This window comes from Pteropus alecto, unplaced genomic scaffold (genome assembly GCF_000325575.1).
Source record: "Pteropus alecto unplaced genomic scaffold, ASM32557v1 scaffold185, whole genome shotgun sequence".
Lineage (NCBI taxonomy): Eukaryota > Metazoa > Chordata > Mammalia > Chiroptera > Pteropodidae > Pteropus > Pteropus alecto.
The window spans coordinates 12,484,269-12,555,936 of NW_006438088.1; the positions used below are offsets into that span (position 1 = coordinate 12,484,269).

Consider the following 71,668-nt stretch of genomic DNA (forward strand, 5'->3'; position numbering starts at 1 on the left):
ACACTCAGCAGTTTACTGCAACATAGAACTTTCTTTGAAGACAAGCTCATTCCTTTTCTTCATTTTTACTGCTACCCAACAGGATAGTTTCAAAGTGTAACTAAATGTTAGCTAAACTTACATCTGTCCTGCATTCTATTACCTAGCACTCCAGATGGTAGCAATGCAACCCAGAATGCTTTGAGTAAGACTCACTTCACATGACAACACTCCGCAACAGCAAAGGTAATAACAAGCATGTTTTTATGCCTAGATCACGGTTAACTGTCTAAATGACTTAATATACATTGTTCTCTTTCCACGTAGGGGTCCGAATTCCACTTCTGCACTTTAGCATTGTTCACATTATGTTACTATTTCATGTTTATTTTAGAGTAAAATTTCTAGACATTTTACATGACAGAAATTTGGAATATAAAGTTTTAAACTGGATGATTTTATTTCAAAATGTAGGTTGTGGGTGAGGATAGAAAAGGGTTTGATTTCTTCATAGAAGTTATACGTGTACTCCCTCCTGAAGTAATGGCATAACTGCATCACTTTATAAACCGCATGTGGGTAAATACCTCCCAGACACAACATGCACCTACCTACTTAGCAAAACATCTGCTGACCTCCAAAACTCACCAAGTCTATCTAGCATCAAATCCAAAAGACAGGGTTTTTAATTTGCAGCCTTTTTTATGTTAATATTTTATTTTCCCCTTATGGATCTCATATTTATTTTTTTTATGTGCATTTTGCTCCTTTTAACTTGGTGGCAGCACTGTGAAATATCACAGGCCTTTTACTCAGTATTTTTCTCTAACAAGCCAACCAGGTAACAAGCCAAACAGGATTTTTATATTCGTTTGTAAATTTTAGCTGAGGGCTGTTGAGAGAAGGAAAAATAAAAAGACAAATACTACATTTGTGCAAGGTTTAATTCACATCACTTGTACAATACTGTGCTGTTGGCATGTGTCTCGATAAATAGGCTTCAAAAAGAAATTATTGCAGTGTAAAGTTTCCTTGAATTCACATGCTTTTTACTATTCCCAGGTCTCAAATGGCTTTTAAAATTATTTTTTCAGACTCTTAGAGCTATGTACCCCATATTGTGATAGGATATGTTTCTCTGCCCTGCTCCCTAGAGTGGCGTGGAGTGAAGGGAAGTTAAGACAGCTTGGCACCATTCTAGTCTAAAAGAGGCCCAACTTGAGAATTTCACTTTTGTTGCCAAAAAAAAAAAAAAAAAAAAAAGGAACATGAGAAATATAAGTGTCAAAAGAGGCTGGGAAGTTTAAGCCTGAGGAGAAAGCCCACAAATTAAATAACTAAATAAATAGGTAGGTCAAACCTATTCATCCAACAAAATATTTGAGTGCCTACCACACCAAGCTAGGCACCAGAGACACAACACAAAATCTGTGCTTCCATGAAGCTCTTCTGCAGAGACTATAATCTCCAAAGCACGTTTCCTTGATACTCTCCAAATTACGCCCATTTGCCAAGAGGCCTGCTTTGATACCTTTTGCTTTTCAGGTAAATCCAGGAAAATTCTCAATACAGTGAAAGAGAATGGGCCTAACAAAAACATCCACTATTACAGATCAAAACCTTATCCTCTAGAAACATGTCATAGTTTGTTTCCTAGTTGTATATAAAATAACCGCATCACCTCAGCTGACAACCACCCCAAGGACATGCTGAAACAATCTCACCAGCTAGGCAGGGTGGATTCTGTAACATCAAAGCAAAAAGCAAATGCAACCAGAAATAGTAAACTAATTTTAAAGAGTGACAGATTTTAAACAATCTTTAAAGAGTGGGAGAAGAATCTTTTCCTAAGGGGAATCTGCTGTAGAAACTGCTTATCGCAGCTTGTTTTCCACAGATAAGTCTCTCACCAGGTACCAGCTTCTTACTGCCCTCTGCTGGCTAAGTCTGAATTCAGTCTTTTTAAGCTGTTCTGTTTTTTACAATTTTACTGAACAAGTAAATCTACTTGCTCACAAAATGTAACACTTTTTAAAACTTTTATATTAATGGTACTTAAAATTAACTCCAAGAAGTCCTGTATCATAATTTCATTTAATTAAAAATGTCCTTATGACAAAAGCAATACGCTGATTAAAAAAAAGCAAAAGAACCAATACCCACCTTTCCAAAAACTACGGTTAAAACTTGATGTGTATCTTTTTTCTCTTCTCTGCCAGCATGGACCCTTATATTTAAAAAAAAAAAAAAAAGTGGTCCTATTGTACACTATGAATATTGCTTTAAAAATATATTAACAAATGTCCTATATTGTCCATTTTTATGGCACCATAATATTCCATTTGTGTAAATGTACATTTTACATATTCTCCTTCAACCAACGAAGGTATTTATAGCTGTGATATTTTAAGCTATAACCATCCTTACATCTGTAACTGGTCAATAAATGTGTTCTCTTAACTAAGAGCACTCTGAATGCATGCTTTACAATTTTTATCTCCCTTTATCAAAAAATACAAGATTAACAAAACCTCCTGGGTTGGCAGGGCCACAGGATGATCACCAAGGCCACCACCTTTCCATGCTTCACAACTCAGATCAGTTCACAAAGAGGGAACTTGAGACCATGTTTCTATAAAATCACTAGTCTCTGCATTCCCTTCTCAAATTTGCTGTGGAAATCAAATTAGGAAGGTGGTCAACGAATATGGAGAAAAAGAAAAAAGTAGAGAAATACTCTTCAGGTTGTTTCCTGCAAACTAGTTTAGAAAATTGCCCTTTTATTGTAGGTTAAGAATCCTTAGGATCACTCTCCTCCCTTGTTTCTAAGCCTTTTGAGCAAGTCAGATTGTAATGCAACTTTAACAGGTCAGACTGTGATTAGGCTCTGGGTTTTAGATCAAAAGCTGATTGAAACATCTCATTTCCAACAAAGCAGTTTGAATTTAGGTGTTCTTATGTTATTTGAAGTGTAATCCGTTTTTTATAAAGGACTTGTCATTTACTTTTGCCTAGAGCTCAGGTTCCAGTCTTTCTGAACACTGATGTCAGTCAATACAGGCATACACCTCTTTATTGTGCTTTGCTTTACTGTGCTCTGCAGATATTGTGCTTTTTACAAATGCAACCCGGCCTCGAGCAAGACTATCGGCACCATTTTTCCAACAGGCTCAGATGATGGTTACCATTTTCCAGTAATATTTTTCAAGGTATGTAAGTTCTTTTTAAACATGCTACTGCACACGTATGTGAGACTAGAGTACAAACATGTTTTATACGTACTGGGAAACCAAAACATTGTTGAAACTTGCTTTATTACAGTGCTCTCGAACTAAATCTGCAATATCTCCAAGGTATGCCTGTTATTTTGTAGCACACGTCCTAAAATACCTCATCACCCTATGTAAGGTTCATCAACTTTTACCTCAGTCATCTCTAGCATTTGGCCACCAGCAAAGTCACACTTCATCCAGCAGATTCTCTACAGGATGAGAGCACGTGGTGCCTCTCTTGGGTATTTCCTTAGCCCAGCCCTGGTGCCTCCACTGCTCTTGCAGGAACTTACTACTGGGAGTTGTTCTGGCTTGTGGACTGGGCTTTCTGAGGATCCTGGCTGAGAGGACAATGCCTTATCACATTTAGTCATCAGCCTGCGCCATCCTCAGCCTGGTGAAAGTTGTGATCTTACTTCCCTTCCTTGGCTAAATCTCCTCCTCCCTCCTGAGTCTTTGGAATGCAAGAGGTATATAAGCTTGCTTATGCTCAGCATATTCCTCGAGCCCAACTCTATGTACGCTCAATTAAAAAGGAAAAGAAGAAATCAAGCTCCACTTTCAGGGTTAGACTAATCTTTAGTAAGACTACATATTTCTATACTTCTCTAATTTATAGCACCTCTGCCCATATAAAGTCCCCATTGCTACAACAATCCAGTTAAAGATGGACAAATTAAGACACTGGCATAAATCAGCCTTTTTACAATTTTTCTATGTGCTTGTTCATTTTTTAAAACATTTAAAGTGAGTTACCATAAGCACATGATAGCAATCTTAGTAAAACCAAGACCAGGCAAAAATAAGAGTTAAGAACTGAAAGAAAATGGAACGTTTGGCTTGGAGGTTTCTTATACCTGAAGTATAGAGGAATGCACGTCTCACTATGGTAGTAAGAAAACCATCACCAAATGCTTGGGGTGGATTTACCTCACTTTGGGTACATGCGGGATGTCAACGAGACTAAGCACATCTGGAAACTGGATTCATAAAACTATCGGTTCCCCTCCCCCCCAAAAAAGACATCTGCCCTGGCACTTCAGCTCAGACAGGTTCCTTTGTGAATCCCATCTAAGATACAGACAAGACTCAAATGTTAAAATTATGCTTGATTTGGATTTTGAAGGACAAGTATATTGCCAGGCAGGAGGAGCTGAAGAGAAGTCATTAAGACAGATGACTACTTTATAATTCTGAGAGCAAAGTTAGCAGTGACCCACATTATGGAAGTTGGGAGGCTATTACGATGATCTGGATGTGTACGACAGCTGAAAGACAAGATAGAGGCAGGAGTTGAGGACACCTGTGGCCCATGGCTTGGGAAACTGTTAGAAATATTGGATGTTAAAGCACTTGATGCAGAGCCTAGTCTACACTAGTTGTTCAATAGCTTTCCCTTCCTCTAACCTGACACATTATAGGGAAAATTAGGTTCACTTTGAGGCATACAAAATTTGAGGTACCAACTGATGTTCTTGCGGAGCTGTTTAATGCACACCATTAGTCTTGGGCTGATAAAAGCCAAAGCAAGGAACGCATGTGGAAAAGACAGGATTCTAGTGCGAGCTTTGGTAGGACAATGCCCCAGAAAAGTCGGAGAAACAGGAGCTCAGCCTAAACTCTGGAACTATTACAATGCTGAGCAGTGAGAATGAAGACTGGAGGAAGAATGTGGCAGAGGCCAAAGTGTGGACAAAATTTTGAAATGCCTAGAGAAGTCAAGACAAAAACTAAATACTGGATTTAACTGTTAAAGTCTTGGTGACCATTATTTTAGCAGAAGCCAAGAGCCAGAAGAGAGATTAAAAGTGAATGAGGACAGAGACTATCTTGCAGACTACGACTGTGGGGAATGGATAGTTTAGTAGTACTTAAGAGTGGCAGCAGGGTCATGAGTGGAAAATTCCTTTAAGAGATGCCAATGCTAAAGTCAGTGGCAAGAGGCAACAGTCTCTTGCCCTAATCTCAAAAAAAAAAAAAAAAGCCATTGAGTGGGGGGAAAAAAAGGAAATGCACCAAGTGCTATAATCAAAAATAGTTATTTTCCCTAGCTGGAATTATAGAATTTCTCAGAATATAAAAACAAAAGTTTACAATGTGGTATTTTTGCTACTGCCTCACCACCTCAAGCAGCGCCAGATAGGACTCAAAATGTTTGAACAGATGCCAATATAAGGAAACTAGAATTGTTTTCCTAAAAAAACCAAATAGCTCAAGTTGGCATTTAACCATAGCAGACAATCTCACACTACACACCGTCTACCCACATACTTTACATTGAGTTCTAGAGCTTACACTTGAGGCCATTCACTCCAGTGCATACTGTGCTAAGGGTAACCAGCCTTTAGTGTTATCCGAGGCTGCTATATATTAAAGGCAGATTTTGGTCAAGAGCTTAAGATCTGTAAATTCGCAAGATGCAAAGACACAGAATACAAAATGAGAACTCAAAACCAAATCTGGTCGAATTTAGCTTCATAATATACGCCCTAACAAGGTTGGCCAATAGGGTAGAGAAATTCAAAGTACTGCAGTTGGTGATTTACCAGAAATTACAAGACTTCTATTAGTCTTACCTGGTTCAACATTTCACTCATACAATACCCAACTTGATCTTAAAATACATAGATCACCATTTCTCCCTGCTGAATTCTTAGAGTACACTGAAGCATTCACCTTGCTTTGGTACCTAACATCTAGGTCAGTGAAAGCAACAAACACTCTGACCTTTCCTAATGGGCATGTTTATAAGCGCTCCTGGACAGCGTTTATCTTCTAGTGTCCATAGCCTAAATGCAAACCTACCCATCTTTTTTTCTATTGATCCACCCAACCTTAAGATCCTTTTTAATACCCATACTTAAGTAGCCTTAGGTTCTAGGCTGGCCAACAGCCATTATAAATGTCCACCCCAAGAAACCCTAGCTATCAATAGGTTACTGTTAAGCCTATCTCTGCTTTAATCACTGTTTTAATTGCCAGTACTGAAGTTAACTGCTGCTTGGGATTAGGCTTACATTTACAAACCAAAAGAAACAAACAGCATGCTTCCAGTTATCTTGCAATGATTACCTTGTGTCCTTCACTAACAGGAACCTTAAGGTGCCACAAAAAATTTAAAAAAAATAAAAATAAAAATAACCCAGAGATGAAAAACCAAAGCCAAGTTTATTTGTTCATTTCTTATATTTGAAGTACTCCTCGATGACATCCTTGGCCTGAGACTCTTTGCCATAGTCCTAAAAAAAAGTCATATGGGGTTTTTACTAACGTTTAGAAATTCCACAAAGTCATTAGCACTAAATATAGTGAAGCTTTAAAAACCTAGCTCATCTTCTGAAAATGGTTCATCATTAAAATTTCTTGTAGCCATTTTCAGGGACCTTAATGATGTCAATGTCTTTAAGGCTCGTAACATGGCTTTACTATTGCCAGCTTTTTCTATGTTTCTGCGAAACACATTCAGGTAAGCAGATTCATTGGCCGGCTTGAATTATGGCTTTTCTTTTTGTGAAAGGCAGAAAAACGTTTTTAAATCTGTTGAGAATCAATTTTTTAGGTGGTTCTTGACTTAATGTAGATTCAGTACAGGGTTACCCAGCATAACCTTCATTCCAAAAATAAATACTGACTTACCTTAACCACCACACAACTGCAACCAACCACTTTCCGGGGTTTTCCCTCTCTGTCAATTTTACAGAGGCCTACCCATTCCCCTAGTTTCTTGTTGTCATCAACCTATTGGGGGAAATTTTAAAAATCACCATATTAGTAGGCATTAATGCTACTGGCAATAAATCAAATCCAAAAGGTAGCTGTAGTCAGATAGGGTGACATGGCAGTTTCCTCATGGCAGTTCAGTAGAGGGAGCCAGTTGTCATCATGTACAGCACCAAGATCACCTATTCATTCTATCCTCAGTTTTGTTTTCTATCAACATCAAAATTATCATTTAATACTACAGAAATAAAATGTTTGCTCTATAACTACCTTTAGCATAGTCAACAGTATCAGGTTAATGTGATGTTTTTCATACCTGAAGAAAGCAGTAAGCTCAACATTACAAATTTGCTCTGGTATGACAAAAATCACGAGCCTGCATTAATCCTGACACATTGGCCCAATTTTTATTAAGCTAAATTATCTCTTAGCAGTTCAGATAAATCAAATTAGACACGTAACTTACCTTAATTAGGTTGATTTGGTGTTCAGCACAAAGGGCCTCCACCAACTTGACATACATAGGCTCATCACAGTTGGATGCAAGCACACACAGATGGGCCTGGCGCCTGAAATACAAAATCCAACAGAAAAAAACTCAGGTGTAAGTCCAGTACTCTTGCACTTTACAAGGGAAGTTGCCTTAAGTACTGGCTACACTGACAGAACACAAGCAGCAAAACCATTAGTAAACAAAACTGCTCCAGTATGATTAACAAGGTATACATTCATTAGATTCATCTATGGAAACACTAACAATTCAGCAATACCAATGCTTACGTAGGGGAACTAGTTCGTGATCAACACACAAACATGCCCTCTTGCAAGCAAGTCTTACACAGACTAAAATTATGTGAAAGAAACTAGATCAGAGTTGTCACTTCTTGGTAGCCCAGACTTAATACTGTGCAGCATTGCCAAATAGTGCAAGGGATTCACACCAAGACCTGAGGAAGTACTTCCATCAAGTCTTGTTTCCAATGGATTCAACTCATCAACCTACACCAGTTTATTGAACTGACAAATTTACCTGGCTTAGAAACCCTTAAAATACCTTTAAAATGACATCAAAGAGTTATAACTCAGTTTTGCCAATGTAACCATCCCAGAGACTAAATTGAATGTATTTACAAGTATTCCATATTATCATTTCTACAACAGCTATTTCTCTTACTAAATTCATCTACAAGTCTAGATGCTTCTACAACTTGAAATCCCATTAATTTAACTTGATTTAGTTTTGCAGACTGCCCTATGAAGATTCCTATCTCATCTAGATAATGTGAAATTAACCCCACAACTTACAGGTTTGTCAGACTTTTTTAAGTTTCACTCATAAAAAGAGTGAAGGGGTATCCGACACTTTGAGTCATCATTCAAACACTGTAGTTTTAAGAATCAATTGGTCATCCCCATTCCAAACAGAGACCCACAAACTCTTAAGTGGGCTATACAGATTGGAATTCTGATACCTTTTCCTAGGTTTCCTGTAGAACGGATGCCATTCAGAACCTTTGCGCTAACACCATGAACTTCAAGCTTTCTTCCCTTGGCTGCAGTTTTGTTCCGGTTCCAACAACCCACAGTATTGAAATTGACAAACGTACTTGTCTAAGGCTTTGGCAGCTTCACGGATTCCACGTGCTAGGCCATCGTGGATGAGGGCGGTCTTCAGCACCTCTTGCAAAGCAGTATTAACGTCCATTACACCTCCAGCAGCAATGCTGAAATGCAACAAATCAAAATGATCAAATTCCCGCACACCGTCTAACGCCGTGGACTCGGCAGTCATCAGTGAGATGTCCGATACGCTTATGGAGCCATGTCTGGCCCCAAGCCCACGCAGCCGTCCCGCGGCCAACGATTTAGCACCGCGATCCCCGCCCTGGGCTCACCCTTCCTCGGCCATGGCGGTGGGTTACGGGAGAAGCCGAATCTTGAAAACACTGTAATACAAACAACAAGACACCAGTTAACTAAAAGACTCACTTTAAACCTAAGTATCCATCACCAATCCCAGACGAAATACACTGACTCGTGCACCATAACCACCACCCTCGGGTCACTCAACTCACCCCAAGCCGCGCCTCCGCGAAAAAAGAAAGAGACAGTACGCGACCGCATGACGGTATTTAAGGGCTTCCCAGGCCCCCTTTGCGCATGTGCTCTCTCCTCCTTGAAAGAGGTGTCTCTGGTAGTGCCGGGCCTCGAGAATTTGTTTCCGGATCGAGGTGGTTTTGAGACAAGGATACTGTTACACTTCTGACTGCTCTGCCCATCACTGGCCCACATAACAGGCACCATCACGGACAGCCTCGCTTCGTCTTTTCCCTCCGGGGGCGTGGCGTGCGGAGGCCCGCGGAGCTCATTCTACGGAGCGCGAGAACGGCCAAGCGCGCCCTTCATCCCTCAGAACGCGTTTTAAGCATTAACGTTCCGTTTTATAATTCCCATCGACCTCAAAAACTGGGCCTTCCTGAGTGGCACATTCTCTCCCTTAGCATCTAAGTCACTCCGAATGTCCGTGAATGTGTGACATTGTGGGTGATCCTCGTGTGTGTGTGTGTGTGTACGCGCGCGCGCGCGGTCCTAAAAGCCAACACGTTTTTCACTATTAAGTGCATCTAAATTCCACCTTCCCAGCGATCTGTTAGTAAAAGGAAACCTCCAGCCAGGTAGTTGGTTCTAAGTGAAGTTTTTCTTTTTTCTTTTTTAAAGTGAAATTGTCCCCTGGATTCGTTGTCCCGCGCAAAAGGGGATTCATTCAATAGGTGCATTTAAATCATCTACTATGTGCCAGACACAGGGATAGGAAGGGTATACAAATATAGAGAGGAAAACGTGGTCTTTGAGATATTCGGCATTAATTTCGCCATCGCGAGGACTGGTGGAATTAGGAGTGGAATCTGAGAACCCTAAAATTTGATTTTCCCCGGAAGCAATATTTTGAATTTTGCAATGACTGACCATCCTCCCCGCAACCCGCGCGCCAATTTTCAACACATGAAATGTAACCCAATATAATCAGTCTTTTTCCTTTTCTTTTACCGTCCTCTCCTGACGAGTCGCCAAACGAGTCAGCAACTGTTAAGAGTTTGACAGGTGCCAACGCTGGATACAGTGAATAGCGAAGTTAATGTCAGGCTGAGTGCCTAAAAGAAAACAAAAATGGGTAACACGATAAGAGTGCGAGGCAGAGTTCATCAGAATAGGGCTATACTAGAATTTTAATAAACTGATATAGTACATATTTAGCTTTTCAAATGCTTGCACATTTTCATTTTAAAGTGTCGAACCTGCTTTCCATTTATAAATCATCCTAAATTGTTCGCCGTTCATTTAATTAACTATTGAGCTTTCACTTAAAAAAAAAAAAAGCTATATGGCGTTTATGAAAAAAAAACCTGCTGCTTATACTGGTGGTGGGATTAAGATTTGAGTCAAAGATTAAAATACCTAAAGGCCACAGGAGAGGTACAAAGTGGCATGGGAGTTGGAGATGGGGATGATGTAGAAAGGTAAGAGAAGGACTTCAGACTTGTGGCAGCATCTGAAATAAAAATAAACAAACAAAAGGATCCCAAAAGGAGGATGAGAGAAAAGATAGGGTATCCCAAGTGGAAGAAAGACTAAGGGCGAAAGCACTGATGCCTTCTTAGTTTTTTTGGAAGTTATCTTAACACATTTGTATTTTTGAATGAGAACGTGGTAAATAGTGTGTCAGCAAATTTTCCATTATCTAAAATTAATAAAAGTTAATGTGATAAACATATTAGTAGATTTCTAGCCCCCACCCTCAAAAAAATGTTGGGGTGGAGATAGGGAATTTGGTAAAGACTCAAGAAACATAAATGGGGAAAATAATCATTGCCAAACAACATACTTATTTAGGGGGAAAGTGATTCTTATGCTGTGGCTGGTTTCTGGTTTCTAGCAGCTCGTAATCTATTCTGTAGACTAAAGTACCATGGGCCTATTCCTTAATATTTCACCTTATAAATACCTTTTCTATCTGTTGTAAACCTCCCTCCTTAGAATTGTAGCTACACTTTTTTTAAATCCTGGTTTTAAAACCGGTTCTAATCCCAGAAATGAAGTTAAAGGGCACGCTGGTGGTTCGAGGCTTCTTTAATATAGATTCTCCTAGTTCACTCGCTTAAGTTTACCTCTTCTCTATTGAGAAGCTAATGGCTAGATTATAATACTTTCATAATGTACACAAATGTACATCTGAAATATATATGAAAAATAAATTCTAAAGTTTGTTTTAGGAACAATAAATAATGAGTAATTTTGTTTAGCACTTTCTAACAACCAGTTAATGTGCTAAATTATCATCACATATTTTCTTCCTTGATTATCATTGAGATCCTATGTGGTGGTGGTGGTATTCACCCCCTTTAACAGGTAAGAAACCAAGGTTTAGAGAGTTGCCCGAAATGACACAGCCAATAAATGTGGAAGGTGGTATTTGAACCCAGTGGATGTCAAAGCTCATGCTTTTAACCCTTCAGCCATTTGAATGATTGCCCAAATGTGGGAGGGAGATTACTGAGATTTCAAGAAAAACTCTTTACATCTCACAGTTGGCAATAATTCAACAATGAGGTTCTACCTCCTTGTGCAAAAAAGTTGTAAAGATGGAGAAAGAGGATATTGCTAGTTAGGCGGAAAAAGAGCAGTTGAAATTGGATTTCTGAATCATCAATGCAGATGTTGTATTAGCTTGCTGGGGCTGCCATAGCAAAGTTATCACAAACTAGGTGGTTTAAACAACAGAGATTTATTGTCTCACATTTCTGAAGATAAGAAGTCTGTAATTAAGGTGTCTGTAGGGGTGCTTTCTTCTAAGGCTGTGAGCAGGAATCTGTTCCATGCCTTTCTCCTAGCTTCCAAAGCTTTGCCGGCAATGTTGATATTCCTTGGCTTGTAGCGGCATAACTCCAATCTTCATGATGTTCTCCCTGTGTGCATGTCTGTCTCTGTGTCTACATTTTTCCTTTTCAAAAAGATACCAGTCATATTGGATTAGGGCCCATCCTACTTCAATATGACCTCATTTTAACTAATTACATTAATAGCCCTATTTTCTAAATAGGGTCTTGATATGAGATGTGGGGGATTATGATTTCAACATAGCTCATTTGGGGAAAACAATTTAATCCATAACAGATGTTAAAGAAGGGGGAGATGCAGAACAGATTAAATGATAGAAAAGATCTTTTAGTCGAACTACAAAAAGCTCACTTGGATGACCAGAGCTGGGAAGAGAAACTAGGCCAGATTTTATATCTTGGAGTGGTGGGGCCCAGCTGTGCTAAGTTAAAATTCCAGCTCACTTTGGCAAATTACTTACTTTTCTGAGTAAAATGGTGATAAAACTATCTTTGTGAAGATGAAATTAGATAGTTGTTTAAAGTGTTTACCACTATGCTTGAGAAGTAGTTATTTACTTTATAAAAGAAATTGATATGAAAACATGGAAAGTTTCTTAAATATTATTTTTTTCCTGCCCCAAATGACCCAGTAACTTAGTACAGTGACTTACATAATAGAATCAATAGAACTAATGTCTAATGTCTAATGAATAAATTCATTGAATGAATAAGTTTAAAAAAAGCATCTGGGTAGATTGCGTATCTTAAAAAAGCCATATGGAGAACTGCTGTGATAAATTACTATCTCTTGTGAGTTAGGTGGAGGTTGTGGGCATCCACCAAAAAATGCTTTTAATTTCAAAGCTTTTAAAATGTCTCTACCTTTAAAGTGTAGAAAATAAAGTGAATAGTTAGAGATGGAAGTGAAGAAATAGGAGAAAACTCAGAAAATATTATCCTGCTGCAGCTTAGGTACATATAGGTCTAATCTTGGTGTATGTAGCTTTAAACATACCAAAGAAAAATTAGTTGTAGCTGAAGAAACTCTTGGGCCAAAAAAGATATAATTATATCCTATTATATCAAAGGAAGAATCAAAGGAGAAAGAAATTGATAAGAAGGAAGAAATAAAAAAGAAAATAAGAAAGTAGATGAATAAGAGTAGAATAGATTTTAAAAGGCTGTAGGCAGTAGCTTATAAAGTTAATATATAAGGCTTTTAATTGGAAAACCCACTTTGTTAAGGGGAAAAAAGTCTGTGGAGGAGAACAGGGCTAGATTATTATATAGCTAAGTAGGAAGCTTATGTCAATATATGTTTTGAGAGTTTTGTGTAATTTTCATCAGAGCTTTCGTAAGTCTTATTTAGAATGTTTCCTCAGCCCCTTTTTTAAAAAAAATTTCTACCGGATGTTACCCAAAGCTGTTTGGGCACTGTAGCTGCTTGTTATAGAGTTAATCCAGAACTTGGGGGAATGAACATATTTGGGAAGACAATTAGAGATAATACTTAAAGTTTATGAATAAACTAATTATAAAGCAGCAACACAGGTAACTTATAAATGAAATAAAGAGTATTGGCCAATAGAGCAAACCCTATATTATCATTAAATTTATTTACTCGGGGTACAAGGAGAATCTGAGTGTGTAGGACTCCAGACTTCAATGTATCTGTGTAATATTTCTTCTGAAGAATAGGTCCTGATGATCTAAAATGTGTTTGATAACTGCAAATCTTATTAGAGATTCATTTGGAATGAAGCCAGGACCATTCCTGTCCTGAGAACTAGAGCTTCATTTAAAAAAAAAAAAAAAATCCTAATCATATAACTGTTTCGATGAACCCCAACGATGAAGTTAAAACACAGACTGGTGATTCAAGAATTCTTGTCTACAGCCATGCTGCCCTGAACAAGCCCGATCCTGTCTGACCTCGGAAGCTAAGCGAGATTGAGCCTGGTTTAGTACTTGGATGGGAGACCACCTAGGAAGACCAAGTGCTGTAGGCATTTAAAATAATAATAAGGGATTGTAAGCTGACAAGGTCCTTGCAGTCTTTGAGGTCAACCAAGTGTTGCCACACCTAAAAAAAAAAAAAAAGAATTATTTACATGTATTCTCCAGAAAATGCATTTTCTGACTCTGTAGCCTTTGTCAAAACACTTTTAGTATCTGGGCCTCAAGAATCTCATCTACAAAATGTACTAGGGTGTTGAATGAGATGGTTTTAAACATTCTTTAGGGTTGGACATTCTATATCATCTTTTTGAAACAATAGTTTTGATTTTTAGTAAATGTTGAACATCTACATAGTCTGCCATATATGTTTTTTGATATCATATGATATCAGCCACATGACAATAAACTATTCCTGATGCTAGCTTCCCTCCTGTATCTCCAGGTCATAGATGATCTCATTTGTAAATGGTAGTTGTTGCTTTTTTTATGTTAGGACAAGTAAGCATGTTCATTGTAGAAAAATTGAATGATATTGTATCAATTATAGTTCTTTGCATGCAACATAATGACCTATGGCCAACGTAAAACAAAAAAGTGAATTTACTGGATTGGATGGTTTAGAGAACAAAAAGGTTGCTGAGCAATCAGGTTTGGGGAATGGTAGGAACAAGATGGTTCCAGGGACCTTGGTTACCAGAACTCATGAAAAGTCTTGTAAGACAGTGCTTCTCAACTATCTGACTATTTAACTGTCTGACTATGAGAATTTTTTACCTAATCCATCACACATTATTAGTTTAATAAAATACAATAAATGTAAATTACTAGGAAGAATAATCCTCTTATACATAACAAACGAAAGTCTGTACATTCACCTGAAGATGCTGGAAAGTGACCAAATGCAGGCAGAACTAGAAGGTGGGATTGGCAATCATTGCTTGGAAAAAGGATTGGTTTTGGCTGAATTCCCATTTTTATGGCTTTTAGCATAAGGTCAGTCTCCAGTCAGTGCCACATGGGACAACAATAGTCAGAGGTCCTCAGTTTTACTAACTAGAAAACCAGATGGCAGCATTTAGAGCAACCACCACTGCTAAAAAGGAGGGGAGAGGAAAATCTCAGAAAGGAGAGAGCCGGAAAGGAGGAAAAACATTCTGGGTATAAACTCTGCCTAAATCTCTGTCTGGCCCCTGAACTACACATGCATGGGGTAGACCGCAAGCAGCACATCTAAGACTAAACAAAATGCACAGAGATATCAGCTGTCTCCCATCACTGGGGAAACAGATTACAAAGTTTGAGGTTAACTCTCTGATAAAGTTAAAACAAACGAACAATATATTTTAAAAAGAATAAAACAGAATCTAGTCTGCGGTTTATCACTAATGATGTCCTGAATATAATCCAAAATTATTACATGTGCTGAGAAACATGAAACCATGACTCCTATGCAAAAGAAAAAACAATCTATGAAAGTGATCTCAAATAGTCAGAATGTTAGAATTAGCTGACCAGGATTTTAAAGCAGCTATTAGAAAGGTGCGAAAGAAAAGAAAGAGAGAGAGAGAGAGAGAGGAAAGAAGGAAGGAGAAGGAGAAGGAGAAGGAGGAGGAGGAGGAGGAGGAGGAGACCAAGAGGAAGAGGAAGAAGAAGAGGCAGAGGAAGAAGAAATAAAGGAGGAGGAGAAGGAAGAAGAAAAAAGAAGAAGAAGAAGAAGAAGAAGAAGAAGAAAAAAGAAAAAGAAAAAAATCTCATAAGGAATGAATAGGAAAAATAGAAACGATAAAAGAGGATCAAATTGAAATTTGAGAAATGAAAATATAAGAAAAAAAATTATCTAGAAGGGTGAACAGCAGATTGGAGATAACAAAAGAAAGATGCAGTACACTTTATAAGCTAAATCAATTGAAATTATCCAGCTTGAAGAACAGAGAGAGAAAAACAATTGAAGAAAATGAATAGAGCTAAAACGATTTGTGGGACAAAATAAAAAGATCTAACGTATATGTAATTGGGATGCTAGAAGGAGATAAGAAAATGAGATTTAAAAAAAATTGAAGAAATAATATCCAAAAGCTTCCATAGTTTGATGAAACACATAAATTTACAGCTTCAAGAAGCTCAGCGAACCCTAAGAAATATAAACACAAACACACACATACCGTGGCATATCATAATTGAACTGTTGTTGAAACTCAAATATAAAGAGAAAATTCCAAAAGCAGCCAGAAAACAAAAAAAGATACATAACATAGAGGAGATTACTAATGTTAATTATAGTCATTTCTCTTGTGAAATGGAAGAGGCCAAAAGACAGGAGAACCGTATCTTGAAAGGACTGAAAGATAACAACTCTCTACCCATATTTCTATATCCAATAAAAAGATCTCTCAAAAATGAAGACAAAATAAAGACATTCAGAGATAAACAAAATTTAACAGAATTCATCATCAGAAGAAATTGAACAAATTTTACAAACTTGAAGAAATGTTACAGGGATTTATTCATGTTGAAGAGAAATGATATGAAATGGAGACTTAAGATGTTCTGGAAGGAACGAAGAACACTGGAAATGATCAACTTAAAAGACTTTTTTCTTGTTTAAAAATACCTATGATAATTTAAAGCAAAAATTACAGCATTTTATTATAGGCTTTATGTCAATCGTAGATATTGCATATAAAAACTAAAGCATAAATGATTGGGAGAGGGTACTGGGTAACTGGACCCATAGAGTAGCAAGGTTCTTATATTTTACATGAAGTAATACAATACTAACTCTAACTAGACCAGAAAAGTTAGGAATTTGTATAAAAATCCCCAAGCAGCCACTAAAAAATAATTCAAAGATATATTCACAACAAATAAAATAAAAGGCAATTCCAAAAGGCAAAAAGAAGACAAGAAAGAAAAAAGATGGCAGCCTTTTTAATTAAGCAAAAAGAAGATAAGAAAGAAGAAACAAATGAAAAAACAGATATAAAACAAATAATAAAATGATAGACTTAAATTCAGCCACGTCAGTATTTACCTTACATGTAAATAGATTACCTGCTAAAAAGCAGAGATTGTCAGATGGATTTTAAAAAATCAAGTCTATTATTTTTATAAGAGATTTATTTTAAATATATAGACAAATAAGAGTAAAAGGATGGAAAAAGATATATCATACATCCAATAAACATAAAACTTGTAGTGACTATGTTAAAATCAAATAAGGTATACTTCAAGAGATTACTAATGATAGAGGCATTTCACAATGATAAATGAGTAAATGCATTAGTTAGGTATTCAGACATCACTCTCTCAGCAATTGATAGAACAATTATACAAAATAGGTAATCAGAAGATATGAACAAAACTATCACTTTGGCCTAATTGACTTTTAGAGAATACTATGTCCAACAACTGTAGAATATTATTATTTTCAAGTGCATGTGGTACTGTTCACAGAGACAGAATGCAGTATGGTCCATAAAACAAGTTTCAGTAGATTTTAAAAGATTGATATCTTCCAGAATAGAGGTCTTCCACAATAAGATTAAATTAGAAATTAATAATATAAATATATCTGAAAAATCCCCGAATAATTGGAAATTAGGAACATGATTCTTCTTAACCTATGGGTAAAAGAAGAGAGCATAAGAGAAATTAGAAAATACTTCAAACTGAATGATAATTTGTTGGATATAGTTAGAGTAGTGTTCAGAGGGAAATTTAAAGCCTTAAATGCGAATATTAGAAAAGAGGAAAGGGCTAAAATCAATCATGCAATCTTACAAAGCACGAAAAATAAGAGCAAAGTAAAAGAAAATAGAAGGAAGGTAGTTTCACTGGTGAATTCTACCAGACAGTTGAGGCCAAAAAACACCACCAATGTTATACAAACACACACAGAAAATATAGGAGGAGGCAAAACGTTTGACTTGCTTTATGAGTCCAAGATTACCCGGCTACCAAAGCCTGACAAAAGAAAATAAAATTACATATCAACATTACTCATAATCATAGATAGAAAAATCCTTAACATAATATCAGCAACTTTAACTCACATAAAAAAAGTAATATGTTCTGACCAAGTTGGGTGTACTCCAAGAATGCAAGGTTGTGTTAACATTAGAAAATTGAACAGTGTAATTCATCATATTAAACAGAATAAAGAAGAAAAATCATTCACAATAAATGCAGAAGAAACGTGATAAATTCAACATCAAATCTTGTTAAAATCTCTCAGTACATTAGGAATAGAAGGGAATTTCCCCAATCTGAGAAAATGCACATCTGAAAATGCACTTCCACAATAAGATCTACAGCTAACCTCATACTTAATGGTTTTCTCCCTAAGATGGGTAAAAAGTAGCCTCTCTGTTCTCATCACTTCTATTCACCATTTTACTGGTCCTCCTAGTCAGTGCCATAAAGTAAGTGAACGTAGTGAAAACACATGTTTCATAAAGGAAGAAGTAAAATTCATTCATAGGTGACATGACTTCATGTAGAAAATCTAGAAGAATCTATAAAAAAACTATTAGAACTAATGAGGGAATTTACAAGGTTGCAGGATCCAAGATTAATATAAAGTTAATTTATTTTTATATGTAATCAGCAAATGATTGAAGATTTAAATGTAAAAATTTTATTTTAATCATTTCTAAAACCAAGATATTTAGGAACAAATTTAACATAAGGCATGTGATATCTCTACAAAGCATTTCTGAAGAACTTAAAATTCTATATAAATGGAGAGACATATAATGTTCATTGATTAAAAATACTCAGTATTGATTAGATTTCAGTTTTTCCTAAATTGATTTATAGGGTCAACAAAATCCCAATAAGAACCTACCTGTTTTTTTTGTTTGCTTTTTTTTTTTTTTGAGAAATTAAGAGCTGATTCCAGCATTTCTACAGAAATTCAAAGGACCCAGAATATTCAGACCACTCTTGAAAAGAAAGTGTACATTTGGAGGATTTCCATTACTGGACTTATGTGGTGAAAGAATCTGGTGCCACCTAAAATCCCTTCTGGTGAGGGTAGCAGCACTCCCAGGGAGTAAGGACAACGTTCTAACTACAATATCTTGTGCCTAGCTCCAGTGGTGTTGGCAGCACATGCTGCAGATGTGTGTCCAGCTGTGTTGCAAAGAGATGTGTACTGGACCACCTCTGTGATGTGATTTTAGGCACATAGCCTCTAAGTGGTGTAAATAGCCCTCCTGATGATTCTGTGTGCTACTTGATATTCTATTTTCTGCTTAAATTAGCAAAAGTTGTTTCTTTCATTAGCAATGGGGAACCCTGACTGATACAAATACTAGGAAGAAAAATAAAGAAGGATGAAGGAACAAAGGGTAGGCTGTGTGTTGGATAAAGGGATAAGAATGAACTTCTCTGAGGAAGTAGCATTTGAACAGAGATCATATTATTCCATTTCAGTTTGTAAAAAGAGAATAGTGTTCCATAAGTATCTATATGTCTAGGTAAGCATATAAAAATATGAAAGATTATTGTGGCAGGCTAATAATGACTCTCAAAGATATATCTACATCTCAATGTCTAGAACTTATAAATGTTACTTATTTGAAAAAAAGGGTCCATGTAGATGTGACTAAATTAAGAAGCTTGAGACGAGGAGATCATTTTGGATTTTGGCTCCTTGAAACTGATACTGAACTTCTGGCCTACAGGGCTGTATTGTTTTAAGCTATCCAGTTTGTGGTAAATTGTTACAGAGGCTGCAGAAAACTAATACAGTAATATATTTCCCTGTAACACTGATGATCTGGAGGGAGGGTGGAAGGTAGAAGTCAGAAGTGGAGAGGAATATAGGAATATGAATATATATGTCACAGTACCCTTTACATAAATTAAAAATGGACACAAAACAAGAGTATAAATGTCATGAAAACATATAAACAAGAAGGTTTGTATTAAACATGAAAGAATGATTGACAATGAGAAGGGGTATGAGGATGGAGGGAAATGGATGACAACAGAAATAAAAAATTCAGTTGAAGAGTTGGAAGATAAAGTTGAAGAAACTTCCTATAAGGTGAAGCAAAAAGAGAAAGAAATGAAAAGTAAAAGAGAAAAAGAGTAATAAAGAAGAGGACCAGTCTAGGTGACCCAATATCTGCATAAAAAGCAGTCCAGAATGAGAAAACAAAAAAAGAATGTAAACAAAAAAATAATTAAGAAAAATTCTCCTCTATGGTTTGATGTTAGATTGGAGAGAGAATGTAGAGTAAAACGAGATTGCAGAAGCTTACAGATGTTGTGAGATCATAAAGATTCTGGGAGGTCTCTTTAAGGCTACCCCTTCTGTTTAGAATGGCTGTTAGTCTCTCTTGATTTACCCAGAAATTTTTACACAATCTTCAAGACCCAAGATAACATCACTACCTCAGGAAGCCAACCTGGACTCATTTAGCCAAAGTAAATAGTTCTTCCAATATATTATAGAACTCATTGCGCTAGAATAAATTATTACTTGGAGTCTGTTTTATCTTCTAGAAGGAGGTATGCTACTTGAGGGCAGCGGCCAGATAGCGCTCATTCATCTTTAAAGTCACAATGATGGTAACTCAATAATAGTCTTTTGTTTCATCTTGGCCCCAAAACAAGAATTTCCCCGTCTGCAAACTTTAACCCTTCTCAAACAATAAGGGGAAGATAAGAAGTCTCGTGTGTGTGTGTGTGTGTGTGTGTGTGTGTGTGTGTGAGCGCACGCCAGAATATTGAGGGTGAGAGTAAGGTAAAACCCATCACGTTCACATACCAAGAACTTCACGCACCTTAATTTCAGTACTCGCAGCCAGTCTACAAAATAGGCATTGTAATCCCAGTTGCATAGATAGAGAAACTGACCTTCCCACACAGTCACAGCTAGTAAACGCCCTGGATTAAAACTCAAACACCTGCCTCCAGAAATCTTACTCCCAGCCTCTCCGCCGTGCTTCCTCAACATTCTATAATGAATTTTTTCAAATAACTGGTGCTTCACATCAGTGAATTCGTTTCCATTTTATTAATGTCTTCAGGGATTACACCACCACATCACTTACCCACTGCGAAAAATAACCCACTCTTAAAAAGAATCGGCATGAGCCTGATTTTCTAATTCACATCTTTCAGTTTAGCTACCATCTACCTTTTGTGTTCACACATGCTTCCTTTCTTACTTTTAGTGAGAATAAATTTTACTCATTTTACTAAACTGCATGGAATATAGACTCGTTCTTTCTATTTTCACTTTAATTTTTCCTCATACAGAGTGAAAAAGTACATTATATCCGAGGGGGTGGATTACAATAGCGTGTGTCTTAATTAAAAGAAAAAAATGAAAGGCCCTGCTCCACCCCCGGCCCGCCCCCGGCCCTCCTCCCGGAGCACGAAGTCTTCGGAGGCTGCGGCGAGCCCCTGGCTGAGCGCTGCCGGCGCGGATCGGCGATGCCAGGGCTGGGCTGAGCAGTCTCCGCTCTTCAGCTTGTCCTCTCGTCCCAAGTGGAGTCCAGGTCAAGAACTTGGACCCGCGAGCAGCGGCACCGGAGCCCGCGCACTGCGCATGGACGCGGCAGGGGAGCCCGAGGCCCCAAGCTCACCTGGAGGTGACCGAGAGAGGCGCTGCCGACGCGCCTGGGTGGTTTGGGCCCAGTGTCTTTATTCACGATTGAATTAGCTTTAGCTTGGTTTGTTTCCGAGACATTCGTGGGGCCTGAAGGTGGCGTTCGGCTCCGCGTTTCTTTCCTCTCTGGAAGAGGTTGAAGTTCGAGAATTGGAATGGTGTAGTCTCTATAATGACTTTCTTCTCTAGCTCTGGTTTTAAGTACTGTGTGTTTTAGAATGTATTCAGATAAGTATGCCATTAGACAACGGAAAGCCTTACGTTTCGAGCTCCCGCTGTTGTTGCTCCCTCTTTAACTTTCAGTTCTCTTCCTCATCTGTTCCAAAATTTTTACATTCTTAACACTTCCTCATGTTGCACAGATTTTCCCCCCTGTACTGCTATGACAAATTCTGAAAAGTAGAGCAAACTAAACATTTTTTTCTTACTTAAATTTCTTTTTTGCTCCAAACCATTTAATTTGAAAATGGCCGATAGATTTGCTGGATGTTTGAGACTGAGTAATTGACCTGATGTCTTTAAGTTAAATGAAAATTTAGCCCTGGGGATAAGGATTAAATTAATGGATGCAAAAGACCAGAAATTTGTGTAAAAAATATATTGATTTACGGATTTGTGAGACTCGTCTTTCCAGGAGCATACTATTGTATTAATTTGCCAATTAAATGCTGTAGTTTGTTTTCTTCTACTTCACTCAGCTTCAATACTGCCCTCCTATGCTTAATAAACTGCTAACATGACATCCTGGAAACGTCATTAGTTCATATAGCAGACGAGGCTGGTAACTGGAGAAATTAAATTATACCCTTTGGAGACCACCATGTTCCCTCATTCTTCTTGAAGGAATTTATTAAAGCTGAAAGAAGTAGGCCTTATAGTGGAGACAAAACAGATCAGATTGTTTGATAAATTCCGCACTGAAATTCTAGTATGTAAATGAAAGTGATATGTTTTCAAAACTACAGTGATGTACAAGGATTGTCACATTTGATTACGTTATATGAAAATAGCTTTCAGTTCATCAGATATTAACTTCAGAGTGCATCGTCTGTGCACAGAAGTGACATTTGTGTACTTTGATCAGTAGTTCCAATTACATGCTTGTAATAGTAGTATGTTTGCATTTTAGGTGATGATCCTCCAGAGAGTGCAGGAAAGACACCCAACTGGCTTTCGAGAGAACAGCTTTTTGTAGTGATATCGGCAGCTTCCATTAATTTATGTTCTATGATGTACTATTCTATCCTTGGACCCTTTTTCCCCAAGGAGGTAAGACATTTTTATATCCTTGTGAATTCTTAATTTTTAAAAAGCCTTTTGAATTATTTCATTTTACAATATGTAAAATATAAAGATATGAATATAGTAAAGGTGATATATAGAACATCAGCAAACTGAAGACTTCTTACAAAATATTTGATACCAGAGAAAGAAAATCTAGTCAGAAAGAACATCATCTTAGGAGGTAATTCATCTAAATATAATTGATCTTCCAAGGATTACTTTGCTTATCATGTAGTTTGATTAATATTTACTTGGTTTCTGCAAGTGGAAAAAAAAAGTCCACACTGAATAACTGAGATTTTAATGGTCTTGCAAAAGGGTTGTGTTAAGACAGTAACTCTGTTTCCTGGAGTTTGGGTTTATTGATATTTTGAATTAGGAAGCCATGATTCACTAAAATCCTTTTTCTGACTTGAATTTCTTGTGGAATCTAGAAGCAATGTTGGTGCCAAGGAGGAATTCTGCTTAATATTGACTGGTTCTTTCTAATCATAGACTTTTATATAGTGTCAGGGTCTATAGATAATGGCACAGACTCAAAGGGAATAACCCCTAGAGAATTGACCTGGAATCTGGAGGTCGATAGGATATAGTATGAAAAGAATGATACTGGCTTGGCTGAATATAATATGACCATGTGTTTTATACTTCACGTTCTTTGCCAAAGCCTCAACTTAGTCAGTGCACTGGCCCTTCTCAGCCCTCTAACTGCTTTGATGAAAGTCTGTGTGCCACAAAAGACGATAAAAATTGTTCTCCGCTGAAGAACAATACGGCTCTATACTCATACAATGCTGTTTAGTTTTCAGTGTACTTTTCCACACATTTATCCCAGTTGATCTCTGCAGCTACTCCATAAGATAGGCACAGTAATGAGAATCTCATCATGTTGCAAATGAAGAAGCCAACTCCGAAGTTAAGAGACTAGTGCAATCCAGTTCTGTTGACTGAATGAGGGTAGGGGGTTAAGGACTTCTCACTCTAGAGTATGCTAGGCTTTGGATGCTAGGGAAGAAAAAAAGATCAGGAAAATGTCCCTCTCTTGTCTGTCATCCTTTAAGAAAAGGTTAACCAAAATGTTATGAGACTCTAGAGGAAGGAATGGTGGGGGTGGGGAGTGTTGGGGAGGGAAGGAGAAGAAGGACTGGTACAGAAAGGGACTTCACAGAATAAATCTAAGGTGGATCTTGAGAAACAGTCTTCCTCAAGGTGACCAGCAGAGGCAGTGGTGTTCTAGGAAACAGCTTGAGATAGTCACAAGATTAGCAAAGTAAATAACTTGTTCTTGGAGAGTAGCAGACAAGCAGTGTGGCCTGGGCCTGGACCTGGGCCTGGGGTGGAGTGAACTTTCAAAGGAGCTGGAGGACCTGGGGAGGCAGGTTGGAGCTAGAATGCAAGAGTCCTTACATGCGTGGCAGAGATTTGTTCAAGGAGAAGTCATCAGAGGTGTTTGAGCAAGACAGAGTAGCTGTCTTTTCCTAACGTGAAGCAGGATCCGTGTTCCGAAAGTATCCAGCTGCTACTGTGGTATGTAGTCCTAGGACATCTTAAGTCACCATTCTGTGTCCATAGTGAATGTGAGAACATGCACTAGATGGAAACTGTCAAGGCCGCAGTGATTGTGTAAACTTTGCCAGTCTGTGTCTTCATTGATAAAATGGGGCCAGCTAAAAATACATCCCTTATTTCATTGTTGTTAGCTAACATGTAAAACAGCACTTAATGGAGATTCTGGCACATAGCGAAGACCCAATAAATGTTAGTTGCTGTAACCCTTATGTATTTTCTGCCAGATTCTAGAATTATATACTTAGATCTCTTAAGCCAAGAACATGAATACTATAACTTGACTAATCAATGTTCTTCTACATCTTAATTGACTCTTTTGATAACACCTTCCCTTTGAGGCACCTGTTCTAGTTTGCTAGGGTTGTCATAAAGTACCACACACTGGGTGGCTTAAACAGCAGAAATGTGATATCTCGCAATTCTGGAGGCTGGATGGATCAAGGTGGCAGCAGTGTTGGTTCCCTCTGAGGGCTGTGAGGAAAGGATCAATTCCAGGCCTCCCTCCTTGGCTTGTAGGTAGCTGAGTGCTTCCTCTGTCTCTTCATGTGGTTTTCCCTCTACGCATGTCTCTGAGTCCAAATTGCCCCTTTTTATAAAGGTGCAATTATTTTGGATTAGAGCCAACATGCTGACCTAATTTTAACTTGATTACCTCTGTAAAGGCTCTATCTCCAAATAAGGTCACATTCTGAGGTGCTGGGAGTTAGGACTGCAACATATGAAGTTTGAGGAACAAAATTCAACTCATAACGCTACTTGACCTTTGTGTAATAGAAAAGTCAACTTCATGTTTTGGCGTATATATAGCACAACTTTTTGCTAGGATGCCATTAACGTTATCTCTTATAATGAGATCTCTCTTGTCTCCATACCATTATCTCATGTGGTTAATAGCAATAGAAGGGGAATGGCTAATTCTGAATCCCATAGAATTATGGACTTAAATCCTGCCCAAGTTACTACATGACTATAGTATTGTAGGTTCAATGTCTCTACTGCTGCCACCAGATACTTAAGGACTGAATTTTAGGGGGGGACTTTTTAGAGTAAGGGGGCTCTTCCTAAAGTTTACCTGAGAATAATAGAGTTCACGTCTCTGGTTTCCTGTGGTGTTATGAGAAATATAGGGTTTATTTAAAGAGACATAGTCTGACATGAAAAGAACATTTTTGAAAAAGGCAAAGATTGAGTGATGATGATAACTTTACATATACAGCAACAATGTAAAATTTTATCTTAAATTGTGGTTAGGGAGAAAAGGTGAAGAAATGTGCTTATGGCTGTTGTAGAGAATGGATTTTGAGGGGTGTAGGAGTGTGGGTGTTTGCACATGCATTTCTGTATTAAGAGTAAAGTTATTTGCAAAATAGCTGAAGCGCTGGTGAAAGGATGATTCTAAATCGGATCTTCCAACCATCAATATTCACTGCTGGCTCCCGGTACAATGCCTGGCACATAGAAGGTGCTCAATAAATGACCATTGTCTGCCTGAGAAGACAGAGAATTGTGTAGTTCAGGTTTACACTTCGTAGTGTACCAAGTTGCCAATCCTATCTTAAAGAAATTAAACTGATTTTAACTCCTTGAAATGGCTATAGCTAGAATGTGATGCAAGGACCTACATTTCCAGGGTCTAAAAATGTTTTTCAGACCTTCTGTCTGTTTTTGTACATGAATTCAGTTGTACATCACCACTAATAGTAGCATTCAGAGTTCAAAAGAAGTAGGTTTAAAATAAATACCCTATTGTCTGTGGCAACTTTAGGAACACACTGATAGAATAGGCAGTCAACATTAAGAGGTACAGTTGATGGATGATATACTCCTCTTAAGTGTTTTAGGAGAACATAGAATGCTGGGGGAGGCATCTTTTATCTGTGTTGATGTCAGGAAAGAAAAATTTGGCTTCTTTAAACTGTCAGGTGGTTGGTACTAATATTAGAAACAGAGAACTAGACTGAATGCGCCTTGGCATGACTCATGCCAACATCAAGTAGCTTCCTGTTCTGGAGTTTTTTGACCAGCAGAGTGTTTTTTGTTTTTAGTAGAGTTCAATCCTATAGCTAAATGTGATACTGAGTAAGAAAACTCTTCCTCCTGTGTGTTTTTTCTTTACTCTTACACTACTACCATACTCACAACACTGACACCAGCTGTGTAGAGTTTTTTACCCCACACCAAGCCATTCTCTGTATCACCAGCTCCCCTCTAGCAAATGGGGGTGGTGGGCTGAAGATTCCAGGCTTCTAATCATGGTTTGGTCTTTCTGGTGGCCAGCTCCCATCCAGGAGCCCACCCAGAGTCACTTAATTAGAACAAAAGACATTCCTATTGCCCAGGAAATTTCAAGGGACTTAGGAGCTCAGTGTCAGGAACCAGAGTCAAAAACCAAATATTAGAACAGAAGATGCTCCCATTGTTCTTATCAATTACAAGGGTTTTAGAAGCTCTGTGCCAGGAACCGGGGGCAGAGGCCAATACATTTCCTGTTATCTCACAGATATCATAAAGGAGGCATGTCAAGATCAGCAGCTTGCTCGGTTTCATGGGTGAAGTAGAGCTCAAATTTCCTCAGCCAAGACTTCGTGCTTTTATTTATACTCTTAGACTCTCTAATTCTAACTTTTTGCCAGCTAAAGCTATCATTTTTGTTTTTGTTTTTTTTTTTTTTTGATGGAGGCTTTATTGAAGTATAATTAATATACAAAATATTTCACACATTTAATACATCCATCTTACTGAGTTTGGTTTGGACATATGCATATATACCTGTGACATCATCACCACAATGAAGATACTAAACATAGTATCCATCACCTACAAAAATTCTCTTGTTCTTTTTGTGAGATTTTTTTTTCTTTTTCTTTATCCTTTTCTTCCTCTCTTTTTGAGATAACAACACAACATGAGCCCATCTTTTTAACAGAAAACTTTTACACCCAATGAGCAATAATTCTCCACTTTCCCCTCCCTAAAGCCCCTGATACACACCATTTTATTTTCTGCTTCTGAATTTGACTATTTTGGATACATCATATAACTGGAGTTATGTAGTATTTTTTATTCTGTGTCTGGCTTATTTCACTTAGCATAATTTCCTCAAGGTTCATCCATGTTATTGCAAATGCTAAGGTTTTCTTTTTAAAAAAACGAGTAATATTCCACTGTATACAAGACCACATTTTCTTTATCCATCCGTCTGTCAATAGGTAGATATCTGGTTGTTTCTATACCTTAGCTATTGTGAATAATGCTGCAGTGAACATGGGGCTGCATATCTCTTTGAGACAGTGCTTGCAATTCTCTTGTATATATACTCAGAAGAGGGTTTGCTGGTAGTTCTATTTTTAACGTTTTGAAAACTCTTCTGTTTTCCATAGTGGTTACAACATTCTAGATTCCTACCAAATATATTCCAGTTTCTTCACATCCTCACCAACACTTATTTTTTTTTTTTCAGTAATAGCCATTCTAACAGGTATTAGATGATACCTTATTGTGATTTCAATCTGCATTTTCCTGATGGTTAGTGACCTCGAGCACCTTTTCATATACCTAGTGCCTATTTGTATGTCTTCTTTGAAGAAATGTTTATTCAAGTCCTTTGCCCACTTTTTAATCAGGTTCTTTGTGGGTTTTTTTTGTTGTTGTCGTTGTTATTGAATTGTAGGAGATTCTTATATTTTGGATATTAACCTCTTATCTAATTGATGATTTGCAGATATTTTCTCCCACTCTATAGGTTGTCTTTTCACTCTGTTGGTTTTTTCTTTTACTTTAAAGAAGCTTTTTGGTAGTCTCATTTTTCTACTTTTGGTTTTATTTTGAGTTAATTTTGTGAATGGTATAAGATAGGGGCCCAATTCAATCCTTTCTTATATGGATATCCAGTTTTCCCAATACCATTTCCTAAAGAGACTATCTTTTCCCTATCATGTGTCCTTGGCACTCTTGTAGAAGATCAGTTGACCATATGAACATGGGTTTATATCTGGGCTCTCTTCTGTTCCACTGATCTGTCTGTCTGTCTTTATGCTGGGCCCATACTGTTTTAATTATTACAGTTTTATAATTCACTTTTGAAATCAGAAACTGTGATACCTCCAACTTTGTTCTTCTTTCTCAAGATCATAAAGCTAATAATTTTTTTAACACAGTGGAACCATCAATTTTATTAGACTTAGGTATAACCACATACAAAACAACAGTTATATTTTGAAAATATAACAATTCTTTATAAGCATGATGAGTAAATTATTTCCATGTCAAGGGCTAAGTTTTAGTATAGTTTCCCTTACTTCCCCACCATGTTCATTTTAGAATAATAATTTTTAAGATTGCTACACAGATAAAGGTTACAAGAAGACAGTGGTCTGATCTAATAGCTTCATTTTTCCATGTAGATGCTAATTTGTCTTTCAAAGTCTGTTTCTTTTTCAATTTCTTTAAAGGCTGAAAAGAAAGGAGCCAGTAATACAGTTATTGGTATGATCTTTGGATGTTACTCTTTGTTTGTATTGCTGGCATCTTTGGTATTTGGAAAATATGTAAGTATTAAAGTTCATATGTACATTTTAATTTTTAAAAATTACATAATGAGTTATTCTAATTTATTAGTCTAGAATTTCCATTGATACCGAAATAACCATCATTATATTTTATGAATTGTGCCACTGTTGACAGTTCCATTCTTAGGGTAGATTGATTATTAATTTTTTTTATGTTTGTAAGAAACGTATGTTTTTATTCTATTAAGAAATTATTATTATATTAACTGCTCATATCTTTTCCAAATCATGTATTTCCTAATACAGTGGATTTGTTTATATCAATGTAGACTTGTAGCGATTATCAATTTACCACTCTTCTTTGACATTTATTATAGCTTGTACGTATTGGAGCAAAATTTATGTTTGTAGCAGGAGTGTTTGTCTCAGGAGGAGTTACAGTTCTCTTTGGGTAAGTCATGTTCTAATATGTTTGGAAGCTTCAGTTTAAAATGTTAATGGATTCCTTATATTAGTCAGCACCACTGATTGTCTGTTTAGTGCTAGGCAAGTGACTAATGGTGAAGAGTGTTGGGTGATATAGAAAACAGGACAAATCTTAAGAGCCTTTAGGGGATCACTAATAAGCTGGCTACTGAATCTGTTCATTAGGACTCTTGTGACTATGAGTGATAGAAGTTTAACTCACTTTTTTGAGTAACAGAAACGTTTTGGCTTAAGCAAGAAAGTGAATTTCTTACCTAGAGAATCAGCTGAAGAACATCAGGATACATGTGTTAAGATAGTGTCATCAGAAGTTCCTGGTTTTGTTTTCCTCTGCTTTGTTCTTGGATAAACTCTCCCCTTGAGGGAGCAAGATGGCCCTTAGCAGCTCCTGTAGGAAGAAAATGCCACTTTCATTATAGTTTCTAGTAAAGTCACAGAACGGAGAGCCCCACTGGCCTGATCTTTGTGGAAGACCCTGTCCCTGTATCAAGGTCACTGTAGCCCAGGAGAAGAGAATGCTCTGATTGGTCATGTGCTCACTTCTGAGCTTGGCAGCAGAATGGCTCCCTCCACTGCTCTTTCAAGAAACAGGGAAAATAAGTGCCAGAGGCAAAATAACTATGAACATTCTTAAGCATAGAGTCCTTAAACCAATGGCGTAGTGGCAAATAGTATGGAAGAGCTTACACAAGTTCTTGAGGGACATAGTGGAATGCTAAGAGTTTGGTAAGACTGTGATGAAGTAAGCTCAAGAAAACCTTCATACTGAATTGTTTTTAAAATGTTTCTTTTTTTGAGTGTGTGTGGGGTCTTCTATTTCCTGCATTCACTCATTTTTTTTGAGGGTTTGAGCCCCACCATGGCGTGGGGTCGGCGGGGGGAGCTGGAACTAAGCAATCTTCTCTATAGGTTGTTAGAGTGATTCCACATATTGCAAAAGGCCTTCTAAGTATTATCATTTATCAATTATGTCAGCAGAAAAGGGCAACTAAGCTCTTATTATGATTCAAATTATCAGAAAAAGAGAGATAATTTTCTTCTACTCAATGTATAACAAAGCAACTTTTAAAAAAATTCATATTCTAAAGATATTTATTTTAATAACTGTGAGTGAGGTACTTCTTGTTTCAATGAGTACAGTTAAAAAGTAAAAAAATTAAAACCAACTTTGCATTTGAGAATTGTCTTATTCTCTTTTAGTGTATTGGACCAAGTTCCAGAAGGACTGATATTTATTGCTATGTGTTTTCTAGTGAGAGTGGCAGATGCAATAAGCTTTGCTGCAGCAATAACTGCATCTGTTTCTATCCTTACAAAGACTTTTCCAAATAATGTGGCCACAGTATTGGTATGTATTTCATAATTTTTTTCTATTTTCTTTTTAATGTCAGCTAAAATATTTGTTTTACCTTCCAAGTCAAAGCTGGGGTCCATTCTACTAACCCTGCTCTTTTCTACAGTCTGTGTTTGTAACCTTTTACCTTTATGCTCAAACAGAAACCTAAGTGAGACTAACGGTATAATTATTGACAGCTTGTTGCTGAATTTGTACTTTGGGCGTAGAATCCCCCAAATGGGCAGTTTGACAAGTAAATGCGGTCCAAGCCAAATACTCTTTATACCACAGTTTTTAAAAAAAAAAAAAAACACAAAAAAACCCTCCCTAGTAGTATTTTGCTGTCTCTCTGTAGCCTAGATGCCTGGATTGGGTCTTGGCTGCCTGAAGTGCTCCTAAGGCTTTAGAAAAGAGTTATCTTTAATGACCAAACACTGTTTTTATACTAGAGTCCTTCCTCGACTTTTCCCAGATTCGTGGAGGGGATCTTTGAGATCATCTGGAAGTCCATAACTGCTTCTGTGCTGTCAGTCTATGTAGTGCACTCTTCTTTTGCTATAAAAGCCCTTCTGTAAGGGCTTACAGTTCTGTAAAGTGACTTGGACCCATCAGAGCCTCTTTTAAAAAGGCCGGAGGGTGAGTTTTGGGCCCTGCACACAGTGTGAAGGGGTGGGGCAAACCGGGGAGCAAAGCCCCATCCAAAAGGGTAACTCTGTTCCAGAAGGAGATTCCCACGTGGAACATGAACCCAGGGTGGACAGACCTTCTGAGTTTTTACCCAGACCCTGGTAGAATGTATTGATGTACATTCTTATGTATTGCCTAGGTGCCTAGACATGTGGTATTAGTGACGTACCAGATTCCTGTCCCAGCGTTTGGCTACTGCCTCCTTGACCCCAGGCAGGCTTTCCCATAGCTCTTTCTTTGGACCCATGCATCCTTGAAGGAACTTCTGGACAGCCCACCAAATGTCACCTCAGAGCATATAATTGTCCTCTAGACCTCAGGTCTAATCAGCTTAGTATCAAGCACTCCCTCATTTATCCAACTAATACTATAGTCTGAAAGTTGTGACCATCAAATAAACTATTCGCAGTGTAGGTAGGTATCTTCCCACTTTTTATTAAGCCTATTTATAGCTTGGTAGGCACATTTTAGGTTATATAGCCATTTGGTATGCAGTGGTGGCCATTGTGACAGGTATACTTTTTACATTTCCTGGAAATATATTTCTCAAAAAGGAATCAGAAGATTATTCCGTTGACATGCTTTGTAAACAAGGTTTTGTGGCTATACATGTTTGGAGCGTACATATGCTGTCCAGTTCACCATTGTGTATTAAGGCTTTGAGAAATTCTGTAGTAGAAATACTTTAATGTTCCACAACTGAATTTGACTATGGAACCACTTTTTAACTCTTAAAGAACTAGTGTTCTGTGGAACACTCTGGAAAGTGCTACTCAAGAAATATCTATTATGATGATCAGTACTATAATCCAATAGTTCATTGGATTTTCTGAATTGTAGCCAAAAGATAACAAAGTTAACATGATAGTTAATCTGGATGATTTTATCATGCATGATTAAATGTAGAATTCCTATATTCTTTATGAAACATTCAGAGTTATTATTGAACTACTTTTGTATCTTCTGTGAAGGCTGAGGATACAAGGCTGTAAGTAAGTCATAGGTCTCTGTGTAAAGCCCCTAAACTAGATTGATTTAAAATGACGTAATTTCTGTAAGAGTTCTGTAATAGTAAACTATTTTTTCCAAAGTGCTATTTTATTTTAATTTTAACAAAAAGAATTTTATATGCTACAAAATTCAAAAGTTACAAAAGGAAATATAGGATATAGTGAATATGTTCCATATGTTACAGTTCCTCACCCTTCATAGACACACCTGTTGTCCAGGCACCTAGTCTAGCATCACTCTCTCAGAGAAAGCAACAGATATTATAGGTTTCTTCCAGAGTGATTCCATGTATTTATGTACATACATGTACACACACACACACACACACACACACACACACACACACACACACACACACACTGAGAGAGAGCATGATTCCCTCCCTCTATTTTATTCACACTAATGGTAGTATAGTCTACAAACTGTTCAGAATCTTGCTGATTATGCTAACAATGAAATCATCTTGGAGATCTTTCTGTACCTGTACATGAAAAGTTTCTTACTCTGCTTCTCTTTGTACTTCACTAGTTTATTTAACTTGATGAATATTTAGATTGTTTACATCTTTTGCTATGGCAAATAGTGCAACAGACATAAACTTATACATATACCATGTCACATCTTTATGGCTATACCTTGTCACATCATTGTGGATTTGTAATTTTATCTCCCAGAAGTGGCATTCTTGGTCAGAGAATGTGTACATTTGTAATAATCGATCAGCCAGATCGCCCTCCAGTGTTCACTCACCAGCAATGTACGAGAGTGCTTTTTTCTTCATATCCTTGGCAGCGTAGAGAGTTTGATAGGTGATAGGTAAACATAGGTCTCTTGTGCTTTAAATGTTAATTTCTTTTAAAAGTAACAGCGAGCTTCTTTTTTACATAACTAAGAGCTTTGTATTTAAATTTATTTGTCAACAGTCTATTTATAGCATTTGCCCATTTTCCTATTAGGTACTTCATTTTTTTTCTCATTAATCAGTAGTACCTCTCTTGAGGACCTATTTGAGAAATTAGTCCTTTGTCAGTATTTTCCCTCTATTCTTCATTTGTCTTTTGTTGTTTTGCCATGCATAGTTTTTCCTATTTTCACATAAGCGTATTAATCTTTTTGAGTCTTCGTGTCATAATTAGAAAACCTTTCTAACTGTAAAGATTAAAAAACAAAACAAAAAAAGCCTCCCACATTTAATTTTTCTAGTACTTTTATGATTTCAATATGTATGTTTAAATTTTGGATCCATCTTGGGCTTGTGTGTGTGTGTGTGTGTGTGTGTGTAGACAGAAATTGTGAGATAGATTTTTTTTCAGATAGTGCCCATTAAATATTTGTTAATTTTTCAAACACGATGTATTAACTCAATTTTTTTTTCCCCATTTTTAGGGAAGTCTTGAGACTTTTTCCGGACTGGGACTAGTGCTAGGACCTCCTATAGGTGGCTTCTTGTATCAATCCTTTGGCTATGAGGTGCCTTTTATTCTTCTGGGATGCATAATTTTGCTGACGGTACCACTCAATATGTGTATTTTACCCAACTATGGTAAGACTACATTTATTACTCATTGTAAAAACCTTAGGCTATATAAGATGGGGGAGCAATGTCACACTTTCCTTCCCAGTGGTCTTTGCAGCTAGCTGTCTGTGCAGCACAGCCCAGGTGCAGGGACACAGGCCACAGTAATGGGAGTCATCCTGGCCTCAAAGCTTCATGCCCTGTAGGAGTTAACTTATCCTGTAACAAAGCCATGGGCACAGCTGCCAAGGTCTCCACGAGGAACATACTGGGTACAAGTCTGCACACTCAGGGAAGCACAAATATCTCACCAGGTATTTATTTATTGTTTGGTTATAGTTCCTTCTTTACGGATGAAATTTGCCAGGCAAGGGTCATCTTTTTTATGAGCAAGCTTATCTAGTAACATAGTTGGCGTTTTACCTTTATCAAATTACTAGGAGAACAAGGCTAGAGAATTAGCTGGAGAGGAGAGAGCTAAAGAATGTTGCTAGAGAGGCACCACCACCCTGAAACACACAGTGATGCCTGTCCTCTTTCTTCACCAATAACACCTTAACAAGGATGGTTCTGTATTCCAGCATGCTGTGCTGTGCTCAGACTTGGTTCACAGATGAACACTTGACCGATAACTAAGAAACTGACGCCAGCTCAGATTCTAAAAAAAAGAAATAGTTTTTAACCCTTTACCACAATGTAGAAGAAAAAAAAAGACTTTGCTTACTAATTAATGGTAGGACATGGTATGATTAGATGCTGCACTGACCCCAGCATCTCTTATTCCTTGAGTCCCAGCCTGCTCTCCTCATTTTCTCCCCTTAATCTCACATTTTGATATCTTTTTCAGCCCCCTCTAATCGCCACCAGCCTAGTTGCTTGGTACTTATTTCTCTTCATTCCTGTTACTCCTCAATTAAAATTTCCCTGCATATTCATTGAACTTAGCAAAGTCCCAGCTAGCTGTATTATTATGAACAAAATGGTTTGACAAACTTGAAATTTATGTACAGAAGGATCCTATAGTTAGATTGAGTGGAAAAAAAAAAAAAAACAGGTGCAAAAAAACCTCTTAAGATTATTAATGTAAGGCTGTAAATATAGATTTAGGTGTTGCCATCAAGGAGTTTTAAAAATTATTGTTTTAGGAGAGCTTATAGATAGAAGCTAGAAAATTAAATTTAGTTATTTTGATAATATTTGCAGAATTTTTGTTCTACTCCATTTATTTACTTCCTTCTAGACCCATGGACAATGTGGCTTTAGCTTCAGTGGCTAAGTTAGCTTTGGTCCCTTCCTCTCTCTCATCCTTTATATCTGCTCTCTAAGTCCCCTCTTCTGTACTGCTTGAAAGAAATATTTCTAAAACACAGTAATTTTCTAAAACACAGTCCTCTTATGAAAACCTCTAAATCTATGAAACGTGAACTTTATCCAGAAAGCCATTAGGAGCTGTTGTTAGATCTCAGCAGGAGGGTCACATGAGCTGGAATATTTCCCCCTCCCACTCAACCTAACTCTTACGCATCCTTCAAAAATTAATTTATATTACCTCTTTTGGGAAGTTTTTCTGAACCTTCTCCATCATTGGACTAAACGCTGAGTAAGTGGAACTGCAGTGCTCAGTATTTTTCCTTCCCCCCACACTCGAAGGGTACCCCACTTCTTTCCTCATTTCCCCATCGCTACCAGTAGTTTCCTTTGGCAGGCATTATCAAGCAGGGAGTCATCCCTCTCTAAGAAGAATATGTCAGAATTGGAGGGAGCAGAGAGAGTACTGGAGTGGCTTGGAAAAGCCTCCTAGGTGATTCTGACATGTTTCTCTAAGCAGATATTACCCTAAGTTTTCATTACCTGAGTTTCTTCAACAGCTTAATTAGATTCATGTGTTTGTTTTCACGGACATTCAAATATGTTATCTTGGTAACCCTTTTCACACTTTGGTTTTAGAGAAGGGGACCATTTATACCATAATAGCTTGTCTTATACCATAAATGCATAATACCTTTTATATGCACAAGAAATGTAACAGATTAAAGTTGATCTTTTATAATTTATACCTTAAAGATGACTAATAAACATCTTTAACATGCAGTTTAAAATCCACGTCTCCTTGTGGCACTACCACACTCAGCCACACGATGGTGCTTGTCATCTTTCTAAGTCTGACTACAAGCTGTCCTGGTAGTTGAGCATCCTGGGCTGTGCTCAGATTTGGTTCACTATTAAATATTTGGTTGACAGTTAAGACACTAACACCGCAGTTTACTTTATGACTCATATCCTGACAAAGTCTATATGTAGCACTTAAAATGGTTGGATAGTTGAACCATTCTTTGTGCTGTTTTGTACTTTGTCCATACTGTATCATTATTCAACAAGAATTTTTTCAGTAATGAACCGCAGTGGATGATATTGAAGAAATGAGGAGAAACGAGTGCTGATCGTGGCTCTCAAAGAGCTTCCTGATCCAAACTTAGCCAACATCACCTCAGGCCTGGATCACTGCAACTTCCTCCTAAGTGGTCCTCCGTTTCCCTTCTCCACGTGGCTACAGAGAGGTTGCCTTAAACCACAGATCTGATTTATCTAATTTTCACTCCTCGTTTGAAATCTCTAGTGATTTCTCAGGCTTCTTAGCATATTTTACAAAGTTCTGCACAATCTTATCCCTACATTTTTCTGCAGTATGATCTCCCCCTGACTCTGTAGACATGCCCTGCCCCAATCTCTGTCCTCCAACTTTGCTTCTCTTCTTTCATTTTCTCAAGCACAGAATAGTTCTTCCTTACTTCTGAGTCTTAGATGTGCCATTCCTGGAATAATATGCCTGGATTATTCTTTCCTTCTTTGCTTACTCGTCTCAAACTCCTTTAGGCACCAACTTTTTTTTTTTTTTTTTTTTAAGGAAATCCTCTCAAATGCTCCAATAGGTACTATCCTAGCCCAATACCTCTTAGTTCTCTTCACTTCTTATTGTAACTCCTCTGTGAGGACAGGCTCTTTGCCTTTGTCTGCCCAGCATTTTGCATGGTACCTGGCTCAGCAAAGATTTTTTTCAGTAAATTAATTGGAAGATGGGAAAGCCACCAAACAATAGGAAACAATGTAAAACGAAATGTAGTTTAGGTGCTAAAATATATGGTATAGACTTGAAGTGCAGCCGGAAACCAGAGAAAGGTACAATTTGTGTAATAATTAGGGACATAGCCAGACCTTACAGAGTGAATAGAGTTGGAAGAATTAGAAGAGGAAAAAGAAAGGAGTCATAAAATATGACTGGAGGCTTGAAAACAACCATGCCTAGTTGGGGGAATGGTGGAAAGGAAGGTTAGAGCTCAAATGACCTTAAGTGCTAAATGTAATTTACACATGATTCAGTAGCACCTCTACATTCAGTGTTTTCTTTGCTGGCAGGAAACAATTGTCTGTTTTTTCTTTTTTTCTTTTTGATTAACTCAAATTCTTCCTCAGCACATACATATTGTTCCTTGATAAAGTTTCTGGCTTTTCCCATGCACTAAATTAAATTTTACATATTCTCTATGCTATCTGGGGGAAAGCCTCACTTGCTGCTAGGTTATAACCTATAACCCTTTCTTCTCCTCACACCCAGATTCTAGTTGATTCTTTTTGAATTTGAGACATTATTTTTGAGAAAACCAAATGCGGCCTCTAGGTTTGAGTAACTTATATGCAAATATAGATAATATACAATTTTAGGCAAACTCAGAGGTACAGTTATTTTATTCCTAGGTAAAGATGGCCTTATCAGTTTTACTTTTCAAAATAGGTTAAATTATAAAGTTAAATGATTTAAATTACTTCAATTTTTTTCTTCATTTTACCCCGAAGAGTCTGATCCAAGTGAACACTCGTTCTGGAAACTCATCACTTTACCCAAGGTCGCTCTCATAGCCTTCGTCATCAACTCACTCAGTTCGTGTTTAGGCTTCCTTGATCCTACCTTGTCTCTCTTTGTTTTGGAGAAGGTAAGTAGCCTGATTGCCAAAGGGCTCTGCATTGTAGAAGGTGGACACAGATACTTGCTCTCGGGCCCTGCTTTGTGGAAAGTTCTCTGAGTGGCGGCGAAGAGGAGGCGGAGTGAGAATTGTACAGTGAGGTAGCCTGTACCTTCGTCTGTGATATCCCTGTAATGAGGGGTTTGATTCAGTGTAAGTCAAAGAAACCTTTTACTATGTGGCCCCAACATTGAGCTCCAGTCATCATAGGCTGAGCTCGAGTCATGATAGGTCTAGCTTACATATCATCCTCCCTGTTTAACAAGGATGGTTTTCCTCTGTTCATTTGAATTCCAGTGGGGAACTTGGGGTACTCAGTGGCTCGTTTAATGTGAGGTGTCCTTCTTCTCTAACAGATCCCCTTTGAGCCCACTTACTTCAAAGGCTAATGCATATGAGCGAATGACTATAGACTATATTAATCAGGTATGGAGAGAAGAACCAAGAGCCATTCCATTTTTTTTAGTGCTGGAAAATAAATAACGAATTCTATAAGGTTGATATCATAGAAATTTATTCTTAGATGTTCTTGAAAAAGATTATTAATAATGCAATAGAGTATATTACTAAGTCTGGTAGTTAATTATATTGGAGAATTAATATACATCTATAAAGGCAGAAATCTATCAATTGCAGCCCACAATGACTTTATGTTAGGCACTAGAATTCAAAAAGCACAGTTACCAGAAACACAGCCCTTTCAAGTCATTACAGACAGTGTTGGGTATGTGAACTACCCAAAAAGATAAACTTGGAGACTGTAGTTTTAATGTGTGGCACTAGGTTTAGAGAAGAATAGAATATCATTATTCTCTTATCATTAAAATGCTTAAGCAGTAAGCATCCAGGACGTAACACATGAGAAAAATACGTTATGGTGACACATTCCATACACATCAACAGTGTGTCTCTTGAATGGTCATTTTTTTCTGTCCATAAGGAGTTGTGTCTAAACGATGGAAAAAATTTATAACCATTCTCTAGTAAACCCAAGTTGCTCATGTCTATCTTATAAGAAATCTTTAGAAATGTATTTTCCTATATTTCTATCCATTTTTTTAATCCTTTTGTCCTTCTGATTTCTTATTAGTTGTTTGAATTGGCAGTTTGCTGTCCAGTCATTGGTTGCCCAGCCTTTTAGGGTGAGAATCAGAAAATCTAGGGCTAGGTTCCAAGAACCTCTTTTAACAAGTTCTCCAGGTAATTTCATGCACACAAATGTTTGCAAAGTACCAGTTTACATGTAAAAAGCTGTAATTCATAAAAGCAAAATTATGTTAAGTGCTACAAAGTGAAAAATCGAGGACTTCTGACCTCCGGTTAGGTTGTTTCCCCTCATAGAGAAAAAGTAATCCATTTACAAAAGTAAGTCAAAAATTAGGAAAGGTGCTGAATGTTATTAGTAGACTCATGGTAAATAACAAGAGCTGAAGAAATAGTAGACAAAAGGTATTTATTTAAAAAATGACTTAACCATGTAACTTTGATCCAAGATTTCTTTCACAGTTTCATTTACCAGCTGGATATGTGGGACTCGTATTCCTGGGTTTGGCCTTATCCTACGCCATTTCTTCACCTCTCTTTGGTCTACTAAGTGATAAAATGCCAGTATGTACACATAATTTATATTTAAGAATTGCTTTTGTATGTTTAGACCAGTGGTTTTCCATCTGTACCTCTAGAACTCCAGAGGTCCATTGATTAGAATTGACGTATTTTTTTTTTATTTCAGCTTTATTAGAATTGACATTTTTTTTTTCATTTCAGCTTTAATTGACAAAATTGTCAGATATTTAAAGTGTACAGTACCATGTCCATCACCTCACCTACTTATCTTTTTTGGGGGAGGGAGTAAGAACATTTAAGTTCTAATATATTCATTTTTTTTCAAGCTGATGGAGAGGTTCCACTGTGAGGTTCCAGTGACTTCCAACCTGCCATCACCCTGAACATATTTACTTTTAATTGCTTCCTTGGGAAAAAAGGAATCTTATGTTAAAACTTAAAAACCTACTGGATCAAACGTTCTAAAGGAAAAAGATTCCTTGATGCAAAATTATGGGTTGATTTTAATAATTAGGGCAGAATCCCAGAGGTAGTTAGGACTTGATCAGATTGAGAGGAGATAATTCAGTTTTTCTGTGGGAGTGAAAGGACTGACCATGTCATGCGAATTGGTTATTCCGTAGCCATCCTGACAGAACAGCCTTTCTATTCTCCTTTAACTAGGTCTAAGCCATTTAGTCCAGGTGACTAATACATAGAATGAGTACTGTCAACCAAGATTCAGGCTTCTATGGCTTTAGCACTTATTTTTTGCATTTCCCCTCTGAAGATTTGAATATATTTTTATCAAGACCTAAATTACGTGGAGATTATGAAGTAATCCAGGTGACAAAAAGCACATGTCTTAAATAGTATTTGGAACTGGGTTTTAAGACGTAGTCTTATATAACTGAGCCACTATGGTACACTTATCATTTTTAGCCTGCATTCAAGTCGTTTATAAGGAATAATGTTATTGGGTACTTTTTTCGATAATGTGAGTTTTCTAGCTGTTTTACCTACTAAGGAGTTCCTTTCAGTGACTGCTTTTTAATAGTATTATGTTTGAAATAGTCCATCTTCTGCAAAATCTGCAGTCCACTGCCTTTCTAAGGAAACCTGCCTTTTGTACATTCCCTGTCTCGGGGTATGTTGTCCCAGCTTTTATATTTACCATCAACCTTTTTCTCTTAAATGTAAAATTTTGTTTTATTCAGTGTATTTAGTGTTTTTTTTTGTTTGTTTGTTTGTTTTTATTCTTTGATTATGGAGGGTTCTAAGAGTTTCTTTGGTCTCTTTCTTTACCAGCATCTAAGGAAATGGTTTCTGGTTTTTGGAAACTTAATCACAGCAGGGTGCTACATGCTGTTAGGACCTGTCCCAGTCTTGCACATTAAAAGGTAATTTTTTTACTTCTGTATTTTTAGCTGAAAAACATTAGGAATTATTATTTTTTTTAATTTTGGTGTAATGCTGATATGGCTTAGTATTTCGAGCCTATTATGGAAATAATTACTTTGACTTAAGACTATATTGAATTGTTTTAGACCGACAGTATTTTACCTTACTAGAAGCTAGCAGTGGTACAAGCAAACAGGAATGCATAAGATCTTGGAAGTTAAGTGTCAAATGAGAAATATGCTTATTCTCCCTTTGTGTTTCCATTGCACACTTGCTTGTATTTTATTTTTAAAACAGAATTTGTTGCCACCTGCCTTTAGTTGATAGTTCTTAGAATATATTTTTGTTTTTGTACTCCTACTCCTTAAGGCAGGGGCCAAATCTTTTATTTTTTTTCCTGTATCATTCTTAGCATATAGTAACTGTTCATTAAAGCTTGTTTAATATAATATAAAGTGAGCCTCTTAGACTTTTTCAGGTACTTCTGGGATAAAGCATGATATGGAATGAGCAAGGATTTCAGAGTCCTTCAGATTTGGGGTTATATCCTGGCTTTGCCATTTACAAGATATGTGAACTTGGGCAAATCATTTAATCTCCAAAGCCTTAGTTTTTTTTATCTACAAAAAAGTCAGTAATAGAACTGTCGAAATAACTTTCTAGGCCCAAGAAGCCGTTCCTGCCTGGGGTGCCATATCAGCAAACCGAAGCTTAGATAACTTTTGTGTCACAATAAGTGCAGTCTATCTAGTCAGCCAATCCCCAAACGCCAAACTAACTCTGGGCCTTCTCACCCCGAACGGGTGAGACTGAGCCAATCAGATTTTTTCCTTTTTCCTCTTCTTTGTTCTTTATTCTTTATCCTATGAAAGTTTCCTGCCTTCCGCCCTATTTTGCAGTTCTCCAAAAGGAGATTGTCTACTTCACAAAGTGTTAAATAAAGTTTGTTTTTATTACCTAAATTGTCTTCTTTAATCATTTTGGAAAAGTACTTATATCACAGGGATGCTGCAAGAATTCGATGGAGTAATGGATGTTGAGTAACTGATACAGTGCCCGACACAGTACAAATATTAGTTTCCTGTCATTTTACCACTTTCTTTCTATGCCATTTTTCAGTCAATTGAATTTCAAAGTCGAAGAAACAAAGTTAACATTGGTATTATCACCAGTTTTGAAAAGATAAGTTTTGTATGGTGATAAGAAGGCCAATTGACTCTAGGTGCATGTTACATGTGACCAAAGACATTGAGATATAGAATGAATTGACTCCCGGTCTTCCCCGCCCCCCCCCCCTTGCCCCTTGCAAATATAAGGAGCTAAATAAAGGATGTTGTCACTGAATGAAATGGAATCAGATGCAAATAAGGATGAGATTAGTCCTGGAATCTATGAAAGGAACTTCTCTGGGATCCTATGTGCCGTCTTTAGCATGAAGCTTTGTGTCATTTAAAATGCTATTTTTTTTTCCTCCAAAACTCTTTTGCAGTCAGCTTTGGCTGCTGGTACTGATGTTAGTCGTGAATGGCATCTCTTCTGGAATGAGTGTAATTCCAACTTTCCCGGAGATTCTCAGTTGTGCATAGTAAGTTATTTCCAATGCTTGAAGAGCTGTATTTTGAATAGCAGTGAGCATCACAGGGTTTCTTGAATTTCTCAATTTTGTAGGATGTTCGATATTTTTTCACAATACTAAATTGTCATGATTTCATGTCACACACTATTGTAATATAAGTAGGATATGCAATAATACGATGATGTCAATGATAATATATACTCATATTAATATAATAATAGGTAAAATGGGTTGTGGATAGAGGTTTAGTGGTTTATGCCTCTGTACAGATATACTTTTAAAAAGACAAAGCAAAACGGAAAAGCCTCAGCATTGTTCCTTTCTTATGGAGGAGGTCCATGCAGAAACATAGAGTGGCCAGGTAAAGTGATTCTAGTTCCAGTGTCGGGGGGATTTTGCCACACTACCAAGCTGTTCTCTCACACCAGATGGATGTCCTACAATACAACTCAATTCTGACACTGGCAACACAGAGATACCATCAAATTTCACAGTTTAAGAGCTCAATCTCATAAGACTGCCCTTATTTTAGATGCCAAACATAAGTCCAGGTTGTCACCTATACTCCTGACTGACTGGCTGTATATCAAAGGCTCCCATGACCCCCTCCTTGGGTTTGATTGATTTGCTAGAGCAGCTCAGTGAACTTAGGAAACCAGTTTACTCACTAGATTATGGTTTATTAAGAAGGATAATAAAGGGTACGAATGAACAGCCAGATGAAGAGATAAGACAGGGTGCAGCCCTGAACAAAGGAGCTTCTGTCCTTGTGGAGTTTGGGGCCGTGCATGGTAACATATGCAAGCGTTCTGGTTCACCAGGGAGGAAGCTCTCTGAACCTCGTCCTTGTGGGTTTTTCTGGAGACTTCATTATATAGGCATGGTTGATTAGATCATTGTCCACTGGTAATTGATTTAACCTCCAGTCTCTCTCCTAGGACTCGGGCAGTGTGTATGTGTGGAGGGGTGGGGTGTGGGATCTGTGACTGAAAGTTTCAATCCTCTAATCACATGAGTGGCTCTCCAACCCACATCTTTAAGCCGTTTTTCAAAGATCACCTCATTAATACAACAAAAGACTTATTATTTTCATCAGGAAATTCTAAGAGTTTTAGGAGCTCTTTGCCAGAAATGGGGACTAAGACCAAATATATATTTCTTATAAATCACAATAGCACACCAGACATTTGTTACTTGGCCATCAGTCTTTTGTTTAGTAGGCATGGTGATGAACACAAAGTGAACTTAAGGGAGTTCATTTCTCTCTGATCTTCAAGGAGAATATTGGAAATTAGGCTGTATAAATTCAGCAGCCCTCACAGGAGTAAGGAGCTGCCCCTGTATTTTCTAAAAGTTGCCTATTGTTCTCTTTACATGTCAATCTCATTTTAAAAAGTTCTTTATTCATTATATATTTCGCAGAGCATTTAGTGCGAATGGATCATGATTCTTAATATCGTATCATATATGCACCAAAATTATTTTTAGAAAACCATGAGATTAACATTAGTATGAAATTCTTCAAATTAGATTAGCTTTTTATCTCAGAAATAGAGTGTTCTTGCTGTTAGTTTTGTCCAGATTATCTTTGGTTTGTTTTAATTTATCTGTCATGCACAATTCTTTCATGCAGGTTTCCCTTTTAACACAGATACAATCTTGTCTCTCTGCAGTGAAAATGGGTTTGAAGAAGGATTAAGTACATCGGCGCTCGTGTCAGGTCTCTTTAATGCAATGTGGTCAGTTGGGTGAGTAGCCATAAATTCCATCCACACGTGAAAGATGGAAAATACTATCCCTATTATACAATGAAAAAATTGGGATACTGAGACAAATGAGTTGCATGAAGGCACATAATTCATTTAGGGAGGAACCAGTGTTTTAACTCCCCCTCTGACTCCAAGATCATTGGTCGTACCAGCAGTTTTGATATTTAATCAAAATGGCCCCATATACTTTGTCCTATAAAAATGATATTTTTAAGTTCCTTCATCAGGAGTGGATCTCAGTTTTTAAAATTTATTCATTTGTTTATTTCTCACTTTCTACTATACCAGAGGGATAACGAGGCTGGCAATGTAGATATCATCAGTAAATATATACTGAATTATCATTTTTAATACAAATGCTGAGAAGAGTAGAGAGAATAAAGATTCTTCTGAATTCCTGTCATCCTTTTTTATTTTCCTATAAGGCACCAACTTTTCAGAAGCAGTTATAATTTTACAATTGATAAAGAGCATCATCATTATCAGGTAGAATTATTTTCTTATACCCAATGCTATGTCCGGGAATTGCTTTTTTTCTTTAGCACTGTTTTCTTTAGTTTCGGTTTAATAAAGATCTATGACTAGGGGATCATGCAGCCTTTAAAACGGAACTTTTTTTTTTTTTTGCACTTCCTAATACAGTTTTTTTTTCTTTTCATTAGTGCTTTTATAGGACCAACGCTGGGTGGATTTCTGTATGATAAAATTGGTTTCGAATGGGCAGCGGCTATACAAGGTCTGTGGGCTCTGACAAGTGTGAGTAATCAGCCTTTTATTTTCATATTTTTTTACATTTGTGGAGAAACATGACTTGGAGAATTGACATTGACCAGTACCTTTAATTGTGTTTAAGGGATTAGCGATGGGCTCGTTTTATCTATTGGAGTACTCAAGGAGAAGAAGGTATGGTCAACTCTTGAGCTTTTTTCTTCCTTTAAAACTCGGCCTGTGGGAATGAAAAAGAAGGACCACTTTACCTTTCTTCTTCCAGTCAGCAGATTTCTGGGCGCTCTGAGCCTCAGGATTTGATAGACACATTTAAGGAGGTAGCTGGGTACTGAGTTTTTTAATGTGAGAAATTTTGAGGTTCTTTTTTCTTTTCTTCAATGTAGATCGAAAATTCAAAAGAATCTTGGCACAGAGGAGGAACAAACTGCTCTCTTGCCTGATGAAATCTAACCTCAAGAATCTTGGACTGATATAGGATTGGGAGACGATGCTCCTGGCCTTGAATATTAAAGCTGGAAAGTTTGAAAAATTTTCTTAATTTTGTGCACAGAACTTCACGAGCCCCACAGCAACATTCCTGGAAGTGTCCATGTGTTTTTGGGTGATCTGTGTGGGGCTGTACTTACTGTCGTTCTGCAAAGCTGGCTTGCTGAACCAGCCATATTTGAAGCATTAAGTATGAGAAGAGTAGTTGAAAATCAGCACAGGTTTGTGTTTTTAGGTGACCAAACTGAGCCTTGAAGATATTATTGACTCCAGGACTCCTGTTTCCTCTGTTTACTTTTTATTGTAAATGTACTGATTCTGTGCATGTACCTTTTTATATTAACGAGGAAAGAAATTATATGCTTAAGGGAAGCTTAAGGAAAGTTGATATGGTTATAATATAAAAATAATAAAAAGATGACTCACATGTAGAACAATGACTATGAAATCAGTTTTTAAAAGATATGCATTATCTGTATCTGAGATTTTTGTTCCTGTTCAAAGGCAAAATTCCTGTCTACCATGCAAAAACTAACATTTCCTGACCCGTGGCTCTTCTGAAAATTTTGTTTGTATGAAAAGTATAAGAATAACATTACTTGAGAGTTCAAAGGCAAAATTCCTGTCTACCATGCAAAAACTAACATTTCCTGACCTGTGGCTCTTCTGAAAATTTTGTTTGTGTGAAAAGTATAAGAATAACATTACTTGAGACTTTTATTTTTGTAACATACTTCGAATTATGATCTGGATTAATAAACAATACTTGGCATAACATTATTTATTTCCCTTAATGCCTCTTTCAGTTTTGTTTTTGTTTTTGTTCTTTAAACATATTCCTAGATGTCTCCATTCCTAGAACAGGTGACCCCACAAAAATGCTTGTTGTATGATAGGGAAGGGATTCCTCCTACTTCATGTAAAATTCATGCTGTTGTTTGAAATGAGAGAATCTCTCTTAAGCAGCACTTATACCTTCTGATCCACTTTCATGATGTAGTAGCCATATTTACCTTTTTGTAGTAGAAGAAATGGTTTTATCTATTTACACATTCGAACATATAATTGAATGCCTTCTCTGAACTGACACTGTGATAGGTGCTATCTTTGACCAAAATAAACATAATCTCTGCCTTTATCTAACTTATATTTCAGAGCAAGGGCTAAACAATAGATAAATACCAGAATCTCCAATTATCTTAGAGATGCTAGGAAGGAAAACAACATGATTATGTGAGAGTAACTGGCGGGTTGATTAGGTGTGGGGTTCTAATTTAGACAAGTCTTCTCCATGGAGGTGGGACTTTTGAACTGAGACTGAAGCCGGAGAATGAGGCAGTCATTCTGAGGGGAAACAGACTATAGCATGTGCAAAAGAGCTTGACGTGGTCAAAGATGAGACCATGGCCCACACATCGGGATTGTAGTAAACAGAGGAGGTTGGGGAAATGAGGAGGGGCCAGCTTTTAGCTAAAGATGCCAGAATTTGATTCATTTTCAGGAAGGTCATGGTGTCTGCATGTGGATGCGAGTGGGGATGGTGCTTACGGTGGGTTGGAGGGAGATCTTTGGAAGCCGTGAGAGAGGCATTAATGATATGGGTCAAGGAGGTGGTGGTGGAGATGGAGAGAAGGATGTGTTTGGAAGTGGAACAAACAGGACTTGCCGGTGTGGAGGGAGAAGGGGAGAGGAATTTAGGAAAACTAGGTTTTGGCATGAGGGTATGAGTGGGTGGCAGTGCCTTTTAGTGAGATGGGGAGACATATTAGCAAAACAGATCCTGAAAGGGCAGATTAAACCATGAAGTACTGCTTTCACACCACTAGAATGAAAAACAAAGAGTAAAGGATGACAAAACCAAGGCTGGGGATGATAGAGGGCAACTGGAAGTATGACCATTTTGGAAGACTGGCATTAATTGCCAAAATAGAATATTCACAAATCCCATGAACTCTTCATTCTCCTTCTCCCCGCAAGTCCCTTCATTGTGAGACCTCTAATGCGTGGTCTAGTGCACGGGAGCACAAGTGGCCTGTCACCCCTCCCCTGCTTCCCAGAACAACACCAGGAAGGAGTGTGACCCTGGCCTGTTGCACTCGTGTGGGGTGCAGAACAGGTCCAGTCCTTGACCGCCTTGGCCCCGCTTCAGAGCTTTTCTTCCCTGGGGGCTGGCTTTTGCAGGCTACCCCTTCTGGGCCCAGTGATGGAGGATATGCTGAGTGCCTGTGGGGCAAAGCCGCTACTAAAGCACTGCTGTCGGGCTCCCACCTACCCAACCCTGACTCAGGACACCCTCTTGTTACCGTTACCAGTATCATTTGTTGACTATTGAGAGTTCAAGGTCAACACAGATTCCAAGCTTTCTGATGAGAGAAATGTTCCCATTCCCAACATGCTGCTGTCAATATATGCTGCAGATAATGGTGTATTTAAAGATGCTTTGTAGGAAACTAACTTTGCTCCTTCTCATTTTATGACTTTGCAAGTAGTATTAAAAAATGACAAAAAAGTTAAAAATATGAAAAAGGATAGAGGAACCTTGAGCAATGAAATCAAAGGGTAGTCAACACTATCAAAGGACATTTGTGTGTGTTTATATTTTTATATATTTACATTCTTCTACATGCCTTAAAAAAATCTTCTATTACTTTCTTCTACATACCTTAAAAAAATCCTTTTATAAAAGGAGACTATTTTATGTAGCTGAATGTAGAATATAATAATAATGTTATTTTTATGTTAAGATCATATTGTAACCTACATACATGACTCATTAACTCAAAGTAAAAATTAAAAGGGCAAATAAAAAAATTACAAATAGTTTTTTTAAAATTAAACTTTATAAATTTTGAGATAATTGTTGATTCACATGCAGTTGTAAGAATTAATACACAGAGGTCGGGTATGCTCTTCACCCAGTTTCTCCCAAGGGTAACATATTATAACAGTATATTACAACATTATAGCCAGGATATATTGACAAAGTCAAGACAGTGCATTCCTCTCCGTAATGTTGTCCTTTTATGGCCGCATCCAGTTCCATCTCACCCTCACTCCCTCCTTAACCCCCGGCAATTGCTAATCTGTTCTCCATTTCTATAATTTTGTGATTTCAAGAATCTTGTATAAATGAAATCATATAGTGTGCTACCTTTTGGAATTGGCCTTTTTTTCCATTCCGCATAATGCTTTTAAGATCCATCTACATTGTTGCATGTGTCAATAGTTCCTTTTTTTATATTGCTGAGTAATATTTCATGGTGTGCGTGTGCAGCTTGCTTAACCGTTCGTTGGAAGACATCTGGATTATTTTGTTTATTTGTTGGAGGACATCCGGATTATTTTGTTTATGGTTATTACAAGCAAAGCTGTTATGAACATTAACGTACAGGTTTTTGTGTGAAAAGGTCTTCATTTCTTTGGGATTAATGCCTGGGCATAATACAACTGCTGGATTGTAGTATAGTTGTATGATTAGTTTTTCTCCCAAATAACCTATTTATTTTACATAGGAAATTTGATTTGGACAATAAATATTAAATATTGTTGTGGAAAAATATCCCCAAAGCTCCAAAACCCAGTCCAACGGAAAACCAAGCAGTAACTCAGAGAGAAGGCGAATTCAAATTTATTACGTGCAGTCCTAGACGAGCTAGTGCTCTGAAAAGCTGGGCAATGGGCTCAGTTGAAATATTGCTTATATACCAGAATATTTTACTCAAGCTAATTGTTCAGTTTGAACTCAAACCTTTACAAATGACTGGGGTTGCAATGGAGACTACAAATAGCAACATTGGAAAGGCGGAGAGTTGTCAGGGTTGCTGACAGATACAAATTGTTACAGAAAACGGGAGCTGCTAGGGTACAAACAGTTACATTTATGGAGCAAAGGCACAAACAGTTACATTTGCAAGTTGAGCAAAGTGCAAGGGAGCTTTTGCAGGAGGCTTTGCATGCAGTAAGCTTATTTGCAGAAAGCAAGCATATTTACAGAAGCAGAAAGCCGATTAGTTTTTAATGAAATTCCCCAAATGTCCTCTTCAATATCATACATTAATAAAATATTCCATTTATCCGTTTATTAAGTTATGAAGATTTAAATATGTTAAATAGACTTTCTCAAACCTAACTGGCAAAAGGTGGATAATAAATATAGATATAATTTTCAAATTCATTTTCGTTAAAAACAATTAGTAAATGAAAAGTAAAGAAGCATATATCTCTACTTATATACAATCATACCAAAAAGGAATGATCCAAAGACTAGTCCTATGATAGCTATCTCTCCTTTGGTATCAGTGTCATATGTCCTCTATTTATGAAATAAACCCACAAGAGAGTAAGACTCAGAAACAACATATTCAGAGAGAGAGAAAAATGTTATTTAGAGCATTAACAAAGGAAACTAAGTCCTGCTTATTCAGTCTTTTATTAGGAAAAGCTTGCAAGCCTTAAACATTTGTACTAGTTTCTTTGAGAAAATCCACAGCCTGTTCTAATCTCAGCCTATTTGTAGTTGAGGGTTATAGGCAATAAACTAGGAGAGCGCGGGGTTCAGTATAACTTTTGGTTTATAATTTAGTACAATTTTGTCATCAGTACTAAAATAAACACTCAAAATGTGTCTCTTGTTGAGTCACAATGGGTCAAAACATGACAAATACAAAAGTAGTACATTATTATCATTTTTAAGTTTTCAAGGAAAATTTGAATACTAAATAAGTTGTCATACTATTATATATTTCAAAAATGACAGTCATGAAATCAGTAGTTGGATGAATTCCCATAGAGTATTTTTCCTTTTAAGAGAATTAAAACCCACATAGATAAATATTTTATTTGAAAGTTAAATATTAATGCCCTTTCTTCATACACTTTCAGGATTGGGCTATATACATTTCCTCTAGCATTTTCTGTTCTATCGCTATTACTGGTTTACTTTTACCTCTTGTTTACCTACTTGATAAAGCTCAGAGTCATCTGGTTATTGGTGAGTCCATTCCCAAGAACTAGGTCCAGCCTCGAGATCTGGAACACAAATAGAAAGACGTCAGGGATGTGCTTTAGGAAGTGGCACTGTCATCTCATGGTAAGGAAGCTGTAGCATTGGATTATATGCATGCCCCTGCATTTTATGAAAGAAAAAGTAAGTATTTTGAGGTAAAGCAGCAATATTAATTGGAAAAAACTGCGTGGGAAAGGCAAATCTGAGCATAACTTCTTCATTCCTGTAGCTGGTAAGTTTGTCTTAACACAGCGCCGAAGACTTTGGTTAGTTGATTCAGAAAACAGAATTCTCAAATAGATACTACACATTAATTGTTCTTCCATATAAACAAATTCCATTTTGCAGAGCTATGGCATATGGGTCTGATTCTTGGTGTTCAAAGCAGACAAATGTAAGACTTCTGCTTTTCTTCTGTCTTTGCATATAGTCACTTTGGTTAATGGCATAGTCCATAAGAAAGTGAAGTAATGGTTCATAAAGAAATTCTTCCTGCACTGGGGCCTATAAATTTTCCACAGTGTCCTGTCGTCCTCTTCTAGAACTGGAAACAAGCGGTGCAGGAGGCACTGGATCCTGCCCTACCTCCCTGCCGTGGAGGAACTGGGAATAAGGGGATGCAGGAAGTACTGGATCCTGCCCCATCCCTCTGTTGTACCGCTCTACCCAGGAGGAGATGGGACCATGATTAGTTTTTTCAGAAACTGCCAAACTTGTTTTCCAGAGTGGCTATACCATTTCGCATTCCCAGTAGCAATGAATGAGTAATTCAGTTTCTCGGTAAGTGTGTGTGTGTGTTTAAAAAATGGAATGATGCATGAAATAAGGAGTGAGAGCTATTGATCAGAGGGAAAATCTATGGTATAATTGGAGGGAAAGCCATCAAGATTAGCTCGTAAAAAGGGACTGTAAATTAATAATTTCAGGATAAACCATTCAAGGAAGGTTGACATAGAAGAGAGGAAACATGAAAGACTTTGTGGAAAGAGACAGAACAATGAGAAAATAAAGAATGTGGATTAGGTGATGTTCTTTTAACAAATTAATAGCCAAGAACAACAGGAGGGCATAGGACCAGAGAGAATTAAAGACGTGGGTTAAAGCTGCACTGGATATTGCCCTCGGTCAATAGGGCCTCGGTCTTGTGGGCATGAGGCAATAATAATCACAGCAAAAACTTTTCAGCATATATTATCACCATTTTGCAGATGAGGGAAACTACGGCATTAAGGGGACTTACTTATAGTCACCCAGCAAGGAAGCGGTTCAAACCTAAGCATGCTGGCTTCAGGGTCCATGTTCTTAACCATTACCTGATGCCATCATGACTCTCATAACTATAGTGAGAAAAAACTCATGCCACATAAGTTAAGAGTAATTAGATGAAGGACCATACAGAATTTAGTCATCTTCACCTGGAGGAAAGTTCTAGGATGGATTAGTCACAGTAGAAGAATAATGTGCTAAAAAGAAAGAATATGACATGAATGAAAGAGTTAACTTAGGCCTCTATGGCTAGAAAATGCCAGCCTCTATTGTTTTGTTACATCCGGCCATTTGGAAATTGTTCAGTAGAAATTATGTAATTCTACTTGATCTGGGTTTCCTGGCCTCTATGACTTCTTGAAAGAAACTCCCAGATATCAGAGTCGCTCAGCAGCTGGCCATCTCCTGCTCACCCGGAAAGTAAACCAAAACAGGAAGTCGGGGTGATTGGAGGAGCCACAGGCCTTGGAAAGAAGAAAGCAGATGGGATCCAGGGGAGCGGAGGGCTTCACCTAGGCAGACCTGCACGTAGTTATCTATTTTTGGCCTCGAACATGTTTTTTTACATCCTTGCTCATTGAAAATGGACAGGTGAATTATTGGTGAATTATTGTAATCCTTTTGTGAATGAAAAAGGGGGATGTTCTCACCATAAAAATTCCTAACTGAGTGAATTATAATGAGAAGTCACATCCTAAGGCCTATATGATAGATTCATCTTTACCTCAAACAAGCCCTGCCCATTGTTTCTGAGCATCTAGGATAACATACTTAAAATGTCAGAATGATCTCTTCTCCAGACCTTCAGAAGTAAACATCTGGTACTGGGGTGAGACGACCCCAACATTTCTCATTTTATCCTTTACCCGCACACCTCTGTAAACTATGTGTGTTGAAGGTTAGCTAATCCTGCCCCCACCAATGTAAAAGAAGTATATACCTCTCCAGTTTTACTTTTTATCCAACCCTAGAGATTTCTCCACTTCGCTTTCTCCTGTCTCCTTAATCTACCACCAATGGCGTTTACGTAACCTTCCTTTCATCTAGCCCTTTGATTTTAATATGTAAAACAACTACCAAACTGCTACTCCTAGGAGCAGTTTCTCAGTCCTTTGAGATTTTGCTTCCGGGTCTGGCCCTCAGCTTCAACTGAAATAAACCCTTTTAATCTTTCTTAAGGTTTGTACTTTCTTATGTTAACACCCTCATATCACTTAACAAAACAACAAATATACCACAGCTTGACGTTTTTCTATTTTTGATCTATTTTTTCATTTTTATCCCTTCTGTAGTACCTGAGATTTCAGCTTTATTTTCGTATCATACCTTTTCAAATGCATACTTCTATAATTGTCTACATTAAAAAAAAAAAAATGACTTTGATCCAGCTGCTTTGGAGTTATTTCAACTGTCCCGAAAGTAAGGCAGTCATTCTTACTTTACCAAAGCTTCACATCCACTGTCTTAGTCCATTTGGGCTGCCATAATGGAATACCATAGGCTAGGTGTCTTATAAACAACGGAAATTTATTTCTCACAGTTCTGGAGCCTGGGAAGTCCAAGATCAAGGTGCCAGCAGATTCAGTGTCTGGTGAGGACCCGCTTCCTGGTTCATAGTCATCTTCTCATTGTGTCCTCACACGATGGAAGGGAATAGATCTCCTTGGGGTCTATTATAAGGACAAGAATCCAATTCTTGAAGGCTCCGCCCTCATGACCTAATCAGCCCCACAAAGCCTTATCTCCTAATACCATTACACCAGGGACTAGGTTTCAACATGTAAGTTGGGGAAGAAACACAAACATCCAGTCTATAGCACTAACCAAGAGAATTTTTAAAAGTTCCTGTTGGTGAATGCAACGAACTTTTCGCAGAGTTGGATCAGAAGTAAAGTTAACATTCTGCAAGGGAAATCATCAGCAAGAGACCTTGTTACTGTCTTACTTTTGAAGATGTGGGGCCCTCAGTATGGAAGCATGTTACCAGTTCAAAGGGGCTTTTCCAGCTTAGCTTCCCATAGTCCTAAACTTCTGAGGGCAAAATATAGAAGGGTAGTTTGAAACACATAAAATTGCCGTTGCTGTCAGTCAAAAATAGTTGGCTTTTGGCAACTTCCTGTGACGCAACCCTTTACATCATGTAGGGCATTCAGGAAACACCAGGACGTACACATCATTACTCTCAGATTTTCTCTTGGTTTTAGGTTTGCTAGTTGTGCAAGTTCAGAACTGGAGGAGCACCTCACCTGGGTGGGAACTGGCACCAAAATATGGTTAACGTTCAGGCTGGTTCTGCTCAAGCAAAGATTTTCTTCCCAGAGGCTGATTTACACAGTCTTGCTGAAGACATATGAAGACCTCTAACAGGGACAGGGACAGAAACATTGTTTTTTTGCCACTGTGTACTTTTTTGGATACAATATGACCTTTTTTTCTTTTTTTTAGTATACAGTATCAAGAGAATAGTTTTAAAAGAACTGGTTATTCTGTTTTTCTTGCTTCTTATTTTGATGGGTCATCCTTGCCGCCTATAGGGAAACACTGTCAATAATTATATAAAATATTTCCAACTCTTCACTTCTCAGCTCACTTATTGTCATTTCATTTCTGGGGGAGAGGCCAGACCAAGAATTCCTTCAGATCGTGGCTGAGCCCGACGCTGCTCCTCACCATCTTGAGTTCCTTGATCTTTGTTGTGTCTTCACCTCACGGTTGATGTGCATCTGCCATGTTCTGCTTGGCGTGATCCAGGGGTTGGCGCCCAGGTACTCTGTCTCCCTCAGCAGTTCTCTAGCACAGTAACCCAAATAGACCAGAGTTAACTAATTGAACAATAGTAGTTCTGTGGTCTTAACAATCAAATCATATGAAGCTGTTAAGATCATTACATTACCAAATTGTCATCCATTTTTGTTAATTATTGCCATCCCATCCTAAGCTTACAAAGAACTTTCATGTGTCTTTGACTCTCAGAATAATCTTGTGAAGGAGATAGAGCAGGTATGTTGTATTATGAGTTTTCACATGAGAATTAATTTAGTTAGTATTTTCTTTCTATTAATAAAAAGGTGCAAGTGTACTGTATTTGAATTTTCTTTTCTTTTTGAAATTTGACATCAAATCTTATCAATAGTACATGTTGTGCAATCCTCATAATACTTTCTGATTGTATTCATTGAATTACAATTGTTTTCCCACAAAAGTGGTCAGGCATAATATTCATAAGATTATAAACTAAGAGCCTAGTAGCTGGCAGTCATGTGTTATATAACTATCCCGCCCTTCATAAATGCTACATGAATGTTATTTGCACTTTCAAAAAGCTCTAGACCTTGGCCATGACCACTTCCTCATTTCAAACCTCTGTGGCAGTTTTTGCCCTGATTACCTTGCATGTCAGTGCCCTGGATACATTTATCGCTGCAGTATATGAACATGCTGTCATATTGCCAAATGAAACAGAAACACCTGTTTCTCAAGAAGATGCCTTGCTCCTTATGAACAAGAATATAGACATTCTGGAGAAAATAATTAAGCAGGCAGCTGAGAAGGTAATATTTTATTTCCACTAATTGTAATTTATGAGAGGGACATGAGATCTGGTGGAAGATTGGAGTATTGGAGTATCTATATAACCCATGAAGAAATAATGGTGATTTGACTTGTTTTGAACAGGGTGCTCAAATCATTGTGACTCCAGAAGATGCACTTTATGGGTGGAAATTTACCAGAGAAACTATTTTCCCTTATCTGGAGGATATCCCAGACCCTCAGGTGGCCTGGATTCCATGTGAAGATCCCCACAGGTATTTAAATTATCTCAGTCGTTCATGCAAAAGTGCTATAATCCTCTAAAATGTGCATGTGCAACACAGCAAAGTAATAAATCCGGAATTATCCTATGTGTGGTATTTGTTATTATTGTATTAATCTTGTCATTTATTAGATTTAAAAATTACACTTAGATACCATTGGACAATCATTTATGATTTAATATCTTTATTATATTTGGAGAAAATATGTAAACAAGGTATTTATTACTAGGCTTAGAAACTAAGGGGAAGAGGACCGTGGATATAAGTAGCAAATTAATGTCTGAAGTAGACAGTGGGTTATGTTTGGAAAATATTTCAAAGTCTCTATCAAAAGTACCATATATTAATTTCATGGAGTCTTTGTTCCAGAATCTGCTTCTCAGGCAGAAAGACCTTGCTATGTACTTTCCAGGGAATCATAAGACATTAGGCTTTGAAATTGCATTTTCCTAGGCTCATAAGATAGTTTTCCAGGGAAAAAGTAATCTAGAAACATTTTAATATGGAATATTTAATGGATATAAGTGTATATTTAACATATAAATCCTACACCTAATAAAATCTGATTAAATTATTGAGGCACAGATTGCATACTTCAAAACTTTCAGTAAAATGTCTCTCACTCTGTCACACTCATCCTTTCTCACCTCTCAAATCCTCTCACTGTCTTACCCTCACACTTTCTCTCACTCTTTTACCTCAAATTAAGTTTATTAAACATTCCTCACCCATATTTTTGCTGGAGGATTATGGTACCATACTTTTTAAGGCACTCCCAGTTATTCTGACATTTATAAAAGGGCTATCAGGAAATGGCTTCTCTGAGCTTTGGAGAGATTACACAAGGAGACTATTGTGTTAATGAAACTGGACAGTTCCATGGTCCTATCTTTCTTGTTCTGAGCTGATGCTCTCCACGGTGTTTGTAAGAAATTTTCTTTTGTGGAAAAAAGAGACCAAATAAGTTTTGAGAATTGGGACAATCCACTTGTTTTTTATTTCACAGTGGGACTGAGTTCTGGTTTTCCTGTTAAAAATAACATATGTTGCAAATTTGTAGATGAGTCAAAGATCACAGTAGCTATGGAAACTGGTGAAGGTCGAGGAACAGATTCTTCCATATGGTTAGTAAATGCCTCTTTTATAGCCTTACAGTAGAAGGAAAATTTTTGATAGAAAAAGGGCTTGCATCATCACCCAATATAGTCAAATTTAACTCATTTATCTTTTCATTCATTCAACCATTATTTGTTGAACACCTACTATGTGCCAGATACTCTTCTAAGAGTAAGGGATACAGCACTTAATAAAACAAAATCTATACCCTCCTTGTGGCTTATGAATATTTAGTGGGGGAAGATAGACATAAACAAATTCATTTATCACATAGAATGTTGTATTGTGATAAGAATCAGAGAAATGGGGTACTTGGGTGAGATGAGGTATAAGACTTATTGTGGTTATTTTTTAAATTTAGATTGATTATGGAGTTTTCACTGAGTATGGCTTCAGTGTATTAGCAAGGGAAAGAAGTAGCATAATGAGATCAGAAAGGATCCATGTTGTGTGGGTGCTATAGATCATGTAGGGTCTTGAAGTCTATTTTAAGAACTTTGGTTTTTCCTCTGAGCAAGATAGGGAGTCACTAGAGGGTTTTCATTTGAGGAGTGACCCAATCTGACTCAAGTTTTAAAAGCACCACTCTGGCTTCTGTATTAGAAAAAGACTAGGAAGGCAAGGGAAAAGCAGAAAGACCACTTAGGAAGCTATTGTAATTATCTTGGTTAGAGCTGATGGAGACTGGAACTAAGAAGTAGAAGAGGTAACAAGTGTTTAGGATGTCAAGGTGACAGGATTTGTTGTCAGATTGTTTGTAGGGGTATGAGAGAAAGACGAGCATCAAAAGTGACTCCCAAGTTTTTGGCCTGAGCAACTAGAGACATGTAATTGCTGTTTACAGATATAAGGGGCACTTAAGGAATAGTATGTCTGGGATGGAAATAGAAAGTCAGTTTTGTGCACCTTAAGTTTGAGTCGCACTTAAGATATCTAAGTGGAGATGTCAATCTGGCAGTTAGTTGCATATACAAGTCTGGCGTGGAAGGACAAGGTCAGGGCTGGAGATAGAAAATCAGGAGTCAGAACAAAGATGATCTTAATACCATGATGAGTTCACCTATGGAGTGAGTTAAAGAAAAGAAAGGGTCTAAGGCTTGTGATCTAGGAAAGTCCAGTGTTTAGATTCAGGAGAGATGAGGAGGAAGCAGCAAGGGAGAATGAGAAGGTGAACCAGTGAGTAGAAGGAGAGTGGGGTCCAATAAGCAAAATGAAATGTTTCCAGGAGGAGGACGTAGTTAGCCTTGTCCACTGCTGCAGAAAAGTAGGATGAGATGAAGTACGATGCGGACATCATTGGCATTTGTGAGAGTTGCCAGGTGGGATGATAGACATGAAAGCTGATTTGAGAGCTTCAAAGAGAGAACCAGCCAGGAACAATGAAATGAACAGTTCTTTCTAGGAGTTATACTGTAAGAGGGAGCTGAGACATGGAGCAATATTTAGAGGGGCATATGGGTTCAAGAGAGGTTTTATTATTATTATTATTTTTTTGAAGATTAGAGATACTAGAGCATAATTTGCATGCCAATGGAATGATCCAGTAGAGAGGAGACAGGTAATGGTGCAGGACTGTGAATAATGAATTGCTGAAGCAATAGATACGGTGTGGAAAAAAAATTCATCAACTTTAAGTATAATTTGCGGCTTTTAAAATATTATCTATTTCATGAATAGTTTTTATATTGACTTCAGTTACACTTAGGCTCTTGTTATTTTTTATGTATGAAGTGACTAAAATACTTTTTAAAGCTGAAATGTCTTTTTTATTAAGATACAATTGACATATAACACTGTAAGTTTAAAGTGTACAATGTATTAATATGATACACATATGTTGCAATATGATTATCACCATAGCATTAGTTAATCTGTTAATATGTCATGTAACTATCATTTCTTCTTTTGTGATGAGAACAATCAAGTTCTAGTCTCTAAGCAACTTTGAAGTTTATTTTAATATAGTATTATTGATTATAATCCCTATGATGTTCATTATATCTCCAGGACTTATTTATCTACTAGTTGCAAGTTTGTACCCTTAAACAACACCTCTCTTATTCCCACAACCCTCAAACTCTGGTAATCACCATTCTACTTTGTTTTTATGAGTTAGCTTTTTTAGATTCCACATATAAGTGATATTATACAGTATTTGTCTTTCTCTGTTTGACTTACTGAAATGTCTTAATTAAAAATTGATTTAGATTTGGTCGCACACCAGTACAAGCAAGACTCAGCTGTCTAGCCAAGAACAACTCTATCTATGTCTTAGCAAATATTGGGGACAAAAAGCCATGTCATTCCCATGGCTCCAGATGTCCTTCTAATGGCTATTATCAGTACAATACCAACGTGGTGTATGATACAGAGGGAAAACTGGTGGCACGTTACCATAAGGTAAGAGGGGTGGGCATGTAAAATGGTGCCTTCTCTGAGAGTGATGAATGCTGTGTTTAGGAGTTTGAGCTTCATTCCTATATTATACAATGTTACTAGAAATTTTTTTTAAGTGAGCAATAACAAAGATGACATTTTAGAAAAAATAACTAATCTGGAAAAAATATATAGGCTTAGATCTATTAGAAAGATGTAATAATCCAGGATTGAGATATTTTTTGTGTATATATAAAACAAATAATTTTTTCTCCAGTTTTATTGAAGTATAATAGACAATTAGTTACTAATATTTACATTGTACAAATCAATAACTCACAAAGTGATCACTCCACTAAATCTAATACCCCTCTTCCTCCTTACAAATTTTCTACAACATTGTTGACTATTTTTCTTATGCGACACTTTGTATCTCCATGAGTATTTTGTATTTATCCATTAGTATTTCTTAATCCCTGTGTCCTTTTTCAGTTTCCTCAATCGCCCTCTTGTCTAGTAGCTCTCAAAATATTCTCTGTATCTATGAGGTTGTTTTCATTTTTGTTGTTATTGCTATTTATTTTGTTTTTAGATCCCACATGTATGTAAAATCATGTGGTATTTGTCTTTCTCTATCTGACTTATTTCATTCAGCATAATACTCTCTAGGTTCCTCAAGGCAATATCTTTTTCCATCCCCTTCCTTTTAGTCTGTGTGTGTCTTTCAATCTGAAGCAAATCTCTTGTAGGCAGTATATGTAGGAGTCTTGTTTTCTTATCCATTTAACTTCCCTATCTTTTGTTTGAAGCACTTAATTCTTTTTCATTTGAAGTATTTCTTGATAGATATGTGGTTATTACCGTTCTTTATTCATGTTTTTGATACATGTTTTTCTTCTTAAAGAAGTCCCTCCAACAATTTCTGTAATACGAGTTTGGTGTTGATGAATTCCTTAGTTCATTTTTTGTCTGAGAAGCTCTTTATCTGTTCTGTGACTCTAAATGATGACTTTGCTGGATAAAGTATCTTGGTTGTAGATCCTGGGTTTTCATCACTTTGAATATTTTATGCCAAACCTTTCTGTCCTGCAAAGTTTCTTTTGAGAAATCAGCTTCCAGTCTTATGGATATTCCCTTGTAGGTAACTAAATGCTTTTCTCTTGCTGCTTTTACGATTTCCTCTTTGAATTTAATCTTTGACATTTTAATTATGATGTGTCTTGGTATGGGCATCTTTGAGTTCATTTTTGGGGGGACTCTCTGTACTTTCTGGGGTTGTATGTCTATTTCCTTCACTAGGTTAGGGAAGTTTTCCATCATTATTTCCTCAAATATATATTCAACTTCTTGTTCTCCCTCTTCAGGTACCCCTATGACATGGATGTTGTTACCTTTAATTTTGTTCCATAGGCTCTTTAAATTATTATTATATTCTTGGTTACTTTTTTTCTTGTCATTCTGATTGGGTGTCCTTGGCTTCCTTGGTGGTTCGATACTCTTCTTCCTCCACTCTGCTGATTCTCTCTAATATACTCTCAGATAATGTACTCTTCATTTCTGACTGGTTCCATTTTATAATATCCATTTCCATTATAATTTTTTTAAATCTCTTTTTTAAAGTTCTCACTGAGTTCATCTACACTTCCCTTAATTTCATTGAGCATCTTTACAACCAGTGTTTCAAACTCTGCATCTGTTAGATTGCTTGACTCCATTATTCCTGGATCTCTGTTCTGTTCTTTCATATGGTTTCTGCTTCTTTGTCTTCCCATTTTGGCTGCCTTTCCATGTCTGTTTCTATGTACTAATCAAAGCTCCTAAGTCTCCTGGTCTTAATAGCGTTGCTTTATGCAGTAGTTGTCCAGAAACACAGTCCTGAGAAGGGTTCAGCTGCAAGCCAATTTTAGCCCCAGCCTGTGCCCCTCCAGGGCCACCTGTTAAGATTCAGCAAGTAGTCCACAGATGCTGTGTTTATAGTTGCATGAAGAAGTCACACCAGAAACCAAGGTCAACTACCACCAGTGTGAGTCTTGGCGCTGCTCACAAGTGGCACAGACTCGCTAAGGACACAACTAGATGTGGCTTGGTTAGGGCCACAAGTTGAGGGAGGTGAAGTTTTGGGGAATTCTTTGGGCAGAGTGACCTCTGTTATCTAGTTCGATGATGTCTCAGCTACATCGGTGCTGTGTCCACATACTGGGAGGCGGGCGGGCTCAACAGAGGAACCATGGATACCACCAGCACTTCTGCCTGGGAGAAAGCCTCCCCTCTAGCCCTCTCTCTGACAACTCAGTGTTCCCCTGTAAGTCCCTTGTGCCCCATGAGCAGCCCACCTGACACTAGTCCTCAGAGGGAACAGATCCCTCACTGGGAATGTCTGGTTGTGGACATGGCCCCTTTAAGAGGCATCAGCAGCTGCTAGCTATCACTGCCACAGCCTCTGTCCCATTCAGCTGCTCAGGACTAGGCAGCCTCTTGTCTTCACACCTTCCTATCTCCAGCTGTTACAGGGTGATTTCTTATTTCTCTCTCTCGTTGTAGGGTTTCTGTTCCTCTAGACCCCAGGTGACTCTACTTCCTGCTTGCTCTGTATTTCCATCACAACTTTAATTTGGTTGCAAGAGGGGATGAATGAAGCTTCTATCATTTATGCTGTTTTGCCCAGTCTCTCTAAAACAAATAATTTTAATATTGGTACAGAAGATACTAAGGTGACTATAATCCAGATACCATTTAATATTGAAATGATACAAAGATGTTTCCAAATTGAATAAATCGGTTTCACAGAAGTTAATTTCCTCGTTTTTTATCAAATCATAAAAATAATTTTTCTCTAATTTTTATACCAATTAGTTTAATTACTTTCTTATGGATTTAAGGTCAAATCATAAAATTTTTACTTTAAATTTTGAATTAAAAGAGTGAAAAAATCTTAAGCCATAATTTTATACCAAATTGGGCAGGGAGAGAGCCTGGCCTTTTAAATGGATATGTGATGTGCATGGCAGTGCCAATGTCCCTCTTCTTCCCCCACATATTTTTTAGCATCTTAAATTATAGCCTCAGAGTCTTTCGAATGGAGAAATTGTCTGCTGGAAGTCTCAGTTAAAATACAAATATTGGTCATGAGGAATGATATTAACTAAATGGTTTTCCTATATTTTTCATCATATACCCCTATTATAAAAAATTTAACTTGAGTCCTCAATAAATGTGTATTGTTTTGTATTCATAAACAAGACATATAACTATCAAAAAGTTTTCTTCATAACTGTAGGTTTTCACAACTTCTTTTCATATGTAATTAAACTATTTTGTTTTCCTTAAATATGTGTCTCATAGAAATGCCAGCTCTTCTATTTTTTGTTTTCTAGACTTTGCATTATTAGTGTTAGTATCATTTTTTAATGCACTCTCTTTGCAAGAATTATCTTCCATTGTTCTTCCATTCTGTAAGTGTTGGTTTAGTTAAACTGACAGCATATCTGGTCAAGCCATTTAAGCAGGATGAGGTAAACCGCAGGATGGTGCAGTGCACTGAATGTGGACAAGTTAGTGAGGGACCTGTGATTATTCTAAATTGAGCAGTTCTCACTCTCCTCTCAGAGTACTTCAAACACCATTCATGACCCATGAGCTCTAACACAGGGACCTAATAAGAGTAGGTCAATCAATTCTTCAAGTACTAGTAAGGTTCAATTTATTTTTTATTTTTTAAATAGGATATAAATGTAAAGATTAATTTTAATAGTCTTGTTCCCCATCTTGTCATTCCTTCTTTTTCAGACCATTTTATTAAACTGTCGACTTTGATTATCATATTACACTAGGTTAGTTTTCCAAGTTGACTTGGATGGAATCAGAGAGAATTAAATAAAATTTTCATCTTCAACAGCAATTTTGAAATCTACTTAAGTCTCTAAAATAACTTTGGATGTGACACTGTAAAGATGGATCAGGCATCCTTCATCCACGTAACATATTTCTTGTGCATTTATTATGTTTCTAGGTATTAGGGATTCAAAGGAGAAAAATACGTATTCTTTGAATCCTTGATACCTGGAAATGTGAAAAAAACTTCTTCATCTTTCAAGAAGTTCATAATCTTTCGGAATTTATGAGAAGATGTTTGGATCCTAATTGAGAAGTAGGGATTAGAGGAGTAGGAGAGGGAGAGAGAGAGAGAGAGAGAGAGAGAGAGAGAGAGAGAGAGAGAGAGAGAGAGAGAAGAGAAGATATGTATTCCTCCATGTTTTCCTTGGAATTTTACTTCCAATCACCAAATTCATTCACTTCCTGTACATTTGCTGCTGTTGACCCTAGCCGAATCTATTACTAACTGGAGGGTTTTACAAGTCATTTCTTTAATAAACAAGCCTTTCCTGGTTTTATCTTATGCATTTGTTATAGTACCACCTCTACTCTGAGCGACAGTTTGATGTCCCTGAAAAGCCGGAGTTGGTGACTTTCAACACCACCTTCGGAAAGTTTGGCATATTTACATGTTTTGATATACTCTTCCATGATCCTGCTGTGACCCTGGTGAAAGATTTCTATGTGGACACCATACTGTTTCCCACGGCTTGGATGAATGTTTTGCCCCTTTTGACAGCTATTGAATTCCATTCAGCTTGGGCAATGGGAATGAGAGTTAATCTTCTTGTGGCCAATACACATCATGTCCACCTGAATATGACAGGTAATTCATTGTACTTCTAAATGCAGAGAAATTAATGCCTCAGATATTACCTGTCATAAATTTTTTGCTTCTCTGTTGGGAATAATCACTATTTGTCATCCTTTCACAAGAAAAGAAAGGCTAGTGACTGATTTTAGCAACTACGGTTGTGTTAAGACCTTTATGTATATTATTTCATTGATCCTCACAACTTAGTGAGCTGAGTATTAATTAGCATCCCACTTTTACAGATTATAAAACTGAGACACAGAGAATGTAAGTAACTTACCAAAGTCTACCAGCTAGTAAATGACAAAACGTGGAACTAAACAAGATTTGCTTGAACATTGGCAGAGGGCAGAGGAATGTGTTATTGACACATTGCTTTGTAACAAATTACCCTAAAAGTAAAAAGTAAAAGTGGCTTAAAACAACAAACATTTATTATCTCACATTTTCTGTTGGCCAGGAATTTGAAATTGGTTTAGCTGGATGGTCCTGGCTCAGGCTATCTCTTCAGGTTATCACAAGCTGTTAGCTGGGATGGCAGTCATTTGGAATCGTGACTGGGGCTGGTAGGTCTGCTTCTAGAAGAACTGCCTCACATGGCTGTTGTCAGGAGATTCCTTGGTTCCTCAGTGGCTGTTGGTAGACCTCCATTTCTTGCCACTTGGGCCTCTCCTTAGAACTGTGTGATGTTTCCTCATGACATGGCAGCTGATTTCCTCCAGGGCAAGTGATGAGAGTGAGAGGAAAGAGGAGAGAGAGAAGAAAGAGGAGAGAGAGAAGAAAGAGGAGAGAGAGAAGAAAGAGAAAAGAGAGAGAAGAGCAGAGGGAGTGAAAGCAGCACTGTCCTTTATGACTAGTCACATACAGTCACTTCTACCATGTTTTATTCGTTAAAAGTGAGTCACAAAGTCCAGTCTGCACTTAAAGGGAAGTAGATATACCCTTGGAGAGAAGAGAGTGTTGAACAATTTGAAGGCAAATTTGAAAACCGCAACAATGGTGAAAGGAGAGCATTGTGCATTACCTTTCCTTACCTTTCAGGAACTCCCAAATACAAAGATTTTTATATTTGGTTTAACTATCCATAATGCTGATAGGTAACCCTATTATAATCAAAGTATTTCACCTGAGACCATTGAACGTTTATTTTAATTTCCTCCAATAGAGAATAGAAGTACTTAGGTGTTCAGTGTAACTAGACTCAAGTAGTGACATGACTGCACGCTCGATTCTGACGGGGAAAACGGCAGTGTTGGTTTTGTTTTTAAAAAGACCTGGTTTCCATTCACAGGCAGTGGTATTTATGCACCACATTCTCCCAAAGAATACCATTATGATATGGAAACAGAGTTGGGAAAGCTCCTCCTTTCAGAAGTGGATGCGCATCCTCGAAACTCTTCTCCCTACCCAATGGCTGTGAACTGGAGTGCTTACGCCACAAGCATCAAACCATTCCCAGTACAGAAAAACAGTTTCCAGGGTTTTATTTCCCGGGATGTGTTCAACTTCACAGAACTTTTTGAAAATGCAGGAAACCTTACAATCTGTCAAAAAGATCTCTGCTGTCACTTGAGCTATAGAATGTTAAGAAAAGAAGAGAGTGAAGTGTATGTGCTGGGAGCTTTTACAGGACTTCACGGCCGAAGAAGAAGAGAGTACTGGCAGGTAATCTCAGCTCAAGTGAAAGGTGGTGTTTAGGTGTCAGTGACTTCCAGGGTTAACTTTTCATGTTTGTCCCAGAGAGCCAAGTGCTTTTTCTTGTCAATATCACACATGCATGCTCACACACACACACACACACACACACACACACACACACACACACTGGGAGTAATCACATGATATTTGCAATAGGAGTTAAGTATAATCTCATTGTTTGCTTTGAGCATGTTTTAAAAACTTATTAACCTGACCATGATGATTTTCTATTTGACTGATGAACTATTTTATATATTATAGTGAACTTCAATAAGGCTTCCTTAAGTAGCTTTACTGATGTACCTGAATATAAGCAGTTTTGTTTTAACTTTTAAAACCAATGACAAATAAGGATATCACTTTTATTTTAGTTTTTCTTGTAATCACATGTCCTGGTCATTTTATTTCCTTCCAATGACAAAAATTTTAAATGCAAACTTTTACTACAGTGTTGACTATGCATTTATATTTTCTTATTATATTCTGAGTCTTACTACCTTCTTCTAAGGAAAAGGATATGGAGAAAGATAGTCAAAATTTTAATAACCATTTTAGCATTAGTACTACTGTTGCTGAAAGACCTCTACTCTCTAGAGCCAACTAATCATTTGACATATCGAACTAAAGGTTTAAGTCTAATTTTAAACTGACGTTTTCCTCTCAATTCATTTGTTACCCAGGAAGTGGGATTGGTTCTCAAATCATGTGCCATTTCCAATAAAGCATGTAATTATAAGAAACATGATCCAAATCCCTTTATCAAATGGAGAAGATATTTGCTGCGGTTATAAACTGAGTCAGCAGTTCTAGTACAAGTAACTTAGATGTAAGGCCTTGCATTTTATCTGCACCTGTTCCACACAGGTATGCACAATGCTGAAATGCAAAACGACTAATTTGACAACTTGCGGACGGCCAGCAGAAACTGCTTTGACAAGATTTGACATGTTCTCCCTAAGTGGCACATTTGGAACAGAATACGTTTTTCCTGAAGTGCTCCTTACTAAAATTCAGCTGTCACCTGGAAAATTTGAGGTAGGAAGATTTTAAGAGTATTTTCATATTCTGTGTTCTCTGAAGCCAAGTAAAATAGGCCATGGCCACTGTATCAGTTAACTTTCACTGTGTAGCAAACTTCCTCAAACCTTTATGGGTTTCGACAATAACCATTTCTTTAGCTCTTATTTTGCAGTTGACATCGTGAACTTGGTGTAGGTAGGCTGTTCTGGTTTGGAACAGGCTTAGTTGATCTTGGCTGGGCTCATTCATGGGAGAAAGACAAAAAAAACTGCTGGAGCTTTCCAGAACAGGTTAGTGGTCCAGAGCCAGAAATGCCATTTCACTATCACTCTGAACCACATCAGTATTTGAAGAAGTTGGATGGTGGTAGTTAATGAGAAATTGGAGAGCATGAAGAAATTAGGACATAGTTACCTCCTTTCTTTGTTTTACATTTTTTCCCCAAATGGTTTCAAGTAGTTGGGAACAGAGAATGATACAAAAGAGTAAATGGTTAAGTGCTTAACTATTTGATATTTGTAGGTCTCAACTCTTAACTTTCTCAGAACTTGTCATGCTGTCTGCCATGTCTGGGCACTGGCTCCTAATTCTTACATGGAAAGAAGGAGGAAAGGGAGGGGTTGCACCTGTCCTTTAAATTGGGCACTTGTGGTCTATTTATCATTTGGATCATGCCCCATTTACTCCAGCTTATTTGCTGAAAGAGGAAATAAGAAATAGATAGTGTTACCCCAAAAAGTTATAAAGGAAACATTTGCCTGCTGTAGGCAGCGTTTTTGGTATAACAGTTCCTTGGATGGGGCTCTACAGCCAGGGTGCTGGTCTTCATTTCACACGTATAGATTCTCTATGGCATGACCTTCTCTAAGTTCATCAGAGTCTAAGGAGCAGACACCAACCCAACTCACAAGATGGATAAAAGAGAGGACCAATTTATTATAACTTTTAAAAATAGATACACCTTAGCTGGAGAAAATGAATTATCATCTCAAGAAACTCTCCATTGGCAAGTCCTTTCAAGCATTGAAGCTATGGATCAGAAGATTGTTTTGTGAGCACAGAATTAAAACAAAAGGAGTTGGGTAATCATGGGACAGGTTTTCATGAAACTATGAAAGCTTGAGGCATGTGCTTCTTCTCTTTAGGACTAGTTATCTAAAACCATGGTGAATCTGGGTGCCTACTTTCCACAAAAACAGTGAAATAAACAGAAACTAAGTCTTAATTTTTTAAGTTATTCTTTCTCGAGAGACTTTGCAGTTCATGGTCCTTCTGTTAACATATTATTTTTAGAGAGACCAGTTACAATATCACAGATGACAAGTTTTTTTTTGCCTGAGTTATGTCTTCTGGGGTATTTCCCAGTGTCCTTGACTGACGCACTCTCTGTCAGCAAACATTTACATATTATCTTAGAAGATCACTTCTGCAGAGATTTCAACACACTTACTGTCTTTCCCCACCCCTAGTTTTATGGTAAAATTATGAAGTGTTACTGACCATCACCACAAATGTGAGAAATATCTTGCTGTAATGTTTTAGGCAACTCTGGTGTATCATCAGAAATCTGATCTCTGCAACTAACTAGTTTATGTAACCTTGCGCAAGTTGGTTAACCTCTGAATTTCCTAACTGTAAAAGGAAGAGAATACCTTCCTCACTGATTTGGTGAGCGTCAAATACAATAATGCATGTGAAAGCACTCTGTGAACAGTGAAGCATTATACAAATATCGAGATGTATTTTTAAGTACTTACTACAAAAAGTTTACCCGGTTAACTAAGTTAACAACTAGGAAAAAAAGCTTGCCAGAAATAGGCCATATGTATTGAATATCATGTAAGTATAGACCAATGTGCAGATGGGCTGGAAGAGTAAGAAGTGAGGTCCCATTCCAGATCCAGTAAATCAGGATGTTGAGAAAGTGAGACCTATACTTTTTCAGAGTTCTGCAGATGATTTTGATGGGTAAGAACTATCAGTTTAAAGGTCTAATCAAAAAGGTCAAATTATAGTTAGTATACACTGCTTAGGGGGCTAGTAAATTGTAGTTTATCTTAGGAAAATGTCTAACAAGCAACCAGTAAAAATGGAAAACTAAGTTCTAACTAGAACCTGAGAGATAATAACTGATTCAGAATAATTAATCCTGAAAAGTTTGAAATAAACAAAATTTTACTATGTTGATGAAAAGTCACTATGAAATAAAGTATCTGTGTTTAAATTGTTTTAAACATTAACCCAACTATAATTTGAAATATAGCTCTGATATTTTATTTTTGTTTCTTTAATGAAAAATTTAATAAATAAGAAACAGTTTATAAACAATGAACACTTAATAAATGGTAAATAATGAACATTTAATACTTTATTTTCTTCATTTAATTACCAACTGGTTGTATGTTTGACTACTTGTTAGTGATCTATGTCTTTGTGTGTATGTGATCACCACAGAAATTATATTCTAGGATATTCAGTTATTTTCTTCTTCTAGGTATAAAGTATCTGGCTTCTCAGTTTCCCAGTTCATCTCCATTCAAATTGTCCTCACAGCTGATGAATTTCGTTTTCTTTTTTTCTTGTTCTATCTATCGTCTATCTACTTGTGTTTCTTTCTACTCTTGTCCCATTAGTTTGTACACATTATGCCCTTACAGAGAGAGGCCTCTGTGACTTCAGGATACATCTGGTCATTCATGGCTTTTTACAATCGGATCCCTATCTTCTTCTTTCACCACAAGGCTTATTCTCTTTTTCATCAATCTTCAGCTCTAGTTGGTGATGTGCTATAAATCTTAACAACCTACTCTCTGAGGAAGAAAAGAAAAAGCCCTAAAAAATTTATGTCATTTACCAGTTTTCATGGTGTAAATGCTTTCACCATGATCCACTTCAAGAATGACCATGTTTACCAACAAGCTGTCAAAGTTCCTGAAATTTTAACAATCTGTTCTGGCGAGCTTACACACTGCTAGCTCCAGCACACCACTGGTTCTAAACAACTGGAGTAAGAAAGCATATTGCCTAGATCTGTCACACACACTTCTGTCTCAGAATGAGACTTTGCTACTTAGATTTCCACTTCTCACAGTGTCTTCTGTCATCAGCCCCGAAAAGAAATTACATAAACTGGTCCTTCTTGTGGCAGGTTGTGTCCCACTCTGGGAAGCAGATGAGTCCAGCTTTTTCTTCTCAGGCCTCCTAAACACTTATCTGTTTTCCTCTCTAGTATGCTGATTTCTCTCTTTATGCTTAGAATCTGCTTAGTTTCACCTTTAACTTTTAAGCTTCTTAAGGAAAGGTTGTGATTTTACTTCTCTAGTTTCTGATTATCTTGCAAATAATTGGAGTCAAATCTTTGCTGCTGCAGACTTTTGACTTTTCATTAAGGGTTATATTTGATTGTTGAAACTCAAATGTTGAGCCCTCTAGAATGATTCTGGTTTTCATTACAAATAAAATAGCTGTCCCCTTTGGCCCTGCCTGTGCCTTACTTCCCCTACCCTATCAATCTGGAACTATTTGATCAACCATGATATATAGGATTGTTTCAAAAATATTATTCTGCTTGTAATGCATATTTTAATCAAGCTAATTATACCTTTCCCACTGTTTCTTTAGGTACTAAAAGATGGGCGTTTGGTAAACAAGAATGGATCATCTGAGCCTATCCTAACATTGTCACTGTTTGGGAGATGGTATGCTAAGGACTCACATTCCATCCCAGGAGGGACCAGCAATTTGTCAGCAACTTACCTGTTAATATCCATTTTATTAATGATCATAGCTTTGTAAAATATTATGATAATATAGCACATCTCTTTATCACGATCCATTTTGCAGTATATTTTTTGCTAAATGTGTTTATCAGATTTCCAAGTTTACTAAGAAACGTTGAAAGGCTATCTCAATAGTATAGATCAATGATTTCTAAATATGTATTTTTCTTATCAATAATTATTTTAAATATTGTCATTTTCCTCCTTTTTTGACTCCTCTGAAATGTTACTGTGAAATGGAAAGATCATGGGTATTTGGGTCACATAAATGAGAGTCAGATCTTAGTTGTAACCTTATTTGCTGTGTGACCTCGTGTGCTTTTGTGTGTGTGAGAGGCAGCAGAATGAAGAGCTTCAAGGCCATTGTAGACAGAGCTGTGACCTTTGAAGAGAACAGTAATGATGAGAATTGAGAGGTTTATGGTAGAATTCCATTTGATATGAAAAATCTTTTGAACTCATCTACTTTTCTGTGCTAATGATTTGGGGGAAATTTGCTTTTCAATCATACGGTGATGTTGAAGTTTTTCTTCACAATGACAGTTGTTTTGAGATGTTCTAGAAGAGATGACAGCTAGTCCAGGTTCACTTCGAAGGAAACATGGCCCAGAGCATTTGTAGCCCCAAACCATCTCACCCGAGGCTGTGGTACAATTTAACAGGCCCGAATCCTATAACACAAAGACCATGCCTACTAGTAGTAACATTGTTTTTAACACTGGGTAGTCTACTTTGGCAAAAAATGTGTTATCTCATACAACTTGAAATATAGTGTATTTGTTACTGATCTTTTAATGCAAATATTCTTAAAATTATGAAAGTAAATTTATAGATTGTTTTCAGATTTTATATCTCCAAAATTACTTTAAGTCTAATACTTTCAAATTAAAGTATTAAAATTGAGGCATTTATGTTTTATTTTTATATACTGTTGTATATCTACTTGTATATTCAATTTGGATATTCTATTAAAATGCAGTAGGAAATTAAGACTACTTTTATAATGAAGCGGTTAGTACTAAGAGAAAGGAAATGGTGGTCAAGCCACATTTTCTGTTGGATTTTGAGAAGGGCTTATATGTTGCCTGTGTTCAACATTGAGACATACATCAAAGATGGTCATTTTAAAATGGTAATGAATGTACATGTCTATTTATAGTCCAAATCATGTACCCATAAAATTGGGTGCTCTTTAACTTTTTTTGAAATATGGAACATTTCAGATTTGCCAGATTTTGCCTTAGGAAATTAGACATTATGCAACAGTATTGCTATGAGTGTTGTGACCTTTGGGCAATGATATTTCATTTTAAAAAGTTAAACTCTTGACTGGAAGTCAACAGCTGATCCTAATGTAGGGAAGAGGCAAAAGAATTAAAATGCTCAATTAAACTACATTCAGAGCCTGAAATATGCCCATCAGCCCTGCAGCCAGGCCAGGGGAACACCTTCAGAACAAAGGAAGGTTTCTGCTGGGATTGCTAACAACCCATTTCTCACACCCGTGGAGGGGGAAACCGGAAAAACGGTCTTTAAGTGGCTGCCTTACACAA

The 71,668-nt window shown here is 37.2% G+C and overlaps 3 protein-coding genes, 3 non-coding genes and 2 pseudogenes across 7 annotated transcripts; 3 read left to right on the forward strand and 5 right to left on the reverse strand.

Annotated features, from left to right (window-relative positions):
- Positions 1-6,400: 6,400 nt before the first annotated feature.
- On the reverse strand, positions 6,401-9,076 carry RPS12 (ribosomal protein S12). Its single transcript, XM_006915405.3, has 6 exons — positions 9,047-9,076; positions 8,867-8,917; positions 8,579-8,695; positions 7,438-7,540; positions 6,888-6,989; positions 6,401-6,490 (listed from the first exon to the last, which is right to left on the reverse strand). Exons 2-6 carry the CDS (start codon positions 8,878-8,880, stop codon positions 6,428-6,430), a joined length of 399 nt encoding a protein of 132 aa, XP_006915467.1. The 5' UTR covers positions 8,881-8,917; positions 9,047-9,076; the 3' UTR covers positions 6,401-6,427.
- On the reverse strand, positions 6,613-6,741 carry LOC112482614. The gene has a single exon (XR_003047367.1). It is a non-coding gene; the product is annotated as a small nucleolar RNA SNORA33 (small nucleolar RNA).
- On the reverse strand, positions 7,066-7,142 carry LOC112482615. The gene has a single exon (XR_003047368.1). It is a non-coding gene; the product is annotated as a small nucleolar RNA SNORD100 (small nucleolar RNA).
- Positions 8,279-8,353, reverse strand: LOC112482612. The gene has a single exon (XR_003047366.1). It is a non-coding gene; the product is annotated as a small nucleolar RNA SNORD101 (small nucleolar RNA).
- Positions 9,077-13,737: 4,661 nt separating the features above from the next.
- On the forward strand, positions 13,738-13,857 carry LOC112482582 (annotated as a pseudogene).
- A 7,347-nt stretch (positions 13,858-21,204) lies between these two features.
- SLC18B1 (solute carrier family 18 member B1) lies at positions 21,205-46,133 on the forward strand. Its single transcript, XM_006915406.3, has 14 exons — positions 21,205-21,414; positions 22,561-22,700; positions 28,736-28,831; positions 29,170-29,243; positions 30,479-30,626; positions 33,699-33,855; positions 37,681-37,817; positions 39,354-39,455; positions 40,701-40,792; positions 42,283-42,378; positions 44,043-44,117; positions 44,801-44,894; positions 44,992-45,041; positions 45,251-46,133. The coding sequence occupies exons 1-14, from the start codon at positions 21,372-21,374 to the stop codon at positions 45,315-45,317; spliced, it is 1,371 nt and encodes a 456-aa protein (XP_006915468.1). The 5' UTR covers positions 21,205-21,371; the 3' UTR covers positions 45,318-46,133.
- Positions 46,134-50,280: 4,147 nt separating this feature from the next.
- LOC102881654 lies at positions 50,281-50,807 on the reverse strand (annotated as a pseudogene).
- A 4,152-nt stretch (positions 50,808-54,959) lies between these two features.
- Positions 54,960-70,131, forward strand: VNN2 (vanin 2). Of its 2 annotated transcripts, XM_006915407.2 has the most exons (7): positions 54,960-55,175; positions 55,300-55,430; positions 58,763-58,955; positions 63,342-63,630; positions 64,910-65,283; positions 66,181-66,351; positions 69,958-70,131. In XM_006915407.2, exons 1-7 carry the CDS (start codon positions 54,963-54,965, stop codon positions 70,129-70,131), a joined length of 1,545 nt encoding a protein of 514 aa, XP_006915469.2. In that variant the 5' UTR covers positions 54,960-54,962. The 2 variants fall into 2 exon arrangements, with proteins under 2 accessions (XP_006915469.2, XP_015447582.1); XM_015592096.1 differs by lacking the exons at positions 63,342-63,630; positions 64,910-65,283 and having other exon boundaries at positions 54,963-55,175.
- The last annotated feature ends 1,537 nt before the right edge of the window (positions 70,132-71,668 follow it).

Bases quoted from the DNA above. Each gene is read 5' to 3' on its own strand.
- RPS12 (XM_006915405.3), bottom strand. The intron at 7,541-8,578 runs GTACGTTTGTCA...TTTGTATTTCAG, and splicing joins GCTGCCAAAGCCTTAGACAA to GCGCCAGGCCCATCTGTGTG. The intron at 6,491-6,887 runs GTAAGTCAGTAT...ACTTTTTTTTAG, and splicing joins GCAGTTGTGTGGTGGTTAAG to GACTATGGCAAAGAGTCTCA.
- SLC18B1 (XM_006915406.3), top strand. From the start codon at position 21,372: ATGGACGCGGCAGGGGAGCCCGAGGCCCCAAGCTCACCTGGAG. The intron at 29,244-30,478 runs GTAAGTCATGTT...ATTCTCTTTTAG, and splicing joins GGAGTTACAGTTCTCTTTGG to TGTATTGGACCAAGTTCCAG. The intron at 45,042-45,250 runs GTATGGTCAACT...TCTTCAATGTAG, and splicing joins GAGTACTCAAGGAGAAGAAG to ATCGAAAATTCAAAAGAATC.
- VNN2 (XM_006915407.2), top strand. From the start codon at position 54,963: ATGACCACTTCCTCATTTCAAACCTCTGTGGCAGTTTTTGCCCTGATT. The intron at 55,176-55,299 runs GTAATATTTTAT...TGTTTTGAACAG, and splicing joins TTAAGCAGGCAGCTGAGAAG to GGTGCTCAAATCATTGTGAC. The intron at 58,956-63,341 runs GTAAGAGGGGTG...CATTTGTTATAG, and splicing joins TGGTGGCACGTTACCATAAG to TACCACCTCTACTCTGAGCG.